The sequence below is a fragment of the Thalassophryne amazonica genome, chromosome 15 (assembly GCF_902500255.1).
Source record: "Thalassophryne amazonica chromosome 15, fThaAma1.1, whole genome shotgun sequence".
NCBI classification, from domain to species: Eukaryota; Metazoa; Chordata; class Actinopteri; order Batrachoidiformes; family Batrachoididae; genus Thalassophryne; species Thalassophryne amazonica.
This window is the reverse complement of record NC_047117.1, coordinates 59,376,769-59,448,857: the sequence shown is the minus strand read 5'-3', so window position 1 is coordinate 59,448,857 and position 72,089 is coordinate 59,376,769.

Genomic DNA, 72,089 nt, shown 5'->3' with positions numbered 1-72,089 from the left:
AGTAGCTACCTAAACTCTGTAAGTGAGATAGAGTATCTCGTCAATAGTTTTACATCCTCATTGAAGACAACTTTGGATGCTGTAGCTCCTCTGAAAAAGAGAGCTTTAAATCAGAAGTGCCTGAATCCGTGGTATAACTCACAAAGTCGCAGCTTAAAGCGGATAACCCGTAAGTTGGAGAGGAAATGGCGTCTGACTAATTTAGAAGATCTTCACTTAGCCTGGAAAAAGAGTCTGTTGCTCTATAAAAAAAAAGCCCTCCGTAAAGCTAGGACATCTTACTACTCATCACTAATTGAAGAAAATAAGAACAACCCCAGGTTTCTTTTCAGCACTGTAGCCAGGCTAACAAAGAGTCAGAGCTCTATTGAGCCAAGTATTCCTTTAACTTTACCTAGTAATGACTTCATGACTTTCTTTGCTAATAAAATTTTAACTATTAGAGAAAAAATTACTCATAACCATCCCAAAGACGTATCGTTATCTTTGGCTGCTTTCAGTGATGCCGGTATTTGGTTAGACTCTTTCTCTCCGATTGTTCTGTCTGAGTTATTTTCATTAGTTACTTCCTCCAAACCATCAACATGTCTATTAGACCCCATTCCTACCAGGCTGCTCAAGGAAGCCCTACCATTATTTAATGCTTCGATCTTAAATATGATCAATCTATCTTTATTAGTTGGCTATGTACCACAGGCTTTTAAGGTGGCAGTAATTAAACCATTACTTAAAAAGCCATCATTTGACCCAGCTATCTTAGCTAATTATAGGCCAATCTCCAACCTTCCTTTTCTCTCAAAATTCTTGAAAGGGTAGTTGTAAAACAGCTAACTGATCATCTGCAGAGGAATGGTCTATTTGAAGAGTTTCAGTCAGGTTTTAGAATTCATCATAGTACAGAAACAGCATTAGTGAAGGTTACAAATGATCTTCTTATGGCCTCAGACAGTGGACTAATTTCTGTGCTTGTTCTGTTAGACCTCAGTGCTGCTTTTGATACTGTTGACCATAAAATTTTATTACAGAGATTAGAGCATGCCATAGGTATTAAAGGCACTGCGCTGCGGTGGTTTGAATCATATTTATCTAATAGATTACAATTTGTTCATGTAAATGGGCAATCTTCTTCACAGACTAAGGTTAATTATGGAGTTCCACAAGGTTCTGTGCTAGGACCAATTTTATTCACTTTATACATGCTTCCCTTAGGCAGTATTATTAGACGGCATTGCTTAAATTTTCATTGTTACGCAGATGATACCCAGCTTTATCTATCCATGAAGCCAGAGGACACACACCAATTAGCTAAACTGCAGGATTGTCTTACAGACATAAAGACATGGATGACCTCTAATTTCCTGCTTTTAAACTCAGATAAAACTGAAGTTATTGTACTTGGCCCCACAAATCTTAGAAACATGGTGTCTAACCAGATCCTTACTCTGGATGGCATTACCCTGACCTCTAGTAATACTGTGAGAAATCTTGGAGTCATTTTTGATCAGGATATGTCATTCAAAGCGCATATTAAACAAATATGTAGGACTGCTTTTTTGCATTTATGCAATATCTCTAAAATTAGAAAGGTCTTGTCTCAGAGTGACGCTGAAAAACTAATTCATGCATTTATTTCCTCTAGGCTGGACTATTGTAATTCATTATTATCAGGTTGCCCTAAAAGTTCCCTGAAAAGCTTTCAGTTAATTCAAAATGCTGCAGCTAGAGTACTAACGGGGACTAGAAGGAGAGAGCATATCTCACCCATATTGGCCTCTCTTCATTGGCTTCCTGTTAATTCTAGAATAGAATTTAAAATTCTTCTTCTTACTTATAAGGTTTTGAATAATCAGGTCCCATCTTATCTTAGGGACCTCATAGTACCATATCACCCCAATAGAGCGCTTCGCTCTCAGACTGTAGGCTTACTTGTACTTCCTAGGGTTTGTAAGAGTAGAATGGGAGGCAGAGCCTTCAGCTTTCAGGCTCCTCTCCTGTGGAACCAGCTCCCAATTCAGATCAGGGAGACAGACACCCTCTCTACTTTTAAGATTAGGCTTAAAACTTTCCTTTTTGCTAAAGCTTATAGTTAGGGCTGGATCAGGTGACCCTGAACCATCCCCTAGTTATGCTGCTATAGACTTAGACTGCTGGGGGGTTCCCATGATGCACTGAGTGTTTCTTTCTCTTTTTGCTCTGTATGCACCACTCTGCATTTAATCATTAGTGATTGATCTCTGCTCCTCTCCACAGCATGTCTTTTTCCTGGTTCTCTCCCTCAGCCCCAATCAGTCCCAGCAGAAGACTGCCCCTCCCTGAGCCTGGTTCTGCTGGAGGTTTCTTCCTGTTAAAAGGGAGTTTTTCCTTCCCACTGTCGCCAAGTGCTTGCTCACAGGGGGTCGTTTTGACCGTTGGGGTTTTTCCGTAATTATTGTATGGCCTTGCCTTACAATATAAAGCACCTTGGGGCAACTGTTTGTTGTGATGTGGCGCTATATAAATAAAATTGATTTGATTTTTGATTTATATATATATATATATATATATATATATATATATATATATATATATATATATATATATATATATATATGTACAGTGTTGTGAAAAAGACAAAAATTCAGGCTTATGTTAAAATTTCTAAAATTCTGCTCTTTAAGCTCAAAGGGAATTAAAAGAAATAAAAATAAAAAAGCCAAAATGATGGTGTGAATAAGTAAATGCCCCCTTTAGCATTACACATACAACCCCTGGCAAAAATTATGGAATCACCGGCCTCAGAGGATGTTCATTCAGTTGTTTAATTTTGTAGAAAAAAAGCAGATCACAGACATGACACAAAACTAATGTCATTTCAAATGGCAACTTTCTGGCTTTAAGAAACACTATAAGAAATCAAGAAAAAAAGATTGTGGCAGTCAGTAACGGTTACTTTTTTAGACCAAGCAGAGGAAAAAAAATATGGAATCACTCAATTCTGAGGAATAAATTATGGAATCACCCTGTAAATTTTCATCCCCAAAACTAACACCTGCATCAAATCAGATCTGCTCGTTAGTCTGCATCTAAAAAGGAGTGATCACACCTTGGAGAGCTGTTGCACCAAGTGGACTGACATGAATCATGGCTCCAACATGAGATGTCAATTGAAACAAAGGAGAGGATTATCAAACTCTTAAAAGAGGGTAAATCATCACGCAATGTTGCAAAAGATGTTGGTTGTTCACAGTCAGCTGTGTCTAAACTCTGGACCAAATACAAACAACATGGGAAGGTTGTTAAAGGCAAACATACTGGTAGACCAAGGAAGACATCAAAGCGTCAAGACAGAAAACTTAAAGCAATATGTCTCAAAAATCGAAAAATGCACAACAAAACAAATGAGGAACGAATGGGAGGAAACTGGAGTCAACGTCTGTCACCGAACTGTGAGAAACCTAAAGGAAATGGGATTTACATACAGAAAAGCTAAACGAAAGCCATCATTAACACCTAAACAGAAAAAAGCAAGGTTACAATGGGCTAAGGAAAAGCAATCGTGGACTGTGGATGACTGGATGAAAGTCATATTCAGTGATGAATCTCGAATCTGCATTGGGCAAGGTGATGATGCTGGAACTTTTGTTTGGTGCTGTTCCAATGGGATTCATAAAGATGACTGCCTGAAGAGAACATGTAAATTTCCACAGTCATTGATGATATGGGGCTGCATGTCAGGTAAAGGCACTGGGGAGATGGCTGTCATTACATCATCAATAAATGCACAAGTTTACGTTGATATTTTGGACAATTGAAAGGATGTTTGGGGATGATGAAATCATTTTTCAAGATGATAATGCATCTTGCCATAGAGCAAAAACTGTGAAAACATTCCTTGCAAAAAGGCACATAGGGTCAATATCAACGAGCAGATGTGATTTGATGCAGCTGTTAGTTTTGGGGATGAAAATTTACAGGGTGATTCCATAATTTTTTCCTCAGAATTGAGTGATTCCATATTTTTTTCCTCTGCTTGGTCTAAAAAAGTAACAGTTACTGACTGCCACAATCTTTTTTCTTGATTTCTTATAGTGTTTCTTAAAGCCAGAAAGTTGCCATTTGAAATGACTTTAGTTTTGTGTCATGTCTGTGATCTGCTTTTTTTTCTACAAAATTAAACAACTGAATAAACATCCTCCGAGGCCAGTGATTCCATAATTTTTGCCAGGGGTTGTACAAGCCATCACTTTTACATCCAATCTTCTTCAGACAAGTCAGGGGATGGATACATGAACATTTCCAAGACACTGATTATCGCTTGGTCTTTATTTACATCAATTATGTAGAAATACAAACAGTATGGCACTCTATGGTATATCTGTGTGGAGCAGACAGTTCTCAAAAACTAAGAGCCTGTGCAAGGAGAGTGCAAGTGAGGAAAGTCACCAACACACCCAGACAACCCTCAGTAAGTTATAGGCTTCTGTGGCTGCGACTGGAGAAATTAGGCTGCGTAACGTTTTTGAGCTTCTGAGATCTGACTGGATCACACTTACACAGAGCATATATATATATATATATATATATATATATACAAAAATATAAACGCAACACTTTTGGTTTTGCTCCCATTTTGTATGCGATAAACTCAAAGATCTAAAACTTTTTCCACATACACAATATCACCATTTCTCTCAAATATTGTTCACAAACCAGTCTAAATCTGTGATAGTGAGCACTTCTCCTTTGCTGAGATAATCCATCCCACCTCACAGGTGTGCCATATCAAGATGCTGATTAGACACCATGATTAGTGCACGTGTGCCTTAGACTGTCCACAATAAAAGGCCACTCTGAAAGATGCAGTTTTATCACACAGCACAATGCCACAGATGTCGCAAGATTTGAGGGAGCGTGCAATTGGCATGCTGACAGCAGGAATGTCAACCAGAACTGTTGCTCGTGTATTGAATGTTCATTTCTCTACCATAAGCCGTCTCCAAAGGCGTTTCAGAGAATTTGGCACTACATCCAACCAGCCTCACAACCGCAGACCACGTGTAACCACACCAGCCCAGGACCTCCACATCCAGCATATTCACCTCCAAGATCGTCTGAGACCAGCCACTCGGACAGTTGCTGGAACAATCGGTTTGCATAACCAAAGAATTTCTGCACAAACTGTCAGAAACCGTCTCAGGGAAGCTCATCTGCATGCTCGCCGTCCTCATCGGGGTCTCGACCTGACTCCAGTTCATCGTCGTAACCGATTTGAGTGGGCAAATGCTCACATTCGCTGCCGTTTGGCACGTTGGTGAGGTGTTCTCTTCACGGATGATGCGAAGGAGATGTGTTGCACTGCATGAGGCAAATGGTGGTCACACCAGATACTGACTGGTATCCCCCCCCAATAAAACAAAACTGCACCTTTCAGAGTGGCCTTTTATTGTGGGCAGTCTAAGGCACACCTGTGCACTAATCATGGTGTCTAATCAGCATCTTGGTATGGCACACCTGTGAGGTGGGATGGATTATCTCAGCAAAGGAGAAGTGCTCACTATCACAGATTTCGACTGGTTTGTGAACAATATTTGAGGAAAATGGTGATATTGTGTATGTGGAAAAAGTTTTAGATCTTTGAGTTCATCTCATACAAAATGGGAGCAAAACCAAAAGTGTTGCGTTTATATTTTTGTTGAGTATATATATATAAACAATACTTCAAGTTCAATCCATCCGCCATGTACTGTGGAGTTGTGTCAAATCAACATGCAGATCCACCTTGGATCTGCTGAGGGGAACCAGAGTGAAAGAAGGGAGGAGCCAGAGGGACTTACTTACTAATGATGTTCACACAGGAACACATATGGGAAAACTGGAAGTGAAAACCCACTGGAAAACACTGAGAATAATTCTCACTTAGGAAACAGGCAAATATGCCACAGAGTATACTCACTGGGACCACAGTGAGAATGTGGAATGGAACCACAATGATCAGGAGGAGGACATATTAAAAGGAGCGCCTTTTAATGGATGCTCAACAATTAATGGCAGAACCCTCAATGGACAGCAGAGTGAAGGGTCAAACCCAGAAATAGTAACACAAGTGGGAACCATCTATCTATAAAGCAAGAAGTGTCTCTGTGTGGGTATGTGGCATCTCTCTGACTGTTTGTTAAATTGACCTCAGCTTAGGGATATGGCTTGCGCATAGCACGGCGATGTGCATCCTTTATTATTATAATTTTTGGGATTAATTTTCAAAACCTTTATTTTGAAACTTTTATTTTGATTAACATTGAAATATTTGTACTTCCAAGATGCCGTGGCTCACTGATGTTACTGGTAGTAAAGTTAAACAGCATCAGATAGTTGTTGTAGTTGTTGCTCAAACCATTTCACAATAAAACTTTTAATGCCAGCATCCCAGAAAATACTTTTACTGTGAAAGGCATGCTGTCAGTGTTCCTTGCTACTGAGTTTAACTTGACAACCCTGAGGAGACAGCTAAAATCGTTTTTGTTTTTGTTTTTTTTTTGATAACACCAACAAATTTACCACTATAAGTTATAAATAAACTGTGTTCAAGAGGTGAGATACTGATTTGTTGTTTCAAATATTCTAAATGTTCTGTTTCATTTTATCTGAGTCGCTTCCAGTAACCTGTTTAATAGGAATCCTTTTATTTTTCATATAATTGATAATAAAACTGATTTTTTAAAAAACAATATGAAACACTATATTCAAATAATAATAATATAACATAAGTACACATCTTTGTACATCCCACCTTCAAACACAGCCTCATATGACCATCCATGAAAATTCTACTTAAGCTCCCAATTTTCTATAAGAATATAAACTTCCTACGGGCACTGCACTAGTAACAACAAAATCACAATAACAAGCAAGTATATGAAGCTACGATGACTAAGGGAACACAAGAATAAACACCAAAACTAGAGAGAAGAGGCATAATTGCAAAAAATAAGATAAAAGCAGTGGAGCGCACAAAAGCAAAACTAAAGAGACACCAGCACACTGCTCCAAGTGCGTGAGGACCCTGTTGGGGGGAGACTAACTGGAGGTCGCAGTGGGGGTGAGAAAAGGAACATGGGGGGGAGACAAAAGAAACTAACACTGGGAATGATTAAGACAGGAGGACAAGCAAAAACCACAAGGTTGCTCTGAGGGAAAATACATAACCAGAAAGCAGTTCACCGCAAAGGAGAAAAACAAACCAAAAAGAGAGACAACGAACTAAACTAGAACCAAACAAGGAAATGCTGTGCACCAGCACGTGCATGTGAATGAATATGACCCGTGGCAGTAGGTTTATTGTTTATTGTTTGTTTGGATTCCTATTAGCTGCAGCAACGTCCAACAGATTTACAAATATAGTAAATCAAAAATACATTCAAAAAAATATATAAAAATAAATGAAAATAAAAATCACATATCAAAACCAAAAACATATCAAATCAAATTAATCATCATCTACGCATGGTCAAAGGGTTGACTCAGATTACTCCTTATACCGATAAATACTGTTTCAGAAGTTTTTTAAAGAAACATTTATTTGCAATGAGTTTGATATGATCCGGTAATAAATTCCATTCATGCATACCCCTATATGTGACAGTGTTCTTAATGGCATTGGTTCTAGCTACAGGTAATGTAAAATGTCCCACCACAGCATGTCTGAAAAAAAAAATTCCTAAATAAAATAGAAAGTAACTTAGTGACAATAATCTTTCTAACAAAAATGATCAACAAATATAAATGTCTATCTTTGACTAACAACCAGTTTAATTTTTTATGCATTGTGATGATATTTGTCTTATAACTGCATCTAAGTGCCACACGAGCAGCCCTATTCTGAATAATCTGTAATCTATTCATCATTTCTCCAGTAGCATTTGACCAAACTACTGGGCAATAGTCCAGATATACTAATAATAGTGCATTAATAGCATACTTCCTTGTAGTGCAACTCAGAAACCTTGCATGTCTTCTCATAATTGATATACCCTTGCCCATTTTTACCAAAATATTATTTATATGTTTTTTCCATGATAATTTTGAATCTACCACTACACCCAGCAGCTTGGTCTCATGCACTTAATATAAGAATATGCACATATTCTTAATCTTAATATCTAATATGGGGTTATTTGTAACAACACGGTGTCTCAAACAGGAATTTTTTTCTTACATTATTGATTTTTACACAGTAGTAATTGTCATTTTGAGTGTAGGTTTTCAGTGCTCTTCCCATAACTGCACACGGGCATGTCAGAGCTCCGTGCACATACCAGAACTGCATGCCTGTATTACGCATCCCCATGTGCTTTTCCAGCTCCATGCATGTAGCACCAGTTTTGTGCACTTGTTTTACAGCTCCTACACGTGCAGTTTTAATCATACAAGGGCTGTCAATAAAGTATAGGTCCTTTTTATTTTTTTTCAAAAACTATATGGATTTCATTCATATGTTTTTACATCAGACATGCTTGAACCCTCGTGCGCATGCGTGAGTTTTTCCACGCCTGTCGGTGACGTCATTCGCCTGTGAGCACTCCTTGTGGGAGGAGTCGTCCAGCCCCTCGTCAGAATTCCTTTGTCTGAGAAGTTGCTGAGAGACTGGCGCTTTGTTTGATCAAAATTTTTTCTAAACCTGTGAGACACATCGAAGTGGACACGGTTCGAAAAATTAAGCTGGTTTTCAGTGAAAATTTTAACGGCTGATGAGAGATTTTGAAGTGATACTGTCGCTAAGGACTTCCCACGGTGCGAGACGTTGCGCAGCGCTCTCAGGCGCCGTCATCAGCCTGTTTCAAGCTGAAAACCTCCACATTTCAGGCTCTATTGATCCAGGACGTCGTGAGAGAACAGAGAAGTTTCAGAAGAAGTCGGTTTCAGCATTTTATCCGGATATTCCACTGTTAAAGGAGATTGTTTTAATGAAAGACGTGCGGACGGGTCCGCGCGTCGGGACGCAGCCGGCGCGGTGCGGCGGCACAGGAAAAACACCTCCGTGTTGATAACCATTTGTAAAATCCAGGCGGCTTTTGATGGCTTTCAGTGGAGTGAGTATATGAGAAATTGTTTAACAGCTGGACATGTTCCAACTTGTCCTTAACGCTTCCAACAGAGGTGTTTTTCCTGTGGCGGAGCGTCGCGGCGGCTGCGAGCCGACACTGCAATCTGTCCGCATGTCTTTCATTAAAAAAAAATCTCCTTTAATTTAATAATAAATAATAATAATAAATCTCCTTTAATTTAATTTAATCTCCTTTACACACAGCAAACTATAATAAACAACTGTTTTGACACTTTATAAAGATAATTTGAGGTCTTGTGTGAAAGACTGTACAACAAAAAGGTTCAAACAATAAACACAAATGCACATTTTGAACAATATACACAACATGGTTTATGCGGTTTGTTGTCCATTGATATGGTAAACAGTGCTGTATGCAGAGAAAGCAACAGATTTATCCAGTAACATTCACATGCAAACTAGTGGAGCAATCCTGATAGTTACACACTCTTTGTTTGAGCACGTGAGATTGTCATCAGAGGCTCTTCGTCTGCTCCTGCTTTCACTGATCACTGTGTGTAATGGTGCAGGGCGCACTGAGTATGTACTAAAAGTATGTACTCATTGGAGCACCCAGGGGGCCAACTAGTAACACATCACTCCTGAAAACGATCTTTGGCTTTTCACGTGAGGTAAATCTGCCCTACGATTGGATTTTGGAAAACCATGTGACGGTGAACCAATTCCGATTACGCACTCACATTGCGCACATCATCACACAGCTTCTATGAGGAGTACAAAGATGGCCGATGGCTGGCTCGAAAGTCCACGGAGTTAACTTTTCAGGAAAAAAAGTAAGTTTCTATCTCATATCATTAAAAAGTTATTTATAATTTAGTAAAGCTTGGTCTTAGCCATCCTATATGACGGCGTTGAACTAAATGAATGAATGAATGAATGCCAAAATGGATTGCAATCTTTGACTATTGTACATCTCTTTTATAGACAGCCAGGAACAGCAGGGCTTCGAAGTGCTCGGTTGCACTCCAGAGGCACGCGGTGCCTTCTCTTCCTGGTCGGCCATGCTGGAGGACAAGGGAGTGCACGATCTGCATCATCAGCAGATAGCACACTTCATATTCAAACCGTGAACCTCTGTGGAGCTGAAACTTCCCTCTGTGCTGCAGGAGAGTGAAGCAGACAGGAAGCAGAGGAAAGCAAGAAAGGATTAGGAGAATATGTAATAGGAGGAGAGGAGAAGAAGGAGACAGAGGAGGAGGAGAACCGGAGACTGAAGCCACGAGAGGGCGACGGCGCCCTCATTAATAATGCATCTGTAATTGGCTTGAGCCCTCCTGAGTTCCGACGTGTGCCCAAATAAATAAAGGTGTGTGTAAATAAAATAGCCACTCAAATATTTAAAGAGCAGCAAATCAATGGCAGATGCCCTGGGCGATAAAATAAAAGAGAGAGAGAAGATTCTGTCTGTTCTATTTCAGTGTGCAACCAGAAGCTCTGGCGGTAACACTGGAGGACTGAGTGTGACTGTGTGCTCTGAGTCTCATCACTTTCTCCATCCATATTATTTTCGCAGGGTCTTTTCTGCCTGTCCTGCTTCGTCGATCCGTCTTTGTTACACAGGCAGTGCAGGTGAGACCGGCTGAATGTGATTAAGAATGTCCTCGGGGAGCGGCGATAATGAGGTAGTAAGTCTGAAAAAGACACCGATGAGAATAAAAACTGGTTTGAAATGCAAAGGTTCAACCGTAGTAGTTGTGACATAGTCACATTCACATGGATCCTGGCAGGTGCCATGTGAATAAAGACACTGTGTGCACAAGTCACCAACTGAAATCAACAGTTTGTGTTCTTGTCAGCTATGAATTTGAAGACACTTTCTCACTGTTGTGCTGTGTTTCTGTTATGGATATGTATGTTGTGAAGTCAGGTCAGGGAGAATGCGCTGCTGTTGCACTTTATTGCATCCACATCACTGCAGGACTGCCCTAGGTCCTGGATGGCAACCACCCAGGCAGACAAGCAGTCCATCCCCACCAATCCAAAGTAACCATCTGTCTGCCACAGCCAGTTGAAATGTGGCCGCACTTTTGGCCTTTTCCAGCCACTGGGGTCCTCAACTCACCCATGTGCAAGGCTGATTGATGGCAAGTAGGATTCTTTGTCAGGGTCCAGCCCCGGGGTGTGGTAGGTTTGCTTATTTCCCATTTCCACAGCTCAATTTTCTAGTTATTAGTTTCATTCTGAGTTCATTTATTTTTTGTTCAGTATTTGGTAGTCTTTGGTTTTGTTTCCTGTGTATTTTGTATGTTCTGTTTTCTTACTTTAGTCACGTGGTTTATTCAATTGTAGTCTCTGTCCAGTTATTGTTTTTCCATTATATTATGCTTTTGCCCTCAGACTGCAGGCTTGCTTGCCTCTACTGGTGGTTGGCTCTCACTGCGGTATTGTATCACTTCCTGTTCCGGAGCACAGCGGTGTTTTTCTGTATCTGTTAGCTGTTTAATCTGCGTAGTTAGATTGATCTAGTTATCTAGATTACGATTTGTTTCACAGTGTAATCTTTACGTGCCTTAACTAAAGCACTCCTTCTGCTGAATCACCTCTAAATTATTTACACATTATTCACTTTGCGTGTTTTTAGGAATCCGCTAGCTTAGCGTAGCTACTAGCTCTTAGCCGATTTAGCATGGCGGCTTCTCCTGTCTCTCCCGCACTTTTCTGCTCTGGGTGTGAAATGTTTAGTTATTCCTCGGCCTCCTTTAGCAGTAACGGTACTTGTAATAAGTGTAGCTTATTCGTAGCTTTGGAGGCCAGGCTGGGCGAATTGGAGACTCGGCTCCGCACCGTGGAAAATTCTACAGCTAGCCAGGCCCCTGTAGTCGGTGCGGACCAAGGTAGCTTAGCCGCCGTTAGTTACCCCCTGGCAGATCCCGAGCAGCCGGGAAAGCAGGCTGACTGGGTGACTGTGAGGAGGAAGCGTAGCCCTAAACAGAAGCCCCGTGTACACCGCCAACCCGTTCACATCTCTAACCGTTTTTCCCCACTTGACGACACACCCGCCGAGGATCAAACTCTGGTTATTGGCGACTCTGTTTTGCGAAATGTGAAGTTAGCGACACCAGCAACCATAGTCAATTGTCTTCCGGGGGCCAGAGCAGGCGACATTGAAGGAAATTTGAAACTGCTGGCTAAGGCTAAGCGTAAATTTGGTAAGATTGTAATTCACGTCGGCAGTAATGACACCCGGTTACGCCAATCGGAGGTCACTAAAATTAACATTAAATCGGTGTGTAACTTTGCAAAAACAATGTCGGACTCTGTAGTTTTCTCTGGGCCCCTCCCCAATCAGACCGGGAGTGACATGTTTAGCCGCATGTTCTCCTTGAATTGCTGGCTGTCTGAGTGGTGTCCAAAAAATGAGGTGGGCTTCATAGATAATTGGCAAAGCTTCTGGGGAAAACCTGGTCTTGTTAGGAGAGACGGCATCCATCCCACTTTGGATGGAGCAGCTCTCATTTCTAGAAATCTGGCCAATTTTCTTAAATCCTCCAAACCGTGACTATCCAGGGTTGGGACCAGGAAGCAGAGTTGTAGTCTTACACACCTCTCTGCAGCTTCTCTCCCCCTGCCATCCCCTCATTACCCCATCCCCGTAGAGACGGTGCCTGCTCCCAGACTACCAATAACCAGCAAAAATCTATTTAAGCATAAAAATTCAAAAAGAAAAAATAATATAGCACCTTCAACTGCACCACAGACTAAAACAGTTAAATGTGGTCTATTAAACATTAGGTCTCTCTCTTCTAAGTCCCTGTTGGTAAATGATATAATAATTGATCAACATATTGATTTATTCTGCCTTACAGAAACCTGGTTACAGCAGGATGAATATGTTAGTTTAAATGAGTCAACACCCCCGAGTCACACTAACTGTCAGAATGCTCGTAGCACGGGCCGGGGCGGAGGATTAGCAGCAATCTTCCATTCCAGCTTATTAATTAATCAAAAACCCAGACAGAGCTTTAATTCATTTGAAAGCTTGACTCTTAGTCTTGTCCATCCAAATTGGAAGTCCCAAAAACCAGTTTTATTTGTTATCTATCGTCCACCTGGTCGTTACTGTGAGTTTCTCTGTGAATTTTCAGACCTTTTGTCTGACTTAGTGCTTAGCTCAGATAAGATAATTATAGTGGGCGATTTTAACATCCACACAGATGCTGAGAATGACAGCCTCAACACTGCATTTAATCTATTATTAGACTCTATTGGCTTTGCTCAAAAAGTAAATGAGTCCACCCACCACTTTAATCATATCTTAGATCTTGTTCTGACTTATGGTATGGAAATAGAAGACTTAACAGTATTCCCTGAAAACTCCCTGCTGTCTGATCATTTCTTAATAACATTTACATTTACTCTGATGGACTACCCAGCAGTGGGGAATAAGTTTCATTACACTAGAAGTCTTTCAGAAAGCGCTGTAACTAGGTTTAAGGATATGATTCCTTCTTTATGTTCTTTAATGCCATATACCAACACAGTGCAGAGTAGCTACCTAAACTCTGTAAGTGAGATAGAGTATCTCGTCAATAGTTTTACATCCTCATTGAAGACAACTTTGGATGCTGTAGCTCCTCTGAAAAAGAGAGCTTTAAATCAGAAGTGCCTGAATCCGTGGTATAACTCTCAAACTCGTAGCTTAAAGCAGATAACCCGTAAGTTGGAGAGGAAATGGCGTCTCACTAATTTAGAAGATCTTCACTTAGCCTGGAAAAAGAGTCTGTTGCTCTATAAAAAAGCCCTCCGTAAAGCTAGGACATCTTTCTACTCATCACTAATTGAAGAAAATAAGAACAACCCCAGGTTTCTTTTCAGCACTGTAGCCAGGCTGACAAAGAGTCAGAGCTCTATTGAGCTGAGTATTCCATTAACTTTAACTAGTAATGACTTCATGACTTTCTTTGCTAATAAAATTTTAACTATTAGAGAAAAAATTATTCATAACCATCCCAAAGACGTATCGTTATCTTTGGCTGCTTTCAGTGATGCCTGTATTTGGTTAGACTCTTTCTCTCCGATTGTTCTGTCTGAGTTATTTTCATTAGTTACTTCATCCAAACCATCAACATGTTTATTAGACCCCATTCCTACCAGGCTGCTCAAGGAAGCCCTACCATTATTTAATGCTTCGATCTTAAATATGATCAATCTATCTTTGTTAGTTGGCTATGTACCACAGTCTTTTAAGGTGGCAGTAATTAAACCATTACTTAAAAAGCCATCACTTGACCCAGCTATCTTAGCTAATTATAGGCCAATCTCCAACCTTCCTTTTCTCTCAAAAATTCTTGAAAGGGTAGTTGTAAAACAGCTAACTGATCATCTGCAGAGGAATGGTCTATTTGAAGAGTTTCAGTCAGGTTTTAGAATTCATCATAGTACAGAAACAGCATTAGTGAAGGTTACAAATGATCTTCTTATGGCCTCGGACAGTGGACTCATCTCTGTGCTTGTTCTGTTAGACCTCAGTGCTGCTTTTGATACTGTTGACCATAAAATTTTATTACAGAGATTAGAGCATGCCATAGGTATTAAAGGCACTGCGCTGCGGTGGTTTGAATCATATTTGTCTAATAGATTACAATTTGTTCATGTAAATGGGGAATCTTCTTCACAGACTAAAGTTAATTATGGAGTTCCACAAGGTTCTGTGCTAGGACCAATTTTATTCACTTTATACATGCTTCCCTTAGGCAGTATTATTAGACGGTATTGCTTAAATTTTCATTGTTACGCAGATGATACCCAGCTTTATCTATCCATGAAGCCAGAGGACACACACCAATTAGCTAAACTGCAGGATTGTCTTACAGACATAAAGACATGGATGACCTCTAATTTCCTGCTTTTAAACTCAGATAAAACTGAAGTTATTGTACTTGGCCCCACAAATCTTAGAAACATGGTGTCTAACCAGATCCTTACTCTGGATGGCATTACCCTGACCTCTAGTAATACTGTGAGAAATCTTGGAGTCATTTTTGATCAGGATATGTCATTCAAAGCACATATTAAACAAATATGTAGGACTGCTTTTTTGCATTTACGCAATATCTCTAAAATCAGAAAGGTCTTGTCTCAGAGTGATGCTGAAAAACTAATTCATGCATTTATTTCCTCTAGGCTGGACTATTGTAATTCATTATTATCAGGTTGTCCTAAAAGTTCCCTAAAAAGCCTTCAGTTAATTCAAAATGCTGCAGCTAGAGTACTGACGGGGACTAGAAGGAGAGAGCATATCTCACCCATATTGGCCTCTCTTCATTGGCTTCCTGTTAATTCTAGAATAGAATTTAAAATTCTTCTTCTTACTTATAAGGTTTTGAATAATCAGGTCCCATCTTATCTTAGGGACCTCGTAGTACCATATCACCCCAATAGAGCGCTTCGCTCTCAGACTGCAGGCTTACTTGTAGTTCCTAGGGTTTGTAAGAGTAGAATGGGAGGCAGAGCCTTCAGCTTTCAGGCTCCTCTCCTGTGGAACCAGCTCCCAATTCAGATCAGGGAGACAGACACCCTCTCTACTTTTAAGATTAGGCTTAAAACTTTCCTTTTTGCTAAAGCTTATAGTTAGGGCTGGATCAGGTGACCCTGAACCATCCCTTAGTTATGCTGCTATAGACGTAGACTGCTGGGGGGTTCCCATGATGCACTGTTTCTTTCTCTTTTTGCTCTGTATGCACCACTCTGCATTTAATCATTAGTGATCGATCTCTGCTCCCCTCCACAGCATGTCTTTTTCCTGGTTCTCTCCCTCAGCCCCAACCAGTCCCAGCAGAAGACTGCCCCTCCCTGAGCCTGGTTCTGCTGGAGGTTTCTTCCTGTTAAAAGGGAGTTTTTCCTTCCCACTGTAGCCAAGTGCTTGCTCACAGGGGGTCGTTTTGACCGTTGGGGTTTTACATAATTATTGTATGGCCTTGCCTTACAATATAAAGCGCCTTGGGGCAACTGTTTGTTGTGATTTGGCGCTATATAAAAAAAATTGATTGATTGATTGATTGATTGTTTCTGGTTTTATTTTCTGCTTCTTATTATGTAGTCTTTCTGTGGTTCAATCCTTTTGTGTTACAGTTTATTCAGTTGTCTTGGGTTTTGTTTTCTGTTATGCTATTATGCCGTTTATCTATAGGTTACTTTGTTATGGTTATTATCTTTTAGACTTCAGCCATGTGTTTAGTTTGTTACCTTAGTAGTCTCTGATTTTGTTTTCCATTTGTATGCCCTTCACATGCACTCTTGCACCTGTCTGTTTCTTCTTTGTTCCCCCCAGTGTGTTCACTTAGACTCTTGCACATACTTGTTTCATCTTTGTGTGTTTTCCCCTTACGTTCACTTACTCTCTTGCACTTGTCTGTTTTATCTTTGTCACAGTCTTCCTGAATCACTCCGTCACTCTCGCATCTCTTCCCTCCTCTTGGATTCACCCAATCACACCTACCTTCTGGAACTTTCATCCACACATGCACCTTGTTAACCTAATGACCTCACCTGTGTATTTAAGGCCTTCACTTTCTCCACTCCCCTGCCAGTTCGTTGCGATCCATGTATCCACGTTCCAGCCTGTTGTTTCTGTCTTGTTTTTGCTTCAGTGTGTTACGACCTTGCTTTGTATACCGGACCTTGTTTTTGCCTCTGCCTTTGATATAAGTATCTCACCGTTTTTGAACCCAGCCTGTCTCTCGACCACGTTTTTGCCTAGCACTTATCTGTACCTCTGCTTCGCTGCCTACCTTCCCGTGTACCATACCCATGCCTGTGAAAACGATAAAGATTATTTTCTACTTATAGAACCTTCTCCTCGAGTCTGCATTTTGTGCCCTCCGACATTCTGTGCCATGCATCCACGAGCCCTGACATTCTGGTGGATCAGACATGGAGGATCTGTGGCACAGAGAAAACAGGTAAACAGGCATCCGGGAAAATAACACCAAAAATACAAACCATGAAAAGTCTTCTCAAAGATCCAGCCAATAGTCAGTACCACAATGGAGACTGAAAGCATCTGGCAACATCTGGATGCCTGAGCTGCGGTTAAATACTGCAGTAGCTTGTTTGGAGATTGGTTGCAGGTGAGCAGACGCAGCAGCTGCAGTGGATCAGACGGGCAGGCTGGAGGAGGGAACCCAGAGTCCACAGGAACACAGAGACAGACTGAGACAAACATGACACAACAAGGAGGGAAAATGACAAGACACACAAGGAAAGGGAAAGGCAAAGCCTAAACCCAAAAAATCCTCCATCTGAATTCACACTATTGTTTATAATAGGCATTAGTCTTGGGTCAGTGGTGTCTAGTTTACTAACTGTGTGTGTATTATTATACAATAACTTCAGCGGTGCAGACATCGTTTTTCCTCTGTGAATGCTAGACACTGATGGCTCTGGATCACTTCCTGACCCTGATGTTTCATAGTCCGAAAAACCTCGAACACCAGCAAGCAGACAGGCACACATTTAGTAAGGGCACTGTAAGGATTCATTACTGGTTTGGTACCAGTTTGAAATCTCTACACCAGATGTCATCAAAATCCTCTTCATGCCGTAGAGATACAATATATGTCAGCTTCTACATCACTCAAGTGCTCTCAAACAATGTAAACCAACCACTCAACAAAGAGAAAATTCCTATATCAGCCCTGAGACCCTTTCTTTAGCTCTGGATTCTGTAGTGTGATGTGGATGAAAGTCCTCAACTACTCTGGACAGGATGCCAGTCTGATGCAGGTTACTTGTCCAGCCAAGGGTGGTACCCATTTACAGTTGGATGACTAAAACAATGCAGATTAAGTCTCTTGTCCAAGAATGCAGACAGACAGCAGGAGTGGGATATAAACCCAGGTCCACATATTGGCAGCAACCTATCCACTGAGCGATCTACTCTGCACATCATCTACCCAAACAGCTTCTCCTTGATCAACTACAGTACCTACAGGATCCAGAAGTGTCGGCATGCCAAAGAAGAGAATTAAGGACTGTGAGGTGGATGACTGATGGATAACATCAAATAGACTGGTGTCAATAAGAGCGATCTGTAACAGTGTGAAGACCATTGAACAGAAGAGGCGATCAGCTGAGGAAGAAAGAGACATGCCAGGTGAAAAGCATATTATACATATTGACTTAAATCAACAATTAAGAGACAAACTGTCCTTGGACAACTAGGAGCTGGAGTCACTAGCCAGCGCTATGCATATTATAACCTTCAAGTATTCAGTGAGTTACAACAATGTAATGCTTTAAAATCTCTCTGTGCTTGTAAAACTTTGTAAATTTGTGTATCAGCCTTGCATACATCCGCTTCAATTAATAAAAAGATGGATACTGAATATCCAGGGAAAAAGTGAAAGATGTGCTCATCATCATGGTGATGCAGTTTGTTTTTCTATTCTGAAAAAAGTTCAATTGTTCACTTGTGGAAAGATGTTATTTATTACCAGCTTTTCTCCAGTTAAAACAACCACATAAAGCATTTCCACTGAATAGCCCATAGAACATAGACCATAGAATGAATAGACCACAGAATGCATAGACCAAACAACATATAGACCATAGAATGCATAGCCCACAGAACATATAGACCATAGAATGCATAGACCACAGAATGTATAGACCAAACAATATATAGACCATAGAATGCATAGCCCACAGAACATAGACCATAGAACGCATAGACCACAGAATGTATAGACCAAACAACATATAGACAATAGAACGCATAGCCCACAGAACATAGACCATAGAACGCATAGACCACAGGATGTATAGACCAAACAACATATAGACCATAAAACGTATAGCCCACAGAACATATAGACCATAGAAGGCATAGACCACAAAAGTCATAGACCAAACAACATATAGACCATAGAAGGCATAGACCACAAAAGTCATAGACCAAACAACATATAGACCACAGAATGCATAGCCTACAGAACATACATACCATAGATTGCATAGACCACACAATATATACAGTGGGGTAAAAAAAAATATTTAGTCAGCCCTTGATTGTGCAAGTTCTCCCACTTAGAAAGATGAGAGAGGTCTATAATTTTCAACATAGGTACACTTCAACTATGAGAGACAAAATGAGAAAAAAAATCCACAAAATCAAATTGTAGGATTTTTAAATAATTTATTTGTAAATTATGGTGGAAAATAACTATTTGGTCACCCACAAACAAGCAATATTTCTGGCTCTCACAGGCCTGTAATTTCTTCTTTAAGAAGCTCTTCTGTCCTCCACCTGTTACTTGTATTAATGACATCTGTTTGAACTCGTTATCTGTATAAAAGACACCTGTCCACAGCCTCAAACAGTGAGACTCCAAACTCAACCATGGCCAAGACCAAAGAACTGTCGAAGGACACCAGGAAGACAATTGTAGATGTGCACCAGGCTGGGAAGAGTGAATTTACAATAGTCAAGCAGGTTGGTGTAAATAAATCAACTGTGGGAGCAATTGTAAGAAAATGGAAGACATACAAGACCATTGATAATCTCCCTCAACACAAGATGTCATCCCGTGGGGTCAAAATGATCATGAGAATGGTGAACAAAAATCCCAGAACTACACAGAGGGACCTGATGAATGACCTGCAGAGAGCTGGGACCAAAGTAACAAAGGCTACACACTACACAGAGAGGGACTCAAATCCTGCAGTGCCCGGTGTATCCCCCTCCTTAAGCTGGGACATGTCCAGGCCTGTCTGAAGTTTGCCAAAGAGTATATGGATGATCCAGAAGAGGATTAGGAGAATATCATGTGGTCAGATGAAACCAAAATAGAGCATTTTGGTAAAAACTCAACTCGTCGTGTTTGGAGGAAGAACAATGCTGAGCTGCATTCCAAGAATACCATATCTACTGTGAAGCATGGGGGTGGAAACATTATGCTTTGGGTTGTTTTTCTGCAAAGGGGACAGGACGACTGATCTGTGTTAAGGGAAGAAATGAACGTGGCCATGTATCCTGAGATTTAAGCCAAACCTCCTTCTATCAGTGAGACCATTGAAGATGCAACAGCTGGGTCTTCCAGCATGGCAATGATCCCAAACACACCGCTCGGGCAACAAAGGAGTGGCTCTGTAAAATGCATTTCAAGGTCCTGGAGTGGCCAAGCCAGTCTCCAGAACCTAAATCCCATAGAAAATTTGTTGAGGGAGTTGAAAGTACATGTTGCCCCAGCAACAGCCCAAAACATCACTACTCTTGAGGAGATCTGCATGAGAATAGGTCACAATACAGCAACAGTGTGTGCAAACCTGGTGAAGACTTACAGGAAACATTTGACCTCTGTCATTGCCAACAAAGATTATGATACAAAGTATTGAGTTGAAGTTTTGTTATTGACCAAATACTTATTTTCCACCATAATTTACAAATAAATCTTTAAAAATCCTACAGTGTGATTTCCTGTACCTATGTTGAAAATTACAGCCCTCTCTCATCTTTCTAAGTAGGAGAACATGCACCAATCAGGGACTGACTAAATACTTTTTTACCCACTGTAGACCATAGAACCAGATAAATAAAGCGATATTGGCTGAGATGGTTTCAACCATAGAGACGAAAAAGACTATAGCAGACGTCATTCTTGTTATGTCCGCCAACAAAGTTGGCAGAGGTTATGTTTTTACCCGTTTGTTTGTTTGTTTGTCTGTTTTTTGAACAGCCTGTAACCCACAATTTTTCATATACTGTATTATTATGAAATTTTTACATAGGATTCATATCCTGATAAGCAACAACTGATTAAATTTTCAAGTTCATAGGTCAACATCAGGAAGAATCTTGGAAAATTGGAAAAATCCGAATACATTGAATTAATTTTCAAAAATTTATAACTGTCAAAGAGTGCAAACCTCTGCCACACTAGCCAACAATTCCACAAGATTTTACCTGGGGAAAAAAATTTCAAGTTCAAAGTCCTGTAGAAGTGAGTTTCAAAAGCTAAAATATAATGTGTAATATCCGCTCAGGATATTACGCATTGCCAAGGTCGGAAGAATAAAAATCAGCCGTATTACTTTGTCACTGTATATAGGCCTCCTGGCCCATATTCTGAATTCTTAGATGAATTTGGTGCGTTCGTTTCTAACTTGTTCAACGAGAGCAGATAACATTCTGATCATTGGTGACTTTAACATTCATATAAATAAGCCTTCTGATCCCCTCTGCAAATCATTTATGGAAATTGTGGATGCATTAGGATTTCAGCAATGCATTCGGGATTCAACGCACATTAGTGGAAATACCCTGGATCTGGTTCTCGCACGTGGGTATTGCTGTCACGAATATTGACATCATGCCTCTTACATCAGTGGTCTCTGATCACTCACTTATTAAGTTTACAGTTTCACTGCCGTGTTTAGTGGAACAACAACCTTATTTATCATTACGACAATGCATCAACTCCTCAACTAAGACTGAACTAGAAACTAGATTGCCTGATGTCTTAGCCTCACTTTTGACAAATACCCAGTCAGTAGACAGACTTGTGGATAGTTTAAACTCGGTGCTCAAAACGACACTCGACATAATTGCACCACCTGTGTTGAAACCACGCTTCCCCATATCACAGTCACTTGGTTCAATGATTACCTGCGTGACCTCAAGCATAAAGCAAGAGGTCTAGAACGGAAATGGCGTCGTTCAAAAATTAGAAGTATTCCACCTTGCGTGGCGTGATGCTATCTTAGACTATAAGCATGCACTATTGGCTACAAAGCGGACCTATTACTCTGATTTGATCAACAAAAACAAGCATAACTCAAAGTTCTTGTTCAACACGGTGGCAACACTTATTCATGGACAACCACCTGTTATTCGCTCTCCTTTTACAGCACAAGATTTCCTGGATTACTTTGAGAAGAAAATAGATAACATTAGGTTGAACATATCTCAGCATGCCTTAACCTAGCCACTACACCCTGCTACTGAGGTGGGCGCCACTACTGAGGTATTACCTAGATTTACAGAATTTGATAGTATCTCTCTAGACATGCTGATGAAACTCGTAACGTCAACAAAAAGCACAACCTGTTTATTTGATCCTATACCAACAAAACTGTTTAAGGACCTGTGGCCCACTCTTGGGCCGATTGTGCTGGAAATTATTAATCTTTCTTTAACTTCTGGATCTGTTTCCTAAATGTTTCAAATATGCAGTGATTAAACCATTACTTAAGAAACCTAATCTTGACCCTAGTGTATTGAAAAACTATCGGCCGATATCATATCTATCATTTTGCTCTAAATTCTGGAAAAAGTGGTGACACGGCAGCTTGTAGACTATCTTACTGAGAATAATCTCTTTGAGCTGCTGCAGTCTGCTTTTAGAAAATATCATTCCACAGAAACAGCTCTCACTAAAGTGGTGAATGATCTTCTGCTTACAATGGATTCGGACAACACTACGGTTCTGTTGCTGTTAGATCTCAGTGCTGCATTTGATACAGTGGATCATCTTATTCTACTTGATAGGCTGGAAAATCATTTTGGGATTACTGGGATTGCCCTTGCATGGCTGACGTCATACTTGACCAGTCGTTCTTACTGTGTTTTGTACAGTAACACTACTCTAACCTTAGTGACATGAAATTTGGGGTTCCTCAGGGGTCTATCTTAGGCCCCCTGCTTTTCCTCCCTTTATATAGCACCCCTTGGGCACATATTGCGGCATTTTGGGATTACCTTTCACTGCTATGCAGATGATACGCAGTTATATATGCCGATAACTGCTGGTAATCTCGTTCACATAAAATCCTTAGAAGATTGCCTTGCATCAGTGAGAAGTTGGATGTCTCGAAACTTCCTACTTTTAAACTCTGAAAAGACTGAAATGGTGGTTCTGGTCCAGTGAGACATCGGCATCAATTTGACCAGTTAACACTCAGCCTAGACTCGTGTGTCATACATCACACTGACAAAGTGAGGAACCTTGGGGTAATTTTTGATCCTTCATTGTCCTTTGGTCTCCATATTAGAAATATTACTAGGACTGCTTTCTTCCACCTGTGAAATATAGCGAAGATTTGTCCATCCTGTCTATGGCTGATGCTGAGACCCTGATCCATGCATTCATCTCTTCTAAATTGGACTACTGCAATGTTCTATTTTCTGGTTTACCGCAGTCTAGCATTAGGGGTCTCCAATTGGTTCAGAATGCTGCAGCCAGACTTTTGACACGAAGCAGAAAGTTTGACCTCATTACACCCATTTTGCCATCTCTTCACTGGCTTCCTGTTCCAGTGAGATCAGATTTTAAGGTTGATCTAATTAAACCTTACGTACCGGCCCGAGCTTTATGTTCTCAGGGTGCAGGACTACTTTGTGTCCCTAAGGTGAATAAGAAGTCTGCGGGTCACAGAGCTTTCTCTTATCGTGCCCCTGTTCTGTGGAATGATCTCCCTGCGTCAATAAAACAATCAATTCTGTGGAGACTTTCATGTCCAGACTTAAGACGCACTTATTTTTCCCTTTCATATGGCTAGCATGCTGGTACAATTTTGTTTTAGGCTTTTACTCTTTTAATTCATGTTATTAGTAATTGAAGTGGGCCGCGGCCTCAACTTCACCTAAATTCTGGGTGTTTTAGTGAAGCTTAGGGCTAGCGGCCGGCGATCACCTTAGTATTTCTTCTGTTTTTCTTGTTGATTAATGCTGGCAAATTATACAGTATTTTTTTGTCTTTCTGATGCCTGATTCTGTTTTTTCTCTGTTTAAGGTGCAGCTCCATCCAGAGATGGGAGATGTGTTTGTGTTGGCGATCCTCCTGTCCTGTGCACCACCAGCAATTCTTGTATATTCGTCCGTGAATGTTCTGTGAATTATTTCTGTAATTTATGTCTGTAGCATGGCCCAAGCAGAAGGTCACCCCTTTGAGTCTGGTCTGCTTGAGGTTTTCTTCCTCAGAGGAAGTTTTTCCTTACCAACTGTTGCTCTGTGGTTGGTAAGGTTAGACCTTACCTGTGTGAAGCGCCTTGAGGCAACTCTGTTGTGATTTGGCACTATATAAAGGAAATAAATTGAATATAATACCAAAGGGGCTTTTCAATGTTAACATCAAATATCCACTAAATCTGCAGTACGGATCAGATGCAGATCAACTTAGTCTATTCATTTAGAGCCACCCGTTTGCACCTCATTGTCACAAATGATAGTGATTGAAGAGCCTTTCATTGAGATATAATGCAAAATGTACATCAAATGGGCTTTTCAATATTAAATTCAAATGTCCACAAAATCCACAATCCAAATCACATCTGGATCAAACTTTGTCAGGCGATAGGGAGTGACAGTCTGCACCTCACTTTAAAATATGAGCGTGATTGGGCCACATTTGGTTAAGATACAATGTAAAATATATATTAAATTAGGATTTCAATGTTAAATTTAAATGGCTACAAAATCTGTAATCTGGATTAGATCCTGATCAAACATGTTAGATGATTAAGGATACATCCTACATAACAGTCTCAAATATGAAAGAAATTTGATCTTTTTGACAGTTATGAATTTTGAAACATTCATTCAATGTTAAAGAATTGGGATTTTTCAATTTTACAAGATTTTTCCTGACTTTGACCTTTGACCTATAACCTTGAAAATTGAATCAGTTCTTGCCTATCAGGATATGAAACCTCTGTAAAATTCATATGATAAATGAAAAATTTTGGGTTATAGGCTGTTCACAAACAGAAAAAGAAACAGGGTGGAAAACAATGAATTAGTATGGACAGTTTTCCATGACTGTCAGTTATGTGTATATGTAATGTCACAATGTCACAAACAACACCATAGATGTGTCCAATCATCAATCAATCAATCAATATTTATTGATAAAGCACTTTACAGCAGCCAGAAGGTGTCCAAAATGCTTTCTTGTAAAAACACAGATTTGTAAAAATAAAAATAAAACACACATACAACAAAGTAACACAGCTCATAAAACCAGAACATCACTAGGTGTTAAAATTGTGGGTTATAGGCTGTTCACAAACAGAAAAAGAACAGGGGTTGAAAACAATGAATTAGTATGGACAGTTTCCATGACTGTCAGTATGTCGTATATGTAATGTCACAATGTCACAAACACCATAAATGTGTCAATCAATCAATCAATCATCAATATTTATTGATAAAGCACTTTACAGCAGCCAGATGGTGTCCAAAATGCTTTCTAGTAAAAACACAGATTCGTAAAAATAAAAATAAAACACACTACAACAAAGTAAACACAGCACATAAAACCAGAACATCACTAGGTGTTAAAATCCATCTTAAATAATAAGTCTTTACCTTAGATTTAAAAAGTGATAGGTCAGAAATAGGCATAAGTCGAGAGGTAGCTTGTTCCACAGTCTGGGGCCAGCTACTGCTAAAGAACAATCACCCCAGAATTTATATCTTGACCTCAGAATATCTAAGTAAAGCTGGCCAACACCCGTAATGTCCTACTGTAAGTGCACAGTTAAAATTTCAGGCAGGTAAGGAGGTGCAAGCTTTAAAAAACAAATATTAAAATCTGAAATCAATTCTAAAATGAACTGGAAGCCAGTGGAGTGAATACAGGATGCGTGTAATAGCTCACATCTAAAAGTGTTTGTTAAAAGATGTGCAGCAGCATTCTGCACCAATTGGAGACGTGCAAGAGAAGACTGATTAATGCCAAAATAAGAGTGCATTACAATAAACAAGTCCTAGAGCTGATGAAAGCATGAATGGCTGTCTCAAGATCACGTCTACTGAGTAAGTTCTTTACTTTAGCCAGAAGATGAAGCTGGAAAGAACTTGCTTTGACTGCTTTACATTCGCGAATACATTTAACCCTCTGGGGGTCTGAGGATATTTTTGGACAGTTCACTCACCTGGCATAAATATTTTATTATTGCTGTTAACAGCTCGCCCTGCATCCCACAATCAAGTGCTATGTTTTTTTTTTCAGGACAACCTGTAGTTTCAGAATATATATGTTATAGTGGTGTTTTTATAAGTGTAATAAAGGTTTACAATCAGAAATAAAAAGGAAAAAATAAAGCGAAAATAATTTTCACACACATTATATTTATATGCGCTTGGTTTCAGTGCAGAAGGTTCCGGGTTCAAATCCGACCCCTGCTACATTTCTCCATGTAATGTGGAGTTGCATCAGGAAGGGCATCCGGCGTAAAACCTGTGCCAATTCAACATGCAGATCCACCTTGGATTTGCTGTGGCGACCCCGAGTGCAAACAAGGGAGCAACCGAAGGGACTTACTTACTATTTATTCAAAACCACCAGCAAACTATAATAAACAACTATTTTGACACTTTATAAAGGCAGTCTAGGGTCTTGTACAAAGAGAATTTACAAAAAATGTTCTAACAATAAACACAAATGCACATTTTGAACAGTATATACAAAATGACACACTTGGTTGACCATGTGAGGTTATATGAGACCCTCTTATGCTGATCACTTCATTCATATGCGCAACGCTGTGCTTTACACATGGAGCCAACAGCCAGAGGGCTGTTCAAACAGCATTCACATCCCAAAGAGTAACATATCACTGCTCCTAACAATCTTTGGATACCATGTGAGACTGCTCTGCACTACGACTGGATATTGGAAAAACCATGTTTCAATCTCATATCATTAAAAAGTATTTATAATTTAGTAAAACTTGTACTCAGCTGTCGTATCGACGGCATTGGCCCCAGAGGGTTAAATAATGAAGTCAATGCAGCACTCCCATTAGTCCTCATAGGCAGATAGATTTGCAGATCTCTGCATAGCAGTGGAAGGACAGGTTATAATTGACAGGGCTATAATTGACCCCAATGGCAAAATGTACAGAAAATAGAATAGGCCCAAGAATAGAACCCGTGGCACTCCACAGCACAGGGGAGCAGCTGATGAGGAGAGTCACCAATCATAACAGAAAACACTCCTTTTGGTCAAATATGATCTAAACCACTTCAGTGCAGTACCTTGAATCCCAATAAGATGGTCCTAACTGGGAACAAGTACTTGTGTGATCCACAGTATGAAAGCTGCTGTTGAGGTCCATCAGAACCAAACACAGCGGATTCCCCGCCTCCACACAAGAGAGATGTCATTATGACTTTTAATTTATGGAAGAGTTTCAAACTGTGCCAGAATTAATCATAGTTTTATGTGCCCTGTGCAGCCTCAGGTGCCAGTGTGTGTGTGTGTGTGGGTGTGTGCGTGTGTATGTTGTGCGTGCACGTGTTGAAAGAGACTGCGAGCTAATGTTTGTTAAAGCAGTGAAAGGCAGAAAAGGAAGCATTTTAAAAAGAGGAACCTGGAGTGGAGTGAGGATTAAAGCTGGACGTGGAGCTGAAGCCATGGAGAGGCTGGACGTGAGCGCCTTCCTGCCCAGTGAGGGCGCTCAGCGTGAGGGCATCTTTGAAAAGGATGGAAGTCAGGATGCCTTTAAGGATTCATCCGCCACCTCTGATGTGAGATCAATGCTCAAAGCTGTCACTTCACACGCTGACCATCACAAAGTGCACCAGAAAACACCAAACAAGACAGCAAGCAATACGAAAGAATATAAATCAAATTTCTGCAGGCAGCAAACAACAGAAAACCTGTTTACACACCACACACAAACAACGATCAGATGGTGAGTGTTTGTGGCCAATCTGTTTTAAGAGTGCTGGACATGAAACTGTCCCGACTGCACGGCGCCAATCACAACCATTTTTGTTTCTTTCCCACCAGAACGTACGTAATCCTCCAAACGCACACCCACGTTATAAAGTGGCTACACTGCTCTCAATGAATTAAAGAGAATTTTAAATTAATATATAAATAGTGCAAATTCATTTTTAAATTCATATGATTTGAAAGCTCATCATAAGAGCATAACATTATATTGCGATATCTGAAATCCTGAAATATAATGATTCATTGTGAAAATGGAATTTTGCAACACCAATGGCAGGAAAAAATCATATTAAAGATGAAATAGCATCTATCTGTAAAGCAAGAAACGTCTGTGTGTAGGTGTATGTGTGTCTGTGGCTCGCATATCTCTCTGTTTGTCAGACAGACCTCAGCTTTCGGATATGGTTTTGCGCATGGAACAATGATATTCATCCTTTATTACAACCCCAATTCCATTGAAGTTGGGACATGGTGTAAAATGTAAATAAAAACATAATACATGTAACAATGTAAGAGTGGTAAACATACAACTGTCCCAGCTTTTTTGAAATGTGTTTCAGGCATCCATTTCAAAATGAGCAAATATTTGCACAAAAACAATAAAATTTATCAGTTTGAACATTAAATATCTTGTCTTTGTGGTGTATTCAATTGAATATAGGTTGAAGACGATTGGCAAATCGTATTCTGTTTTTATTTACATTTACACAACATCCCAATTTCATTGGAATTGGGTTGTATTATTATTAATATATATATAAATAAAAATAAATAAAAAATATTACAATGTGTGATACATTTGACTTTTTTTACGACAACAAACGCTGAGCCATTAATTATACTGAAAACAAATGCACACAAACGTGCTGGGATGCGAACCGCTAATGCTAACTTTAACATTGAAAACGCCGTAGACATGCTAACGCATTAGCATCAGTCCCATTTTTAAGTTATAAAATACATCTGTCAACTGTTTTAGAAGACCATAACAGGTCAGTTTAGCATAAAAAAGGTAAATATTACTCAGACATAAACTCTTTAGAGTTTTAGCGGGTAAAAAGATAAAGCAAAATAAAACAAAGAACCAACAAGCAGCAGATCGAAGCACTGGTTCATTGATTCAAGGTTTCAAAGCAAAGCCACGCTGCGAGAAACGGTTGATTATACAGATCCGCTGCATGGTCCTGTAATCAATGTAGAAAAATGATCATTTTCCTGACAAACACCCCCACAAAACCACGGCCACTCTGAGGACCGATAAGGGAATCGTTAAGCAAAAAGGCTATTGATGTCGGTGGATCGAATCATTTCTTAATGATACCCGAAAGGAAACCGGTTCCTGATAACCCATCCCTATGTACCACTGTGTTACATCACCTTTCCCTAACCCTAACCAATAGATTAATGTATATTTCATGCTGCTGAATCACAACATGCCATGAGATATAGTAGGTACATACATATCAGCATTTTATGCAAGTGTTGCCCCCCTCCCCACATGCCACGTGTTGTGGGGGGAGGGGGTGCAACACATACACACACGTGCGATGCACACACATGCTACACGTGTTGAGGGGGGAGCCGACACTCTGGCATGCCTCATGTGTGTTGCTTGCCAATGCCACACTCGTGGGACACAGACAATTTTCACAGCCAGCTCAAAAATGGTCGCCTGTTCTCTGTTCTCTCTATCATGCTGGCTGCTCTAATGGCCCCACATTTCCTATGTGCTCCGCAAGTGGTATCGGAAGTTCATGTGTGGCACCTGGAATTTGGCCGACACCTGCCAAGAGAGGGATTGAATGGGTACTCACAGGGCACACTCTGTCTTTCAGCCGCTGGTGTGCACAAATGGTTGTGGCAACAGGTGTGTGAGGTGTTAGAGGCGGCTCTGATTTTTCATGAATGGCATGTGCTTCCATCTACGTGCGCCATTGGGCCTCATTCGTGCTGGGACCCTACGGACTGGAATTTGGTTTGGGGCTCAACTTAAATGAAAATGGATTTGGGGACCTTGATAGAGTTATGAGTGTCCTTCTAGTAGTAATCAGTTTATTTCGACTTTCCTGGTCCAGTATCACTAACTCTACATGGACAGAAATATTCTGATATGAACCAGATGAAGACAATACTCTAAATACAACTCTCACATATAAGCAGCATTTTCTGATGATGTTACCTTAATAAGGTCATACTCAGAGTAAACAATCATCAAATGAAAATGTGGATTGATAATATTAATCTAGTATTATTGAATTGCTTAGTAGGAATGTGTTAATTACACAATAATGTCATATTGGAGTTCTCACACTGTCATCTGCTTGACAACACAAGCATGAGCCATTAATCAAAGTAAACATTTTAAATGAAACATTGTTATATAAATATTATATTAAGAACATAGTTATTGTAACCCCTCATGCTGCACACACCGACACAAACAATTCACAACCAAGTAAATGAATTATTTCCCCATTTGTAAACAAGATTGTTTGCACTTGAAAAAAAATGTTACTGGGTTAAATTGTTTATGAAATTACATGTGACCTAGAAATGCTCTAACAGCTTGTTTAAATGAGCTTTTTCTTAGTTATAATTTCACTTGTTTTGAGGTGAGCCCCTCTGTTTTGTGTTCCAGACACATTTTCAGAATATTGGACACAAACATGAATGAAAGTGATGGTAAGTTACAGTGACATTACTTTCTAATGATCTTGTTGGTGTAATAAAGCCTTGAGGTATTTATTTGTACATTACATCCCCTTTATCCCCCAGTAATGGAGAAGGCAGCTGCTTCCTGGGAATTAGCATTTTCTTCATTAACAACGTGTGTAATAAATGTCAACAGTGAACATAAAACTGTGCAGTGTGACTGTGACTGTGAGCAAACAACACCAATGGTGGAGAATAATGACACGTCACACCAATGATACATTATCATCCACTGGCTTCATGGATTTCACTTCATTGCTCTGTAGCTGCAACATACACAATCTGTGTAACACACACACACACAAACACACACACCTCTTAGCATCAGTATATCTTCACAGTGCTAATGTTCTTTTTCTGTCATTGCAGTGAAAGGCCACAGTGACACGGGTTCTACATGTTTTCTATGGAGCACAACCCGTTACACCACAAACCACTCCCACAAACAGATTTTGGACTGGGTGTTAGTCTTGCATTTCATGTTAAACTAGAAGGGCACTCGGTAGAGTGCATTCTTCCTCCACGCCACATATCAATATCGAAAGATGTGGATTCACAAAGGGGCAAACTAATATGCTATATTCCAGAGTTTAATCCGGATCAGAGTTTAATCCGGATCATCACCAAATTTTAATCAATTAATCATGAACATATTACCCATCATTCCACCAAATTTGGTGCAAATGCGTTCAAACCTTTTTTAGTTACCCTATGAACAGACAAACAGACAGACAAATGCCGGTGAAAACATAACCTCCTTGGCAGAGGTAATTATGCATAGCATACAAAAGCATTTCCTTTCTGCATCATGTCGCCAAAAGCTAAAGCATACAGTGTGTATCCCAAATGGACTAACCCAAATGAAAGTTCAATGTGAGAGATTTGTTGACGTGTTCTTGAAATACAGCAAGATATCATTTTATTGCACTGAAAAACGAACCAACTTTAAAAAAAAAAACGTTAGGCCCCTTCACACATAACATGATTGAAGCCAACTGGGGCACGAAGGAGAAATTGCAAGCCATTTGTGAAAAACTGGAGCCTCCTCAAACGCCTCGTACACCTGTCGCCACAACCATTCACACACACAAGCGACCGAAAGACAGCGAATGAGTGCCCATTTGACCCCTCTCTCGGCAAGTGTCAGGCAAATTCCAGGTGCCACACATGAACATCTAACTCCGCTCGCTGGGCACTTAGAAAAAGTGTGGTTATTTGCGTTCCTGACAACAGGTGACCACATTCGACCTGTCTGTGAAAAGTGTCTAAGTGCCCCACGAGTGTGGCATAGCCTAGCAACACACATGTGGTGTGCCAGAGTGTCGGCTCCTCCCCAACACGTGGAGTGCTTGTGTATCATGTGTGCAGCCCCCCCCCCCGGCACTTCACTGTGGTGAAGGAGCAGAGCAGAATGAGGAGCTTAGAAACACCCAGGTGATGAGGTGCAGAACGGACGCAGGTGTGCGTGGAACAAACCACAGTGAGGGTGTAGCCAGAGAGAGGGAAACACCCACCACCAAGAACAAGGAGAGACAGACAAGAGAGACAGGGACAGATAAACCCAAGCAAGAAAATAACCATGTAGAGAAAACAACAGAACCATGACAAAACGAACCAAAGAGTGAAAACAAAAGGCAAAAACTCGTTGGGCCATCCCAGTCAAACACCTCACCTGACACTGTCCCTGGAGCGGGACACGCCCAGCGTGACTGGACGCTTGACACCAAAAGCGAGAGCTGCTCGGATCACCTCCCCAAATCACCGGCTGGATATTTCTGTGCTTACGCCAGTTTCTGGGATTCGGCGTACGCTGTGTTTCAGTAGGAAATCCACACAAATCTTCGTACTTGAGGCCCCACGTGTCTGTCTTAATGGTTGCTATCCAGGACCCGTGGCACAGCTCAGGTGCTCCCAGACCTGACCTATTTTTTTCCAACGTACTTCTGAATTTCATGATAAAGCAAACGTTTAACCTCAATTGAGGGCAAACGCGTACATTTTTTAAAAAGTACTTTTATGGTCAAAGGTAGTGGTCACTGGTTTTCTCATCCTTGTCTTAGGCTGCTGGTTTGCTTATAGCTTGTAATTGTGGATATAGGTCATAACATGCATTTCCATTCCTTCTTTGTTTTTTTTATTTTGCTCCCAGGAAAAAAATGTTCTAATGGATCAAACAGAAATGTAGAGTCATTTAAGTCCTCTAACCTCTGTATTTAGAGGACTGTGGGACATGGATGAGGGAGATTTCATTACAGTTAAAGATCAAAATGTGTTTTGGAGTATTTCCTGTTATTATAAAGAAAAAAATTGGCTACATCAAATATGAATTTGGGTTCACTGATTAATCTTTCAGCCCCAAATCTGCTTCCTCTCCTCAGTGGTTATTGAGATGTGAGTTGAGGAAAACTTGTTTTCTGGCCATTGTTATGGTAACACATTAGTTTTTGATAAAATGTTCCATTATAGCCTACAAAATTTCTTGTCTTACATGTAATTTTTTTCACCAAAATTTTTGCTTTTTGCTGAATATGGATGAAAATCCACAAAGAAGTACACCTGCACAGGTGGAATGTTGTGTCTCATGTTCAGATTGTGCTGCCACAGCTTTAAGGAATATCATGAAAGAAACGTGCATGAACACTATATGCTCTGTTGGAGTCTTTGTATTTTATTGTGTGGATAAATCAGTGATTATTTATAATTAAATTTTCCAGGCTGCAGCTGTTGCGAATATGATCAAAGATGTGACTTGCAGCACTGACAGCCTCTGAGGTGACACACTTAATTGAAGCTACACAAGATGATTGAGAGGAACCTCTTTTTTTTTGCGTTATCTATACACGACAAGGAGTGTGGAAAACCAGTGTGAGAGACGCGCTGTCAAATATTTCCCTTCCAGCCGTCACGTAACATCTCAACGCCACATCAGAAGGAAAATTCCTCATTGCAGCCTGACGTTGAAATCCTGCAAGTTGACAACATTCATTCTTTACTTCAACCTTTGACAGCATCACAGATTCTTCACATTCATGTGACAGATTAAACGGTTGCATGTGTCAGATAGGATATAGGATTTTACCAACATTGCCAAGGTGAAAAGCATCAAGTCCATTTTTGTTATCAGTTGTTTTTTGTTTTAATTATGAAAATGGAAAGTGTGACAGTTGTGTGAGTCCAAAAAGTTTAAAGTTGTAATGAGTTGAAGGTGAGGGGATGACACACACACACACACACACACAAAGTAGCCAAAATGTTTTGTTGTTGTTGTTTATTTTTTTTACTTTTGATACTCTGTGTGCTTCTTACCCTGTGTGCTGCTATACAATGCTGTTGGAACCTCAGTTTCACTGAAGGAGTCTTCCCAAGGGATCAATAACGTTCTATCTAATCTAATCTAATCTATCAAGCACTTTACTACTTTTGTGGCAAAAACTACAGTTGTGTATGTTAAATGTCATAGGACCAAGAACCACCCATAAAGACTCTGTGACCTAGAGGTTTGGGCCTGTTGTTTTAGTGAATATTAATAATAATTAGTAAATGAGATATTGCCTGAGATTCACCCATTCACACATGCTCACTCACACACTTACGTCAGCACGCTGCCATGCAAGGTGTTTAACTTCACTCCAGTAGTGATGGCAAAATAAGACCTCATGAAGAATTTGCTTTGTTTTTCTGAGCCCACTAGATGGCGGTCTGTTTAAAAACATTGAAAGCTTATTGCAGTTCAGTTTGCATTTAACCCCTTAAAAAACACCATCAAATGAACTTTTGAAAAAAACAACAAATGCTTCAAGAGGCTTCATTTTGCTATCACCACACACAGGGTGCAATTTAGGGATTAAAGAATGTGCTTAAGGTCACGTTCGTGTGCTTTCTTTTTGACTGGGAATCAAACAGAGGTTTCCGGGGTCATAAACCCATGTTTCTAACCACCAGGACACCATTCGCAAACATCAAAATGAGGCCCCATGAAGCATTATCCAACTCATTATCCAATGATACACAGTGAAATGCAGATGGACTGATTTTCTGCCGAAGGGTTGCCATCCAGGAAACAGGGCGGTTCTATAGTGCGGTGGATGTAATGAAATTTGGCCCAGTGCATCCTCCCAGATGTGACCCAAGAGTCAAAAGGATGCCAATGTTTCACCTACTTCCATCTTTAGATGGCTACTTTCGAGACATGACAATAAACCGGCTCTCTGCCTGGATGGTTGCCTTCCAGGACCCAAAATGGCTCTGTAGCATGGTGGACATGGTGATGCATATCCCACCCCACACTAACCTCTATATTAGCTTGGTAAATATTTAGCTATATTAACAAAATGGTTTGCAGAATTTGTCTTTTGAGGGGAAAAACAATATTGCGATGTTGTACCTCTCTGAGAGTTGAAGCCAACTGCCCCAAACAATTCATTTTCTATCACATTATCCTTTAGATTCTCTGCAGTTTGCTTGCAGCACTTTGTCATCCCTTGTGGTTTCTGGGAAATAATTCCAGCTATGCAGAGCTGATGCCACAAACGAAACATTGCACTCACATTTCTTTCACACGCCTGCTGTAGCTGACTTTTTTTCCCTTGCTGGCTGTGATCCCTTCGTGTATTTTCTCTCTCTAGAAGTTTCTTACTATGTATTGTTTGACTTTCTTGTCAGTCTTCTCATTTCTTCCATCTCTTTGATCTCTAATTCCCTGTAGATCTGTATATAGACAACATCTCATATCTTGCTTCCTTTTTTTCTTTGTCTTTAGTGCTGTGTTCTGACGGTGTATTTTACTTTATTGGTTCCATGTTAAGAGTTTTGTCTTACCTTGGCTGGCATACCTTTTCCAAAAGTACATTTTTTTTACCCTAACTTTAAATTTCGCTTCCTGAACAAAAGTTTGCATGCTCGTCTACTTAAACAGTCAATTAGGTGGAAGTCTTAAACTCTTGCATCCTTCTAGTGAAACTTATTTTTTACAGTTAAGTTGGCGTCCTATTCGTGGTAATGTTAGATTGTTTGCACTGAAAAAGGACATTTTAAACATCACTACCAGTTGCATTGCTTCAAATCAAGTCAGCCTAAAAAATGTGGAATGTGTCCAAGGTTCAAGGTCAGCAATCAGAGATGGTTTCCACTACAGGTGTGTCAGTATGCTCTAAAATGCAAACTACATGTTGCTCAAAGAGTCTACAAATTTTATTTCCTCAGTTCACTTTATAAGGCTGAGATACAGTGGTGGGTACAAAGTTAGCTTCAGTAACCACAAAACCGGTATTTGAAATAACTATGATAACGTTAAACTGTAAAAATCTTTGAAAAAAATTATCTGTGACCATTCACTACTACCTAGTATTATAAATTTAGTTATGTAAATGAGTAGACCTGTAATCAAACACATTAGGATATTAGTATGATTTGAGCAAGTGAACACGTGTATACCCTTTGCAAAAAGAAGTTTATTCAAGTGTACTATGAGTATACTTATTTTTTACTAAAATTGAGGAAGTATACTTGAAGGTGACTTTTTATAAACTATATTTTATATACTTAAGAATAGTATAGTGAAGTATACTTGGCTTATACTGACAGGTATAAACAAAAGTCTAAGTACATTAATACTAAGACTTACACTTATATTTTAATACTAAAACTTATACTTTAGTATACTTTTTATGTCTTTCTGCCACAAAGTACTAACACTTATTATGCACTTGGAGCAAGATATACTAAGTCAAGCCATTGACTCAAGTAACTGAAAAGAAGTCATAAAAGTACAGATTTTTTTTTTTCTATGTTGTTATTTATTTTTGGTTCCAAAGGTTCACACTTTTCTTTTACCTTTTTTGACAAGGAAGGACTTCAGTTCTCAGTTGAAGACTCTATGTTTACATTTTTACAAATAAGGACTTGATCTTGGAGAGACCATTATGTTTTCATTTTACAGGCACTTTTTCCTTTAATTCTATCCACAAAGGAAGGACTTGATTTCACAGGTCTTTGTTTTTGAAATGTTTGAAAATATCAAACTTGTTTTCAACATTCTGTCTTGTGATTTTTTTTTTAAATGCATTACACTCTTGTGTACATACAGTATGAGTAAACTTTAAGAATACATTAGATATTTTCAGTATATAAATAGTAAGCTACAAGTAATATGCCAACAAAATTAAAGTATAAAAAGTAAAATAGTGAAATAACCAATGTGTATAACAGTATACTTTAAGTATACGATAATAAACTAAAAATAGGGACTCAAAGTATACAACTAGTACAATGGCAGTATATCGATAAGTGCACTTGTGGTATACTTTAAGCATAGGAGAGGGATATATCAACTACATAGGGATATATCAAGTGATAGTATATAGATGAGTGTACTTGTATATTTTAAAGTGTACTTTTGCAAACTTAAACTTTAAAATATACTTTTATAAACTTAAATGTTCCAATTTAGTCTGAAAAAGTATTAATTTGTGTACTTTCTAGTATACTAACAGTACACAATCTGTAGTATACTTCTATACTTATACTGAAGCATACTTAATAAAATGAACTTTAAGTATACTACTTTTTGCTAAGCAGCTAGCATATCATACAGTCAGCACTCACTACTAAATATCAGTTAAATTCCAGGGTTTGTGTTTACCAATGAGACATTTGCCTACAATATTGTGTCAGAAACAAGCAGACCACGAGGGCTTCATGTTTGTTTCTTTCTGTGTAGAAAATAATTTAAGAGGTACAGAGAGAGAAAGCAAAGTTGAGTTAGCTAATGCTAATGCAACAGAAAGCCCTGCACAAAACTTCACAAGTGTTTTCATCTTGACAACAAAATCAGATTGGTAGAATTTATGGAAACAAAATGAGACCACTGATGCAGTATGCTTATTTGTATTCCATGTGTCAAACTAACGATGCTAGTGAGCCCGACAAACTAGTACTACAGTAAGAGAAAGATATGACTTCATATACATACAAAAAATAAGTGGTGAACAAACCTAAATGTTCATGACAAATACTGTTGTCTTGAATTGGACTATTTGCCCATAAAATGTCTTCCATGAGGGGCGGCATGGTGGGTTAGTGGTTGGCACTGTTGCCTCACTGCAAGAAGGTCATGGATTCACTTCCCATGTAGGGCCTTTCTGTGTGGAGTTTGCTTAAGGTCCTCCATGTTTGTGGGGATTCCTTCTATGTGCTCCGGCTTCCTCCACCATCCAAAGACATGCTGGTTAGATGGATTGGAAACTTTAAATTGACTGTAGGTGTGTGTGCGGATGTGGATATGTGTGTTTGTCTCTATGTTTCCCTGCTATCGACCACACACTATGGCATCAGATCGGTGCCAAAACGAGTCTCACGTAGAACGTGCATTCGGGCACATTTGTTCGGAGGAATATGTGACCAGTGTGCCCCCACTCTCTCGAAGTTGATTTCTTCTCACACGCGGTGGATTCTTGTTCTCTCGCTCGAAACTTGGTTGAAGGTTTTGGCACTATGGGGGAGGAACCAGGGTTGGTACTAGTTCTACTGTGACAGGTTGTTTCTGAAGTGCGAGGTTTAATTGACAGCCCTCGCTATTTTAATGGGTTAGCGGCCCCTCACTTTTTGTTTAGGCATGACAACAAACATGGGATTCTCATGTGCAAAATGTGTCCAATGGCAGGTCATTTCATTTAACAAATAGCTGTGTAGGACAGGAAATAGGTAAGACAAATGGCATTTCATGTCTCCTGTGGCACATGATATGATTTGACATTTAATTTTATATTTTAATTAGTTTGGATTTGATCATGCCAACTCATTTTACCAAAACTTGATAAGGTTTTCTGTGAGTTAATAAAATGTAAAAGTATTCTTTATGATATATTCAGGAGTAATGAGGGCTTTTTGGAAGGCATTCGATTTAGATGGAAATTGATCACAAACTCCACAGGTCATAAAGCGTTAAATGAATTGGGGTCTGCATACCTCCTCACAGCCTGCAGTAATATGTAGCTAGAGGCAGATTTTGATAAAAGTGTGAGGGGTGGAGGGGAGGGGGGGAGGATGGGGGATTCAAAATAGCATTTGGTTTCTTTGAGATGCAGTGCACTGAGAGTTCTCCTTTTGCTGCTGCACATATGTGAGGTTAACCACCGTCCTATTACACCTGAACACTAACACCCATCTTAAATATCAAAACGGACCCAACAGAGAGCATGAAACGGTGAGTCAGTGACGACCTGAGCAATAACGGCAGGATATTCTCGAGATGTTTTTACCAACTGACAAAGAAATCAGGATGCCATTTATCATGACCCCAGAGTGTACTCATCTCCTGTGTTGCTGTCGGCCACAAGCAGCACAGAGGATATACCGGCTTTAACAGCTGTTGGTTCAGGATGCTCACAGAGGAGCAAGTAATAACCAAACACTTCAAAGAAGCTCCCTGTGGCACTAATGGCTGCATTACAGGCCTCCAGATCTGCTGCCTCTAACGCTGCAAGGTGACACTCATCCAAAACGGAGCAACTGACAGATTCATGAACAGATGTAAGTGAATAACTCAAATACTCCAGGACTGTCGCATAAAGTACAATTGTACATGTGGGTGATACAATGAATGGTTGCAGATATCCTTGTCATATATACGGATGTATGCATAAACTCCATAGACTGTATGTATACTGGACACCCCTCTGTGGTGTCACCCATAGTGATTCTGGACAGCAGATTTGAAACCGAAATGGGGCAGTATATTTTGCAATCTTGGCAGTGCCTGACTCCACCTAATTCATGGCCAAGCCATAAATACGTAACGGGATGGCACGCATACAAGACAGAAAGTGGAAAGTGCACTATCAGGACATTGAAGAGGAGCTGATAAAATGGTTCCAGGAAAGAAGGATGGCAGGTGTTTGCGTGATACATACAAGCATACAAGCAACATGGAAACCAGAACTTCAGAGCCTCAAATGCCTGGTATTTAAAGTTTTTGGAATGCATATCAAGGGTCCAGGTATTAAAATATATAGCTGGCATAATGCCTCAGTAACCACAGCATCAGTGCAGCAAATGTCACCAAGCTATCACCACCTACTAATCAGAGCTAACATACAAATTAAGTATTTCCTTGAAGCAGTCTGATCCCGCTGGGCTTCTTCTCAGCCATTTTGCATTTTAATTCCATGTTAGACACGTAGGGTTTAAGGGTTGCCTGGCTTTCTGCCTCCCTATATTAGGAAACCTGTGTCTCCACCTCAGTTGCACCTGAGTGCCTCCAGCTTGTGTCCTGATGGGTAGTACTAAGGAAAGGGCAGGGACTGGCCCACTCTCTCTGTTGAGTTTGGGTCCTTTTGCAATCTGTCTGGGGACCTGTGTCCTAACTGCATTATTTCCTGGAGTGGCTGGTCTGTGGTCCCTGTGGTCAACTCACCACCTGGTCCCACTGCACTGCATATCCTCTACCACAGGGGTGAGATGATCTGCATGCTGTGGGCTGCGCCAGTCTTTTGGGGACAGGTGGTGTTGATGTAACTCCTCACAGTCACTCACATGATCATACATCTTATTATATGCATTTCATCCTGTATGAAGAATTATAGTTTACCCTCACACATATGCACTATACATTAATTTAATACAGACTGACTAAATATGCCCTTTAACTTGTGCATAACTAAGTGCATCTGGAAAGTATTCGCAGTGCTTCACTTTTTCCACATTTTCGTATGTCACAACCTGATTCCAGAATGGATGAATTCATTTTTTCCTCAAAATTCTACACACAGTACCCCATAAAGATGATGTGAAAAAGGGTTATTTGTTTTTTTGTGTGTTTACGCGTGTGTTGTGTGTGTGGTGTGTTTTAGGTTTTTGCTAATTTATTACAAATAAAAAAAAATAACCTCGGATATCAAATGTACATAAGTATTTACACGCCTTTGCCATAAAGCTCAAAACTGAGCTCAGGTGCACCGTGAACACACACGCGGTCAGCTTTATATTAGATGCATAACTGTGTAAAAAAAGGAAAGGCAAAAATTAATAATCTAAAATTTCACTCAGTGAAAATACTGAAGCACAGAATATTTCAGTGGTCTGTTAGTACAATTTACAGCACAACACGCCATATTATCAGATAAAATATCTACACTCAACAAAAATAAACGCAACACTTTTGGTTTTGCTCCCATTTTGTATGAGATGAACTCAAGATCTAAAACTTTTTCTACATACACAATATCACCATTTCCCTCAAATATTGTTCACAAACCAGTCTAAATCTGTGATAGTGAGCACTTCTCCTTTGCTGAGATAATCCATCCCACCTCACAGGTGTGCCATATCAAGATGCTGATTAGACACCATGATTAGTGCACAGGTGTGCCTTAGACTGCCCACAATAAAAGGCCACTCTGAAAGGTGCAGTTTTATCACACAGCACAATGCCACAGATGTCACAAGATTTGAGGGAGCGTGCAATTGGCATGCTGACAGCAGGAATGTCAACCAGAGCTGTTGCTTGTGTATTGAATGTTCATTTCTCTACCATAAGCCGTCTCCAAAGGCGTTTCAGAGAATTTGGCAGTACATCCAACCAGCCTCACAACCGCAGACCACGTGTAACCACACCAGCCCAGGACCTCCACATCCAGCATGTTCACCTCAAAGATCGTCTGAGACCAGCCACTCGGACAGCTGCTGAAACAATCGGTTTGCATAACCAAAGAATTTCTGCACAAACTGTCAGAAACCGTCTCAGGGAAGCTCATCTGCATGCTCGTCGTCCTCATCGGGGTCTCGACCTGACTCCAGTTCGTCGTCGTAACCGATTTGAGTGGGCAAATGCTCACATTCGCTGGCGTTTGGCACGTTGGAGAGGTGTTTCTCTTCACTGATGCGAAGGAGATGTGTTGCACTGCATGAGGCAAATGGTGGTCACACCAGATACTGACTGGTATCCCCCCCCAATAAAACAAAACTGCACCTTTCAGAGTGGCCTTTTATTGTGGGCAGTCTAAGGCACACCTGTGCACTAATCATGGTGTCTAATCAGCATCTTGATATGGCACACCTGTGAGGTGGGATGGATTATCTCAGCAAAGGAGAAGTGCTCATTATCACAGATTTAGACTGGTTTGTGAACAATATTTGAGGGAAATGGTGATATTGTGTATGTGGAAAAAGTTTTAGATCTTTGAGTTCATCTCATACAAAATGGGAGCAAAACCAAAAGTGTTGCGTTTATATTTTTGTTGAGTATAGTTCTGAGGGGATCCAAACAGAAGAACAACAGTCCTTCACAGAGTTATTGGACAGCATTATCAAAATCCTGAACAACAGTAGTTGTGAATGGGAGTGTATAAATATCTACGCTGTCACCAAAAACTGAGATGTTGCAAGATAATTTACAAAGGTCAGTAAAATCTAAAATCAAAAACTGTGGTCGGAAGGCAATCTTAGAGGTCCAAACAAATATCAACTGATGTTCAGTGTCAACAAGCAGTTCAAAATATTGTTACATATCAGTAATTGTTAAACAAATGCTCACACTAGAGGTGGGCGATACCGGGAATTTTGGTATTAAACCGATATCAAGTAAATACAGGCCCATTATCGCTGATATCGATACCATACCATACTTTTTCATATTTAAGCTTCATAGAGCCAAAGGATCCAAAAGACCTAGGATAGAATTTCGCCATACATTGTATGTGACAACAAAATACTTTATTTCACAATCAACATTTTTGTTTAAAAAATATCACTCAACACAACTTAAACAAAATCTCCTGAGGCTGAGGGCTGACAACCACAATACAAGGGTTCACTGCTCCGTGTTGTGACACAGCGCAGCGCTGCTCTTACGACAGAGAGCCTCCAAGATCGTCTGAACCAGCCACTCGGACAGTTGCTGAACAATCGTTTGCATAACCAAAGAATTTCTGCACAAACTGTCAGAAACCGTCTCAGGGAAGCTCATCTGCATGCTCGCCGTCCTCATCGGGGTCTCGACCTGACTCCAGTTCATCGTCGTAACCGATTTGAGTGGGCAAATGCTCACATTCGCTGCCGTTTGGCACGTTGGTGAGGTGTTCTCTTCACGGATGATGCGAAGGAGATGTGTTGCACTGCATGAGGCAAATGGTGGTCACACCAGATACTGACTGGTATCCCCCCCCAATAAAACAAACTGCACCTTTCAGAGTGGCCTTTTATTGTGGGCAGTCTAAGGCACACCTGTGCACTAATCATGGTGTCTAATCAGCATCTTGGTATGGCACACCTGTGAGGTGGGATGGATTATCTCAGCAAAGGAGAAGTGCTCACTATCACAGATTTCGACTGGTTTGTGAACAATATTTGAGGAAAATGGTGATATTGTGTATGTGGAAAAAGTTTTAGATCTTTGAGTTCATCTCATACAAAATGGGAGCAAAACCAAAAGTGTTGCGTTTATATTTTTGTTGAGTATATATATATAAACAATACTTCAAGTTCAATCCATCCGCCATGTACTGTGGAGTTGTGTCAAATCAACATGCAGATCCACCTTGGATCTGCTGAGGGGAACCAGAGTGAAAGAAGGGAGGAGCCAGAGGGACTTACTTACTAATGATGTTCACACAGGAACACATATGGGAAAACTGGAAGTGAAAACCCACTGGAAAACACTGAGAATAATTCTCACTTAGGAAACAGGCAAATATGCCACAGAGTATACTCACTGGGACCACAGTGAGAATGTGGAATGGAACCACAATGATCAGGAGGAGGACATATTAAAAGGAGCGCCTTTTAATGGATGCTCAACAATTAATGGCAGAACCCTCAATGGACAGCAGAGTGAAGGGTCAAACCCAGAAATAGTAACACAAGTGGGAACCATCTATCTATAAAGCAAGAAGTGTCTCTGTGTGGGTATGTGGCATCTCTCTGACTGTTTGTTAATTGACCTCAGCTTAGGGATATGGCTTGCGCATAGCACGGCGATGTGCATCCTTTATTATATAATTTTTGGGATTAATTTTCAAAACCTTTATTTTGAAACTTTTATTTTGATTAACATTGAAATATTTGTACTTCCAAGATGCCGTGGCTCACTGATGTTACTGGTAGTAAAGTTAAACAGCATCAGATAGTTGTTGTAGTTGTTGCTCAAACCATTTCACAATAAAACTTTTAATGCCAGCATCCCAGAAAATACTTTTACTGTGAAAGGCATGCTGTCAGTGTTCCTTGCTACTGAGTTTAACTTGACAACCCTGAGGAGACAGCTAAAATCGTTTTTGTTTGTTTTTTTTTTGATAACACCAACAAATTTACCACTATAAGTTATAAATAAACTGTGTTCAAGAGGTGAGATACTGATTTGTTGTTTCAAATATTCTAAATGTTCTGTTTCATTTTATCTGAGTCGCTTCCAGTAACCTGTTTAATAGGAATCCTTTTATTTTTCATATAATTGATAATAAAACTGATTTTTTAAAAAACAATATGAAACACTATATTCAAATAATATAATATAAACATAAGTACACATCTTTGTACATCCCACCTTCAAACCAGCCTCATATGACCATCCATGAAAATTCTACTTAAGCTCCCAATTTTCTATAAGAATATAAACTTCCTACGGGCACTGCACTAGTAACAACAAAATCACAATAACAAGCAAGTATATGAAGCTACGATGACTAAGGGAACACAAGAATAAACACCAAAACTAGAGAGAAGAGGCATAATTGCAAAAAATAAGATAAAAGCAGTGGAGCGCACAAAAGCAAAACTAAAGAGACACCAGCACACTGCTCCAAGTGCGTGAGGACCCTGTTGGGGGGAGACTAACTGGAGGTCGCAGTGGGGGTGAGAAAAGGAACATGGGGGGAGACAAAAGAAACTAACACTGGGAATGATTAAGACAGGAGGACAAGCAAAACCACAAGGTTGCTCTGAGGGAAAATACATAACCAGAAAGCAGTTCACCGCAAAGGAGAAAACAAACCAAAAAGAGAGACAACGAACTAACTAGAACCAAACAAGGAAATGCTGTGCACCAGCACGTGCATGTGAATGATACCCGTGGCAGTAGGTTTATTGTTTATTGTTTGTTTGGATTCCTATTAGCTGCAGCAACGTCCAACAGATTTACAAATATAGTAAATCAAAAATACATTCAAAAAAATATTAAAAATAAATGAAAATAAAAATCACATATCAAAACCAAAAACATATCAAATCAAATTAATCATCTACGCATGGTCAAAGGGTTGACTCAGATTACTCCTTATACCGATAAATACTGTTTCAGAAGTTTTTTAAAGAAACATTTATTTGCAATGAGTTTGATATGATCCGGTAATAAATTCCATTCATGCATACCCCTATATGTGACAGTGTTCTTAATGGCATTGGTTCTAGCTACAGGTAATGTAAAATGTCCCACCACAGCATGTCTGAAAAAAAAATTCCTAAATAAAATAGAAAGTAACTTAGTGACAATAATCTTTCTAACAAAAATGATCAACAAATATAAATGTCTATCTTTGACTAACAACCAGTTTAATTTTTTATGCATTGTGATGATATTTGTCTTATAACTGCATCTAAGTGCCACACGAGCAGCCCTATTCTGAATAATCTGTAATCTATTCATCATTTCTCCAGTAGCATTTGACCAAACTACTGGGCAATAGTCCAGATATACTAATAATAGTGCATTAATAGCATACTTCCTTGTAGTGCAACTCAGAAACCTTGCATGTCTTCTCATAATTGATATACCCTTGCCCATTTTTACCAAAATATTATTTATATGTTTTTTCCATGATAATTTTGAATCTACCACTACACCCAGCAGCTTGGTCTCATGCACTTAATATAAGAATATGCACATATTCTTAATCTTAATATCTAATATGGGGTTATTTGTAACAACACGGTGTCTCAAACAGGAATTTTTTCTTACATTATTGATTTTTACACAGTAGTAATTGTCATTTTGAGTGTAGGTTTTCAGTGCTCTTCCCATAACTGCACACGGGCATGTCAGAGCTCCGTGCACATACCAGAACTGCATGCCTGTATTACGCATCCCCATGTGCTTTTCCAGCTCCATGCATGTAGCACCAGTTTTGTGCACTTGTTTTACAGCTCCTACACGTGCAGTTTTAATCATACAAGGGCTGTCAATAAAGTATAGGTCCTTTTTATTTTTTTTCAAAAACTATATGGATTTCATTCATATGTTTTTACATCAGACATGCTTGAACCCTCGTGCGCATGCGTGAGTTTTTCCACGCCTGTCGGTGACGTCATTCGCCTGTGAGCACTCCTTGTGGGAGGAGTCGTCCAGCCCCTCGTCAGAATTCCTTTGTCTGAGAAGTTGCTGAGAGACTGGCGCTTTGTTTGATCAAATTTTTTCTAAACCTGTGAGACACATCGAAGTGGACACGGTTCGAAAAATTAAGCTGGTTTTCAGTGAAAATTTTAACGGCTGATGAGAGATTTTGAAGTGATACTGTCGCTAAGGACTTCCCACGGTGCGAGACGTTGCGCAGCGCTCTCAGGCGCCGTCATCAGCCTGTTTCAAGCTGAAAACCTCCACATTTCAGGCTCTATTGATCCAGGACGTCGTGAGAGAACAGAGAAGTTTCAGAAGAAGTCGGTTTCAGCATTTTATCCGGATATTCCACTGTTAAAGGAGATTGTTTTAATGAAAGACGTGCGGACGGGTCCGCGCGTCGGGACGCAGCCGGCGCGGTGCGGCGCGCACAGGAAAAACACCTCCGTGTTGATAACCATTTGTAAAATCCAGGCGGCTTTTGATGGCTTTCAGTGGAGTGAGTATATGAGAAATTGTTTAACAGCTGGACATGTTCCAACTTGTCCTTAACGCTTCCAACAGAGGTGTTTTTCCTGTGGCGGAGCGTCGCGGCGGCTGCGAGCCGACACTGCAATCTGTCCGCACGTCTTTCATTAAAACAATCTCCTTTAATTTAATAATAAATAATAATAATAAATCTCCTTTAATTTAATTTAATCTCCTTTACACACAGCAAACTATAATAAACAACTGTTTGACACTTTATAAAGATATTTGAGGTCTTGTGTGAAAGACTGTACAACAAAAAGGTTCAAACAATAAACACAAATGCACATTTTGAACAATATACACAACATGGTTTATGCGGTTTGTTGTCCATTGATATGGTAAACAGTGCTGTATGCAGAGAAAGCAACAGATTTATCCAGTAACATTCACATGCAAACTAGTGGAGCAATCCTGATAGTTACACACTCTTTGTTTGAGCACGTGAGATTGTCATCAGAGGCTCTTCGTCTGCTCCTGCTTTCACTGATCACTGTGTGTAATGGTGCAGGGCGCACTGAGTATGTACTAAAAGTATGTACTCATTGGAGCACCCAGGGGGCCAACTAGTAACACATCACTCCTGAAAACGATCTTTGGCTTTTCACGTGAGGTAAATCTGCCCTACGATTGGATTTGGAAAACCATGTGACGGTGAACCAATTCCGATTACGCACTCACATTGCGCACATCATCACACAGCTTCTATGAGGAGTACAAAGATGGCCGATGGCTGGCTCGAAAGTCCACGGAGTTAACTTTTCAGGAAAAAAAGTAAGTTTCTATCTCATATCATTAAAAAGTTATTTATAATTTAGTAAAGCTTGGTCTTAGCCATCCTATATGACGGCGTTGAACTAAATGAATGAATGAATGAATGCCAAAATGGATTGCAATCTTTGACTATTGTACATCTCTTTTATAGACAGCCAGGAACAGCAGGGCTTCGAAGTGCTCGGTTGCACTCCAGAGGCACGCGGTGCCTTCTCTTCCTGGTCGGCCATGCTGGAGGACAAGGGAGTGCACGATCTGCATCATCAGCAGATAGCACACTTCATATTCAAACCGTGAACCTCTGTGGAGCTGAAACTTCCCTCTGTGCTGCAGGAGAGTGAAGCAGACAGGAAGCAGAGGAAAGCAAGAAAGGATTAGGAGAATATGTAATAGGAGGAGAGGAGAAGAAGGAGACAGAGGAGGAGGAGAACGGAGACTGAAGCCACGAGAGGGCGACGGCGCCCTCATTAATAATGCATCTGTAATTGGCTTGAGCCCTCCTGAGTTCCGACGTGTGCCCAAATAAATAAAGGTGTGTGTAAATAAAATAGCCACTCAAATATTTAAAGAGCAGCAAATCAATGGCAGATGCCCTGGGCGATAAAATAAAGAGAGAGAGAAGATTCTGTCTGTTCTATTTCAGTGTGCAACCAGAAGCTCTGGCGGTAACACTGGAGGACTGAGTGTGACTGTGTGCTCTGAGTCTCATCACTTTCTCCATCCATATTATTTTCGCAGGGTCTTTTCTGCCTGTCCTGCTTCGTCGATCCGTCTTTGTTACACAGGCAGTGCAGGTGAGACCGGCTGAATGTGATTAAGAATGTCCTCGGGGAGCGGCGATAATGAGGTAGTAAGTCTGAAAAAGACACCGATGAGAATAAAAACTGGTTTGAAATGCAAAGGTTCAACCGTAGTAGTTGTGACATAGTCACATTCACATGGATCCTGGCAGGTGCCATGTGAATAAAGACACTGTGTGCACAAGTCACCAACTGAAATCAACAGTTTGTGTTCTTGTCAGCTATGAATTTGAAGACACTTTCTCACTGTTGTGCTGTGTTTCTGTTATGGATATGTATGTTGTGAAGTCAGGTCAGGAGAATGCGCTGCTGTTGCACTTTATTGCATCCACATCACTGCAGGACTGCCCTAGGTCCTGGATGGCAACCACCCAGGCAGACAAGCGGTCCGTCCCCACCAATCCAAAGTAACCATCTGTCTGCCACAGCCAGTTGAAATGTGGCCGCACTTTTGGCCTTTTCCAGCCACTGGGGTCCTCAACTCACCCATGTGCAAGGCTGATTGATGGCAAGTAGGATTCTTTGTCAGGGTCCAGCCCCGGGGTGTGGTAGGTTTGCTTATTTCCCATTTCCACAGCTCAATTTTCTAGTTATTAGTTTCATTCTGAGTTCATTTATTTTTTGTTCAGTATTTGGTAGTCTTTGGTTTTGTTTCCTGTGTATTTTGTATGTTCTGTTTTCTTACTTTAGTCACGTGGTTTATTCAATTGTAGTCTCTGTCCAGTTATTGTTTTTCCATTATATTATGCTTTTGCCCTCAGACTGCAGGCTTGCTTGCCTCTACTGGTGGTTGGCTCTCACTGCGGTATTGTATCACTTCCTGTTCCGGAGCACAGCGGTGTTTTTCTGTATCTGTTAGCTGTTTAATCTGCGTAGTTAGATTGATCTAGTTATCTAGATTACGATTTGTTTCACAGTGTAATCTTTACGTGCCTTAACTAAAGCACTCCTTCTGCTGAATCACCTCTAAATTATTTACACATTATTCACTTTGCGTGTTTTAGGAATCCGCTAGCTTAGCGTAGCTACTAGCTCTTAGCCGATTTAGCATGGCGGCTTCTCCTGTCTCTCCCGCACTTTTCTGCTCTGGGTGTGAAATGTTTAGTTATTCCTCGGCCTCCTTTAGCAGTAACGGTACTTGTAATAAGTGTAGCTTATTCGTAGCTTTGGAGGCCAGGCTGGGCGAATTGGAGACTCGGCTCCGCACCGTGGAAAATTCTACAGCTAGCCAGGCCCCTGTAGTCGGTGCGGACCAAGGTAGCTTAGCCGCCGTTAGTTACCCCCTGGCAGATCCCGAGCAGCCGGGAAAGCAGGCTGACTGGGTGACTGTGAGGAGGAAGCGTAGCCCTAAACAGAAGCCCCGTGTACACCGCCAACCCGTTCACATCTCTAACCGTTTTTCCCCACTTGACGACACACCCGCCGAGGATCAAACTCTGGTTATTGGCGACTCTGTTTTGCGAAATGTGAAGTTAGCGACACCAGCAACCATAGTCAATTGTCTTCCGGGGGCCAGAGCAGGCGACATTGAAGGAAATTTGAAACTGCTGGCTAAGGCTAAGCGTAAATTTGGTAAGATTGTAATTCACGTCGGCAGTAATGACACCCGGTTACGCCAATCGGAGGTCACTAAAATTAACATTAAATCGGTGTGTAACTTTGCAAAAACAATGTCGGACTCTGTAGTTTTCTCTGGGCCCCTCCCCAATCAGACCGGGAGTGACATGTTTAGCCGCATGCTCCTTGAATTGCTGGCTGTCTGAGTGGTGTCCAAAAAATGAGGTGGGCTTCATAGATAATTGGCAAAGCTTCTGGGGAAAACCTGGTCTTGTTAGGAAGACGGCATCCATCCCACTTTGGATGGAGCAGCTCTCATTTCTAGAAATCTGGCCAATTTTCTTAAATCCTCCAAACCGTGACTATCCAGGGTTGGGACCAGGAAGCAGAGTTGTAGTCTTACACACCTCTCTGCAGCTTCTCTCCCCCTGCCATCCCCTCATTACCCCATCCCCGTAGAGACGGTGCCTGCTCCCAGACTACCAATAACCAGCAAAAATCTATTTAAGCATAAAAATTCAAAAAGAAAAAATAATAGCACCTTCAACTGCACCACAGACTAAAACAGTTAAATGTGGTCTATTAAACATTAGGTCCTCTCTTCTAAGTCCCTGTTGGTAAATGATATAATAATTGATCAACATATTGATTTATTCTGCCTTACAGAAACCTGGTTACAGCAGGATGAATATGTTAGTTTAAATGAGTCAACACCCCCGAGTCACACTAACTGTCAGAATGCTCGTAGCACGGGCCGGGGCGGAGGATTAGCAGCAATCTTCCATTCCAGCTTTAATTAATCAAAAACCCAGACAGAGCTTTAATTCATTTGAAAGCTTGACTCTTAGTCTTGTCCATCCAAATTGGAAGTCCCAAAAACCAGTTTTATTTGTTATCTATCGTCCACCTGGTCGTTACTGTGAGTTTCTCTGTGAATTTTCAGACCTTTTGTCTGACTTAGTGCTTAGCTCAGATAAGATAATTATAGTGGGCGATTTTAACATCCACACAGATGCTGAGAATGACAGCCTCAACACTGCATTTAATCTATTATTAGACTCTATTGGCTTTGCTCAAAAAGTAAATGAGTCCACCCCCACTTTAATCATATCTTAGATCTTGTTCTGACTTATGGTATGGAAATAGAAGACTTAACAGTATTCCCTGAAAACTCCCTGCTGTCTGATCATTTCTTATAACATTTACATTTACTCTGATGGACTACCCAGCAGTGGGGAATAAGTTTCATTACACTAGAAGTCTTTCAGAAAGCGCTGTAACTAGGTTTAAGGATATGATTCCTTCTTTATGTTCTTTAATGCCATATACCAACACAGTGCAGAGTAGCTACCTAAACTCTGTAAGTGAGATAGAGTATCTCGTCAATAGTTTTACATCCTCATTGAAGACAACTTTGGATGCTGTAGCTCCTCTGAAAAAGAGAGCTTTAAATCAGAAGTGCCTGAATCCGTGGTATAACTCTCAAACTCGTAGCTTAAAGCAGATAACCCGTAAGTTGGAGAGGAAATGGCGTCTCACTAATTTAGAAGATCTTCACTTAGCCTGGAAAAAGAGTCTGTTGCTCTATAAAAAAGCCCTCCGTAAAGCTAGGACATCTTTCTACTCATCACTAATTGAAGAAAATAAGAACAACCCCAGGTTTCTTTTCAGCACTGTAGCCAGGCTGACAAAGAGTCAGAGCTCTATTGAGCTGAGTATTCCATTAACTTTAACTAGTAATGACTTCATGACTTTCTTTGCTAATAAAATTTTAACTATTAGAGAAAAAATTCATAACCATCCCAAAGACGTATCGTTATCTTTGGCTGCTTTCAGTGATGCCTGTATTTGGTTAGACTCTTTCTCTCCGATTGTTCTGTCTGAGTTATTTTCATTAGTTACTTCATCCAAACCATCAACATGTTTATTAGACCCCATTCCTACCAGGCTGCTCAAGGAAGCCCTACCATTATTTAATGCTTCGATCTTAAATATCAATCTATCTTTGTTAGTTGGCTATGTACCACAGTCTTTTAAGGTGGCAGTAATTAAACCATTACTTAAAAAGCCATCACTTGACCCAGCTATCTTAGCTAATTATAGGCCAATCTCCAACCTTCCTTTTCTCTCAAAAATTCTTGAAAGGGTAGTTGTAAAACAGCTAACTGATCATCTGCAGAGGAATGGTCTATTTGAAGAGTTTCAGTCAGGTTTTAGAATTCATCATAGTACAGAAACAGCATTAGTGAAGGTTACAAATGATCTTCTTATGGCCTCGGACAGTGGACTCATCTCTGTGCTTGTTCTGTTAGACCTCAGTGGCTGCTTTTGATACTGTGCACCATAAAATTTATTACAGAGATTAGAGCATGCCATAGTATTAAAGGCACTGCGCTGCGGTGGTTTGAAATCATATTTGTCTAATAGATACAATTTGTTCATGTAAATGGGGGAATCTTCTTCACAAGACTAAAGTTAATTATGGAGTTCCACAAGGTTCTGTGCTAGGACCAATTTTATTCACTTTATACATGCTTCCCTTAGGCAGTATTATTAGACGGTATTGCTTAAATTTTCATTGTTACGCAGATGATACCCAGCTTTATCTATCCATGAAGCCAGAGGACACACACCAATTAGCTAAACTGCAGGATTGTCTTACAGACATAAAGACATGGATGACCTCTAATTTCCTGCTTTTAAACTCAGATAAAACTGAAGTTATTGTACTTGGCCCCACAAATCTTAGAAACATGGTGTCTAACCAGATCCTTACTCTGGATGGCATTACCCTGACCTCTAGTAATACTGTGAGAAATCTTGGAGTCATTTTTGATCAGGATATGTCATTCAAAGCACATATTAAACAAATATGTAGGACTGCTTTTTTGCATTTACGCAATATCTCTAAAATCAGAAAGGTCTTGTCTCAGAGTGATGCTGAAAAACTAATTCATGCATTTATTTCCTCTAGGCTGGACTATTGTAATTCATTATTATCAGGTTGTCCTAAAAGTTCCCTAAAAAGCCTTCAGTTAATTCAAAATGGCTGCAGCTAGAGTACTGACGGGGACTAGAAGGAGGAGAGCATATCTCACCCATAATTGGCCTCTCTTCATTGGCTTCCTGTTAATTCTAGAATAGAATTTAAAATTCTTCTTCTTACTTATAAGGTTTTGAATAATCAGGTCCCATCTTATCTTAGGGACCTCGTAGTACCATATCACCCCAATAGAGCGCTTCGCTCTCAGACTGCAGGCTTACTTGTAGTTCCTAGGGTTTGTAAGAGTAGAATGGGAGGCAGAGCCTTCAGCTTTCAGGCTCCTCTCCTGTGGAACCAGCTCCCAATTCAGATCAGGGAGACAGACACCCTCTCTACTTTTAAGATTAGGCTTAAAACTTTCCTTTTTGCTAAAGCTTATAGTTAGGGCTGGATCAGGTGACCCTGAACCATCCCTTAGTTATGCTGCTATAGACGTAGACTGCTGGGGGGTTCCCATGATGCACTGTTTCTTTCTCTTTTTGCTCTGTATGCACCACTCTGCATTTAATCATAGTGATCGATCTCTGCTCCCCTCCACAGCATGTTTTTTCCTGGTTCTCTCCCTCAGCCCAACCCAGTCCCAGCAGAAGACTGCCCCTCCCTGAGCCTGGTTCTGCTGGAGGTTTTCTTCCTGTTAAAAGGGAGTTTTTCCTTCCACTGTAGCCAAGTGCTTGCTCACAGGGGGTCGTTTTGACCGTTGGGGTTTTAACATCCTTATTGTATGGCCTTGCCTTACAATATAAAGCGCCTTGGGGCAACTGTTTGTTGTGATTTGGCGCTATATAAAAAAAATTGATTGATTGATTGATTGATTGTTTCTGGTTTTATTTTCTGCTTCTTATTATGTAGTCTTTCTGTGGTTCAATCCTTTTGTGTTACAGTTTATTCAGTTGTCTTGGGTTTTGTTTTCTGTTATGCTATTATGCCGTTATCTATAGGTTACTTTGTTATGGTTATTATCTTTTAGACTTCAGCCATGTGTTTAGTTTGTTACCTTAGTAGTCTCTGATTTTGTTTTCCATTTGTATGCCCTTCACATGCACTCTTGCACCTGTCTGTTTCTTCTTTGTTCCCCCCAGTGTGTTCACTTAGACTCTTGCACATACTTGTTTCATCTTGTGTGTTTTCCCCTTACGTTCACTTACTCTCTTGCACTTGTCTGTTTTATCTTTGTCACAGTCTTCCTGAATCACTCCGTCACTCTCGCATCTCTTCCCTCCTCTTGGATTCACCCAATCACACCTACCTTCTGGAACTTTCAGTCCACACATGCACCTTGTTAACCTAATGACCTCACCTGTGTATTTAAGGCCTTCACTTTCTCCACTCCCTGCCAGTTCGTTGCGATCCATGTATCCACGTTCCAGCCTGTTGTTTCTGTCTTGTTTTTGTCTTAGTGTGTTACGACTCTGCTTTGTATACCGGACCTTGTTTTTGCCTCTGCCTTTGATATAAGTATCTCACCGTTTTTTGAACCACAGCCTGTCTCTCGACCACGTTTTTGCCTAGCACTTATCTGTACCTCTGCTTCGCTGCCTACTTCCCGTGTACCATACCCATGCCCTGTGAAAACGATAAAGATTATTTTCTACTTATAGAACCTTCTCCTCGAGTCTGCATTTTGTGCCCTCCGACATTCTGTGCCAGCATCCACGAGCCCTGACATTCTGGTGGATCAGACAGGAGGATCTGTGGCACAAGGAGAAAACAGGTAAACAGGCATCGGGAAATAACACCAAAAATACAAACATGAAAAGTCTTCTCAAAGATCCAGCCAATAGTCAGTACCACAATGGAGCCTGAAAGCATCTGCACAACTGGATGCCTGAGCTGCGGTTAAATCTGCAGTAGCTTGTTTGGAGATTGGTTGCAGGTGAGCAGACGCAGCAGCTGCAGTGGATCAGACGGGCAGGCCTGGAGGAGGGAAACCCAGAGTCCACAGGAACACAGAGACAGACTGAGACAAACATGACACAACAAGGAGGGAAAATGACAAGACACACAAGAAGGGAAAGGCCAAAGCCTAAAACCCAAAAAATCCTCCATCTGAATTCACACTAGTGTTTATAATAGGCTTAGTCTTGGGTCAGTGGTGTCTAGTTTACTAACTGTGTGTGTATTATTATACAATCACTTCAGCGGTTGCCGACATTGTTTTTCCTCTGTGAATGCTAGACACTGATGGCTCTGGATCACTCCTGACCCTTGATGTTCATAGTCCGAAAAAACCCTCGAACACCAGCAAGCAGACAGGCACACATTTAGTAAGGGCACTGTAAGGATTCATTACTGGTTTGGTACCAGTTTGAAATCTCTACACCAGATGTCATCAAAATCCTTTCATGCCGTAGAGATACAATATATGTCAGCTTCTACATCACTCAAGTGCTCTCAATAACAATGTAACCAACCACTCAACAAAGAGAAAATTCCATATCAGCCCTGAGACCCTTTCTTTAGCTCTGGATTCTGTAGGTGATGTGGATGAAAGTCCTCAACTACTCTTGACGGATGCCAGTCTGATGCAGGTCCTTGTCCAGCCAAGGGTGGTACCCATTGACAGTTGGATGACTAAAACAATGCAGATTAAGTCTCTTGTCCAAGAATGCAGACAGACAGCAGGAGTGGGATATAAACCCAGGTCCACATATTGGCAGCAACCTATCCACTGAGCGATCTACTCTGCACATCATCTACCCAAACAGCTTCTCCTTGATCAACTACAGTACCTACAGGATCCAGAAGTGTCGGCATGCCAAGAAGAGAATTAGGACTGTGAGGTGGATGACTGATGGATAACATCAAATAGACTGGTGTCAATTAAGAGCGATCTGTAACAGTGTGAAGACATTGAACAGAAGAGGCGATCAGCTGAGGAAGAAAGAGACATGCCAGGTGAAAAGCATATTATACATATTGACTTAAATCAACAATTAAGAGACAAACTGTCCTTGGACAACTAGGAGCTGGAGTCACTAGCCAGCGCTATGCAGATTATAACCTTCAAGTATTCAGTGAGTTACAACAAGTGTAATGCTTTAAAATCTCTCTGTGCTTGTAAAACTTTGTAAATTTGTGTATCAGCCTTGCATACATCCGCTTCAATTAATAAAAAGATGGATACTGAATATCCAGGGAAAAAGTGAAAGATGTGCTCATCATCATGGTGATGCAGTTTGTTTTTCTATTCTGAAAAAAGTTCAATTGTTCACTTGTGGAAAGATGTTATTTATTACCAGCTTTTCTCCAGTTAAAACAACCACATAAAGCATTTCCACTGAATAGCCCATAGAACATAGACCATAGAATGAATAGACCACAGAATGCATAGACCAAACAACATATAGACCATAGAATGCATAGCCCACAGAACATATAGACCATAGAATGCATAGACCACAGAATGTATAGACCAAACAATATATAGACCATAGAATGCATAGCCCACAGAACATAGACCATAGAACGCATAGACCACAGAATGTATAGACCAAACAACATATAGACAATAGAACGCATAGCCACAGAACATAGACCATAGAACGCATAGACCACAGGATGTATAGACCAACAACATATAGACCATAAAACGTATAGCCCACGAACATATAGACCATAGAAGGCATAGACCACAAAAGTCCATAGACCAAAACAACATATAGACATAGAAGGCATAGACCACAAAAGTCATAGACCAAACAACATATAGACCCACGAATGCATAGCCTACAGAACATACCATACCATAGATTGCATAGACCACACAATATATACAGTGGGGTAAAAAAAAATATTTAGTCAGCCCTTGATTGTGCAAGTTCTCCCACTTAGAAAGATGAGAGAGGTCTATAATTTTCAACATAGGTACACTTCAACTATGAGAGACAAAATGAGAAAAAAATCCACAAAATCAAATTGTAGGATTTTTAAATAATTTATTTGTAAATTATGGTGGAAAATAACTATTTGGTCACCCACAACAAGCAATATTTCTGGCTCTCACAGGCCTGTAATTTCTTCTTTAAGAGCTCTTCTGCCTCCACCTGTTACTTGTATTAATGACATCTGTTTGAACTCGTTATCTGTATAAAAGACACCTGTCCACAGCCTCAAACAGTGAGACTCCAAACTCAACCATGGCCAAGACCAAAGAACTGTCGAAGGACACCAGGAAGACAATTGTAGATGTGCACCAGGCTGGGAAGAGTGAATTTACAATAGTCAAGCAGGTTGGTGTAAATAAATCAACTGTGGGAGCAATTGTAAGAAAATGGAAGACATACAAGACCATTGATAATCTCCCTCAACACAAGATGTCATCCCGTGGGGTCAAAATGATCATGAGAATGGTGAACAAAAATCCCAGAACTACACAGAGGGACCTGATGAATGACCTGCAGAGAGCTGGGACCAAAGTAACAAAGGCTACACACTACACAGAGAGGGACTCAAATCCTGCAGTGCCCGGTGTATCCCCCTCCTTAAGCTGGGACATGTCCAGGCCTGTCTGAAGTTTGCCAAAGAGTATATGGATGATCCAGAAGAGGATTAGGAGAATATCATGTGGTCAGATGAAACCAAAATAGAGCATTTTGGTAAAAACTCAACTCGTCGTGTTTGGAGGAAGAACAATGCTGAGCTGCATTCCAAGAATACCATATCTACTGTGAAGCATGGGGGTGGAAACATTATGCTTTGGGGTTGTTTTTCTGCAAAGGGGACAGGACGACTGATCTGTGTTAAGGGAAGAATGAACGTGGCCATGTATCCTGAGATTTTAAGCCAAAACCTCCTTCTATCAGTGAGACCATTGAAGATGCAACAGCTGGGTCTTCCAGCATGGCAATGATCCCAAACACACCGCTCGGGCAACAAAGGAGTGGCTCTGTAAAATGCATTTCAAGGTCCTGGAGTGGCCAAGCCAGTCTCCAGACCTAAATCCCATAGAAAATTTGTTGAGGGAGTTGAAAGTACATGTTGCCCAGCAACAGCCCCAAAACATCACTACTCTTGAGGAGATCTGCATGGAGGAATAGGTCAAAATACCAGCAACAGTGTGTGCAAACCTGGTGAAGACTTACAGGAAACATTTGACCTCTGTCATTGCCAACAAAGATTATGATACAAAGTATTGAGTTGAAGTTTTGTTATTGACCAAATACTTATTTTCCACCATAATTTACAAATAAATTCTTTAAAAATCCTACAGTGTGATTTCCTGTACCTATGTTGAAAATTACAGCCCTCTCTCATCTTTCTAAGTAGGAGAACATGCACAATCAGGGACTGACTAAATACTTTTTTACCCCACTGTAGACCATAGAACCAGATAAATAAAGCGATATTGGCTGAGATGGTTTCAACCATAGAGACGAAAAAAGACTATAGCAGACGTCATTCTTGTTATGTCCGCCAACAAAGTTGGGCAGAGGTTATGTTTTTACCCGTTTGTTTGTTTGTTTGTCTGTTTTTTGAACAGCCTGTAACCCACAATTTTTCATATACTGTATTATTATGAAATTTTTACATAGGATTCATATCCTGATAAGCAACAACTGATTAAATTTTCAAGTTCATAGGTCAACATCAGGAAGAATCTTGGAAAATTGGAAAAATCCGAATACATTGAATTAATTTTCAAAAATTTATAACTGTCAAAGAGTGCAAACCTCTGCCACACTAGCCAACAATTCCACAAGATTTTACCTGGGGAAAAAAATTTCAAGTTCAAAGTCCTGTTAGAAGTGAGTTTTCAAAAGCTAAAATATAATGTGTAATATCCGCTCAGGATATTACGCATTGCCAAGGTCGGAAGAATAAAAATCAGCCGTATTACTTTGTCACTGTATATAGGCCTCCTGGCCCATATTCTGAATTCTTAGATGAATTTGGTGCGTTCGTTTCTAACTTGTCAACGAGAGCAGATAACATTCTGATCATTGGTGACTTTAACATTCATATAAATAAGCCTTCTGATCCCCTCTGCAAATCATTTATGGAAATTGTGGATGCATTAGGATTTCAGCAATGCATTCGGGATTCAACGCACATTAGTGGAAATACCCTGGATCTGGTTCTCGCACGTGGTATTGCTGTCACGAATATTGACATCATGCCTCTTACATCAGTGGTCTCTGATCACTCACTTATTAAGTTTACAGTTTCACTGCCGTGTTTAGTGGAACAACAACCTTATTTATCATTACGACAATGCATCAACTCCTCAACTAAGACTGAACTAGAAACTAGATTGCCTGATGTCTTAGCCTCACTTTTGACAAATACCCAGTCAGTAGACAGACTTGTGGATAGTTTAAACTCGGTGCTCAAAACGACACTCGACATAATTGCACCACCTGTGTTGAAACCACGCTTCCCCATATCACAGTCAACTTGGTTCAATGATTACCTGCGTGACCTCAAGCATAAAGCAAGAGGTCTAGAACGGAAATGGCGTCGTTCAAAATTAGAAGTATTCCACCTTGCGTGGCGTGATGCTATCTTAGACTATAAGCATGCACTATTGGCTACAAAGCGGACCTATTACTCTGATTTGATCAACAAAAACAAGCATAACTCAAAGTTCTTGTTCAACACGGTGGCAACACTTATTCATGGACAACCTGTTATTCGCTCTCCTTTTACAGCACAAGATTTCCTGGATTACTTTGAGAAGAAAATAGATAACATTAGGTTGAACATATCTCAGCATGCCTTAACCTAGCCACTACACCCTGCTACTGAGGTGGGCGCCACTACTGAGGTATTACCTAGATTTACAGAATTTGATAGTATCTCTCTAGACATGCTGATGAAACTCGTAACGTCAACAAAAAGCACAACCTGTTTATTTGATCCTATACCAACAAAACTGTTTAAGGACCTGTGGCCCACTCTTGGGCCGATTGTGCTGGAAATTATTAATCTTTCTTTAACTTCTGGATCTGTTCCTAAATGTTTCAAATATGCAGTGATTAAACCATTACTTAAGAAACCTAATCTTGACCCTAGTGTATTGAAAAACTATCGGCCGATATCATATCTATCATTTTGCTCTAAAATTCTGGAAAAAGTGGTGACACGGCAGCTTGTAGACTATCTTACTGAGAATAATCTCTTTGAGCTGCTGCAGTCTGCTTTTAGAAAATATCATTCCACAGAAACAGCTCTCACTAAAGTGGTGAATGATCTTCTGCTTACAATGGATTCGGACAACACTACGGTTCTGTTGCTGTTAGATCTCAGTGCTGCATTTGATACAGTGGATCATCTTATTCTACTTGATAGGCTGGAAAATCATTTTGGGATTACTGGGAGTGCCCTTGCATGGCTGACGTCATACTTGACCAGTCGTTCTTACTGTGTTTTGTACAGTAACACTACCTCTAACCTTAGTGACATGAAATTTGGGGTTCCTCAGGGGTCTATCTTAGGCCCCCTGCTTTTCTCCCTTTATATAGCACCCCTTGGGCACATATTGCGGCATTTTGGGATTACCTTTCACTGCTATGCAGATGATACGCAGTTATATATGCCGATAACTGCTGGTAATCTCGTTCACATAAAATCCTTAGAAGATTGCCTTGCATCAGTGAGAAGTTGGATGTCTCGAAACTTCCTACTTTTAAACTCTGAAAAGACTGAAATGGTGGTTCTTGGTCCAGTGAGACATCGGCATCAATTTGACCAGTTAACACTCAGCCTAGACTCGTGTGTCATACATCACACTGACAAAGTGAGGAACCTTGGGGTAATTTTTGATCCTTCATTGTCCTTTGGTCTCCATATTAGAAATATTACTAGGACTGCTTTCTTCCACCTGTGAAATATAGCGAAGATTTGTCCCATCCTGTCTATGGCTGATGCTGAGACCCTGATCCATGCATTCATCTCTTCTAAATTGGACTACTGCAATGTTCTATTTTCTGGTTTACCGCAGTCTAGCATTAGGGGTCTCCAATTGGTTCAGAATGCTGCAGCCAGACTTTTGACACGAAGCAGAAAGTTTGACCTCATTACACCCATTTTGCCATCTCTTCACTGGCTTCCTGTTCCAGTGAGATCAGATTTTAAGGTTGATCTAATTAAACCTTACGTACCGGCCCGAGCTTTATGTTCTCAGGGTGCAGGACTACTTTGTGTCCCTAAGGTGAATAAGAAGTCTGCGGGTCACAGAGCTTTCTCTTATCGTGCCCCTGTTCTGTGGAATGATCTCCCTGCGTCAATAAAACAATCAAATTCTGTGGAGACTTTCATGTCCAGACTTAAGACGCACTTATTTTCCCTTTCATATGGCTAGCATGCTGGTACAATTTTGTTTTAGGCTTTTTACTCTTTTAATTCATGTTATTAGTAATTGAAGTGGGCCGCGGCCTCAACTTCACCTAAATTCTGGGTGTTTTAGTGAAGCTTAGGGCTAGCGGCCGGCGATCACCTTAGTATTTCTTCTGTTTTTCTTGTTGATTAATGCTGGCAAATTATACAGTATTTTTTTGTCTTTCTGATGCCTGATTCTGTTTTTTCTCTGTTTAAGGTGCAGCTCCATCCAGAGATGGGAGATGTGTTTGTGTTGGCGATCCTCCTGTCCTGTGCACCACCAGCAATTCTTGTATATTCGTCCGTGAATTGTTCTGTGAATTATTTCTGTAATTTATGTCTGTAGCATGGCCCAAGCAGAAGGTCACCCCTTTGAGTCTGGTCTGCTTGAGGTTTCTTCCTCAGAGGAAGTTTTTCCTTACCACTGTTGCTCTGTGGGTTGGTAAGGTTAGACCTTACCTGTGTGAAGCGCCTTGAGGCAACTCTGTTGTGATTTGGCACTATATAAAGGAAATAAATTGAATATAATACCAAAGGGGCTTTTCAATGTTAACATCAAATATCCACTAAATCTGCAGTACGGATCAGATGCAGATCAAACTTAGTCTATTCATTTAGAGCACCCGTTTGCACCTCATTGTCACAAATGATAGTGATTGAAGAGCCTTTCATTGAGATATAATGCAAAATGTACATCAAATGGGCTTTTCAATATTAAATTCAAATGTCCACAAAATCCACAATCCAAATCACATCTGGATCAAACTTTGTCAGGCGATAGGGAGTGACAGTCTGCACCTCACTTTAAAATATGAGCGTGATTGGGCCACATTTGGTTAAGATACAATGTAAAATATATATTAAATTAGGATTTCAATGTTAAATTTAAATGGCTACAAAATCTGTAATCTGGATTAGATCCTGATCAAACATTGTTAGATGATTAAGGATACCATCCTACATAACAGTCTCAAATATGAAAGAAATTTGATCTTTTTTGACAGTTATGAATTTTGAAACATTCATTCAATGTTAAAGAATTGGGATTTTTCAATTTTACAAGATTTTTCCTGACTTTGACCTTTGACCTATAACCTTGAAAATTGAATCAGTTCTTGCCTATCAGGATATGAAACCTCTGTAAAAATTCATATGATAAATGAAAAATTTTGGGTTATAGGCTGTTCACAAACAGAAAAAGAAACAGGGGTGAAAACAATGAATTAGTATGGACAGTTTCCATGACTGTCAGTATGTTGTATATGTAATGTCACAATGTCACAAACAACACCATAGATGTGTCAATCAATCAATCAATCAATCAATATTTATTGATAAAGCACTTTACAGCAGCCAGAAGGTGTCCAAAATGCTTTCTTGTAAAAACACAGATTTGTAAAAATAAAAATAAAACACACATACAACAAAGTAAACACAGCTCATAAAACCAGAACATCACTAGGTGTTAAAATTGTGGGTTATAGGCTGTTCACAAACAGAAAAAGAAACAGGGGTGAAAACAATGAATTAGTATGGACAGTTTCCATGACTGTCAGTATGTCGTATATGTAATGTCACAATGTCACAAACACCATAAATGTGTCAATCAATCAATCAATCAATCAATATTTATTGATAAAGCACTTTACAGCAGCCAGATGGTGTCCAAAATGCTTTCTAGTAAAAACACAGATTCGTAAAAATAAAAATAAAACACACATACAACAAAGTAAACACAGCACATAAAACCAGAACATCACTAGGTGTTAAAATCCATCTTAAATAAATAAGTCTTTAACTTAGATTTAAAAAGTGATAGGTCAGAAATAGTGCATAAGTCGAGAGGTAGCTTGTTCCACAGTCTGGGGCCAGCTACTGCTAAAGAACAATCACCCCAGAATTTATATCTTGACCTCAGAATATCTAAGTAAAGCTGGCCAAACACCCGTAATGTCCTACTGTAAGTGCACAGTTAAAATTTCAGGCAGGTAAGGAGGTGCAAGCTTTAAAAACAAATATTAAAATCTGAAAATCAATTCTAAAATGAACTGGAAGCCAGTGGAGTGAATACAGGATGCGTGTAATATGCTCACATCTAAAAGTGTTTGTTAAAAGATGTGCAGCAGCATTCTGCACCAATTGGAGACGTGCAAGAGAAGACTGATTAATGCCAAAATAAGAGTGCATTACAATAAACAAGTCTAGAGCTGATGAAAGCATGAATGGCTGTCTCAAGATCACGTCTACTGAGTAAGTTCTTTACTTTAGCCAGAAGATGAAGCTGGAAAGAACTTGCTTTGACTGCTTTACATCGCGAATACATTTAACCCTCTGGGGTCTGAGGATATTTTTTGGACAGTTCACTCACCTGGCATAAATATTTTATTATTGCTGTTAACAGCTCGCCCTGCATCCCACAATCAAGTGCTATGTTTTTTTTTTCAGGACAACCTGTAGTTTCAGAATATATATGTTATAGTGGTGTTTTTATAAGTGTAATAAAGGTTTACAATCAGAAATAAAAAAGGAAAAAATAAAGCGAAAAATAATTTTCACACACATTTATATTTATATGCGCTTGGTTTCAGTGCAGAAGGTTCCGGGTTCAAATCCGACCCCTGCTACATTTCTCCATGTAATGTGGAGTTGCATCAGGAAGGGCATCCGGCGTAAAACCTGTGCCAATTCAACATGCAGATCCACCTTGGATTTGCTGTGGCGACCCCGAGTGCAAACAAGGGAGCAACCGAAGGGACTTACTTACTATTTATTCAAAACACACAGCAAACTATAATAAACAACTATTTTGACACTTTATAAAGGCAGTCTAGGGTCTTGTACAAAGAGAATTTACAAAATAAATGTTCTAACAATAAACACAAATGCACATTTTGAACAGTATATACAAAATGACACACTTTGGTTGACCATGTGAGGTTATATGAGACCCTCTTATGCTGATCACTTCATTCATATGCGCAACGCTGTGCTTTTACACATGGAGCCAACAGCCAGAGGGCTGTTCAAACAGCATTCACATCCCAAAGAGTAACATATCACTGCTCCTAACAATCTTTGGGATACCATGTGAGACTGCTCTGCACTACGACTGGATATTGGAAAAACCATGTTTCAATCTCATATCATTAAAAAGTATTTATAATTTAGTAAAACTTGTACTCAGCTGTCGTATACGACGGCATTGGCCCCAGAGGGTTAAATAATGAAGTCAATGCAGCACTCCCATTAGTCCTCATAGGCAGATAGATTTGCAGATCATCTGCATAGCAGTGGAAGGACAGGTTATAATTGACAGGCTATAATTGACCCCAATGGCAAAATGTACAGAAAAATAGAATAGGCCCAAGAATAGAACCCCGTGGCACTCCACAGCACAGGGGAGCAGCTGATGAGGAGAGTCACCAATCATAACAGAAAAACTCCTTTTGGTCAAATATGATCTAAACCACTTCAGTGCAGTACCTTGAATCCCAATAAGATGGTCTAACTGGGAAACAAGTACTGTGTGATCCACAGTATGAAAGCTGCTGTGAGGTCCATCAGAACCAACACAGCAGGATTCCCCGCATCCACACACAGAGAGATGTCATTATGAACTTTTAAATTTATGGAAGAGTTCAACTGTGCCAGAATTAATCATAGTTTTATGTGCCCTGTGCAGCCTCAGGTTCCAGTGTGTGTGTGTGTGTGTGTGTGTGCGTGTGTATGTGTGCGTGCACGTGTTGAAAGACTGCGAGCTAATGTTTGTTAAAGCAGTGAAAGGCAGAAAAGGAAGCATTTTAAAAGAGGAACCTGGAGTGGAGTGAGGATTAAAGCTGGACGTGGAGCTGAGAGCCAGTGGAGAGGCTGGACGTGAGCGCCTTCCTGCCCAGTGAGGGCGCTCAGCGTGAGGGCATCTTTGAAAAGGATGGAAGTCAGGATGCCTTTTAAGATTCATCCGCCACCTCTGATGTGAGAATCAATGCTCAAGCCTGTCACTTCACACGCTGACCATCACAAAGTGCACCAGAAAACAACCAAACAAGACAGCAAGCAATAAAGAAGAATATAAATCAAATTTTCTGCAGGCAGCAAACAACAGAAACCTTGTTTACACACCACACACAAACAACGATCAGATGGTGAGTGTTTGTGGCCAATCTGTTTTAGTGCTGGACATGAAACTGTCCCGACTGCACGGCGCCAATCACAACCATTTTTGTTTCTTTCCCACCAGACGTACGTATCCTCCAAACTCACCCACGTTATAAAGTGGCTACACTGCTCTCAATGAATTAAAGAGAATTTTTAAATTAATATTATAAATAGTGCAAATTCATTTTTTAATTCATTATGATTTGAAAGCTCATCATAAGAGCATAACATTATATTGCGATATCTGAAATCCTGAAATATAATGATTCATTGTGAAAATGGAATTTTGCAACACCAATGGCATGAAAAAAATCATATTAAAGATGAAATAGCATCTATCTGTAAAGCAAGAAACGTCTGTGTGTAGGTGTATGTGTGTCTGTGGCTCGCATATCTCTCTGTTTGTCAGACAGACCTCAGCTTTCGGATATGGTTTGCGCATGGAACAATGATATTCATCCTTTATTACAACCCCAATTCCATTGAAGTTGGGACATGGTGTAAAATGTAAATAAAAACATAATACATGTAACAATGTAAGAGTGGTAAACATACAACTGTCCCAGCTTTTTTGAAATGTGTTTCAGGCATCCATTTCAAAATGAGCAAATATTTGCACAAAAACAATAAAATTTATCAGTTTGAACATTAAATATCTTGTCTTTGTGGTGTATTCAATTGAATATAGGTTGAAGACGATTTGCAAATCGTATTCTGTTTTTATTTACATTTTACACAACATCCCAATTTCATTGGAATTGGGGTTGTATTATTATTAATATATATATAAATAAAAATAAATAAAAAATATTACAATGTGTGATACATTTGACTTTTTTACGACAACAAACGCTGAGCCATTAATTATACTGAAAACAAATGCACACAAACGTGCTGGGATGCGAACCGCTAATGCTAACTTTAACATTGAAAACGCCGTAGACATGCTAACGCATTAGCATCAGTCCCATTTTTAAGTTATAAAATACATCTGTCAACTGTTTTAGAAGACCATAACAGGTCAGTTTAGCATAAAAAAGGTAAATATTACTCAGACATAAACTCTTTAGAGTTTTAGCGGGTAAAAAGATAAAGCAAAATAAAACAAAGAACCAACAAAGCAGCAGATCGAAGCACTGGTTCATTGATTCAAGGTTCAAAGCAAAGCCACGCTGCAGAAACGGTTGATTATACAGATCCGCTGCATGGTCTGTAATCAATGTAGAAAAATGATCATTTTCCTGACAAACACCCCCACAAACCACGGCCACTCTGAAGGACCGATAAGGGAATCGTTAAGCAAAAAGGCTATTGATGTCGGTGGATCGAATCATTTCTTAATGATACCCGAAAGGAACCGGTTCCTGATACCCATCCCTATTTACCACTGTGTTACATCACCTTTCCCTAACCCTAACCAATAGATTAATGTATATTTCATGCTGCTGAATCACAACATGCCATGAGATATAGTAGGTACATACATATCAGCATTTTATGCAAGTGTGCCCCCCTCCCCCACATGCCACGTGTTGTGGGGGGAGGGGGTGCAACACATACACACACGTGCGATGCACACACATGCTACACGTGTTGAGGGGGGAGCCGACACTCTGGCATGCCTCATGTGTGTTGCTTGCCAATGCCACACTCGTGGGACACAGACAATTTTCACAGCCAGCTCAAAAATGGTCACCTGTTCTCTGTTTCTCTCTATCATGCTGGCTGCTCTAATGGCCCCACATTTCCTATGTGCTCCGCAAGTGGTATCGGAAGTTCATGTGTGGCACCTGGAATTTGGCCGACACCTGCCAAGAGAGGGATTGAATGGGTACTCACAGGGCACACTCTGTCTTTCAGCCGCTGGTGTGCACAAATGGTTGTGGCAACAGGTGTGTGAGGTGTTAGAGGCGGCTCTGATTTTTCATGAATGGCATGTGCTTCCATCTACGTGCGCCATTGGGCCTCATTCGTGCTGGGACCCTACGGACTGGAATTTGGTTTGGGGCTCAACTTAAATGAAAATGGATTTGGGGACCTTGATAGAGTTATGAGTGTCCTTCTAGTAGTAATCAGTTTATTTCGACTTTCCTGGTCCAGTATCACTAACTCTACATGGACAGAAATATTCTGATATGAACCAGATGAAGACAATACTCTAAATACAACTCTCACATATAAGCAGCATTTTCTGATGATGTTACCTTAATAAGGTCATACTCAGAGTAAACAATCATCAAATGAAAATGTGGAGATTGATAATATTAATCTAGTATTATTGAATTGCTTAGTAGGAATGTGTTAATTACACAATAATGTCATATTGGAGTTCTCACACTGTCATCTGCTTGACAACACAAGCATGAGCCATTAATCAAAGTAAACATTTTAAATGAAACATTGTTATATAAATATTATATTAAGAACATAGTTATTGTAACCCCTCATGCTGCACACACCGACACAAACAATTCACAACCAAGTAAATGAATTATTTCCCCATTTGTAAACAAGATTGTTTGCACTTGAAAAAAAATGTTACTGGGTTAAATTGTTTATGAAATTACATGTGACCTAGAAATGCTCTAACAGCTTGTTTAAATGAGCTTTTTCTTAGTTATAATTTCACTTGTTTTGAGGTGAGCCCCTCTGTTTTGTGTTCCAGACACATTTTCAGAATATTGGACACAAACATGAATGAAAGTGATGGTAAGTTACAGTGACATTACTTTCTAATGATCTTGTTGGTGTAATAAAGCCTTGAGGTATTTATTTGTACATTACATCCCCTTTATCCCCCAGTAATGGAGAAGGCAGCTGCTTCCTGGGAATTAGCATTTTCTTCATTAACAACGTGTGTAATAAATGTCAACAGTGAACATAAAACTGTGCAGTGTGACTGTGACTGTGAGCAAACAACACCAATGGTGGAGAATAATGACACGTCACACCAATGATACATTATCATCCACTGGCTTCATGGATTTCACTTCATTGCTCTGTAGCTGCAACATACACAATCTGTGTAACACACACACACACACACACAAACACACACACCTCTTAGCATCAGTATATCTTCACAGTGCTAATGTTCTTTTTCTGTCATTGCAGTGAAAGGCCACAGTGACACGGGTTCTACATGTTTTCTATGGAGCACAACCCGTTACACCACAAACCACTCCCACAAACAGATTTTGGACTGGGTTGTGTAGTCTTGCATTTCATGTTAAACTAGAAGGGCACTCGGTAGAGTGCATTCTTCCTCCACGCCACATATCAATATCGAAAGATGTGGATTCACAAAGGGGCAAACTAATATGCTATATTCCAGAGTTTAATCCGGATCAGAGTTTAATCCGGATCATCACCAAATTTTAATCAATTAATCATGAACATATTACCCATCATTCCACCAAATTTGGTGCAAATGCGTTCAAACCTTTTTTAGTTACCCTATGAACAGACAAACAGACAGACAAATGCCGGTGAAAACATAACCTCCTTGGCAGAGGTAATTATGCATAGCATACAAAAGCATTTCCTTTCTGCATCATGTCGCCAAAAGCTAAAGCATACAGTGTGTATCCCAAATGGACTAACCATAAATGAAAGTTCAATGTGAGAGATTTGTTGACGTGTTCTTGAAATACAGCAAGATATCATTTTATTGCACTGAAAAACGAACCAACTTTTAAAAAAAAAACGTTAGGCCCCTTCACACATAACATGATTGAAGCCAACTGGGGCACGAAGGAGAAATTGCAAGCCATTTGTGAAAAACTGGAGCCTCCTCAAACGCCTCGTACACCTGTCGCCACAACCATTCACACACACAAGCGACCGAAAGACAGCGAATGAGTGCCCATTTGACCCCTCTCTCGGCAAGTGTCAGGCAAATTCCAGGTGCCACACATGAACATCTAACTCCGCTCGCTGGGCACTTAGAAAAAGTGTGGTTATTTGCGTTCCTGACAACAGGTGACCACATTCGACCTGTCTGTGAAAAGTGTCTAAGTGCCCCACGAGTGTGGCATAGCCTAGCAACACACATGTGGTGTGCCAGAGTGTCGGCTCCTCCCCAACACGTGGAGTGCTTGTGTATCATGTGTGTGCAGCCCCCCCCCCCGGCACTTCACTGTGGTGAAGGAGCAGAGCAGAATGAGGAGCTTAGAAACACCCAGGTGATGAGGTGCAGAACGGACGCAGGTGTGCGTGGAACAAACCACAGTGAGGGTGTAGCCAGAGAGAGGGAAACACCCACCACCAAGAACAAGGAGAGACAGACAAGAGAGACAGGGACAGATAAACCCAAGCAAGAAAATAACCATGTAGAGAAAACAACAGAACCATGACAAAACGAACCAAAGAGTGAAAACAAAAGGCAAAAACTCGTTGGGCCATCCCAGTCAAACACCTCACCTGACACTGTCCCTGGAGCGGGACACGCCCAGCGTGACTGGACGCTTGACACCAAAAGCGAGAGCTGCTCGGATCACCTCCCCAAATCACCGGCTGGATATTTCTGTGCTTACGCCAGTTTCTGGGATTCGGCGTACGCTGTGTTTCAGTAGGAAATCCACACAAATCTTCGTACTTGAGGCCCCACGTGTCTGTCTTAATGGTTGCTATCCAGGACCCGTGGCACAGCTCAGGTGCTCCCAGACCTGACCTATTTTTTTCCAACGTACTTCTGAATTTCATGATAAAGCAAACGTTTAACCTCAATTGAGGGCAAACGCGTACATTTTTTAAAAAGTACTTTTATGGTCAAAGGTAGTGGTCACTGGTTTTCTCATCCTTGTCTTAGGCTGCTGGTTTGCTTATAGCTTGTAATTGTGGATATAGGTCATAACATGCATTTCCATTCCTTCTTTGTTTTTTTTATTTTGCTCCCAGGAAAAAAAATGTTCTAATGGATCAAACAGAAATGTAGAGTCATTTAAGTCCTCTAACCTCTGTATTTAGAGGACTGTGGGACATGGATGAGGGAGATTTCATTACAGTTAAAGATCAAAATGTGTTTTGGAGTATTTCCTGTTATATATAAAGAAAAAAAATTGGCTACATCAAATATGAATTTGGGTTCACTGATTAATCTTTCAGCCCCAAATCTGCTTCCTCTCCTCAGTGGTTATTGAGATGTGAGTTGAGGAAAACTTGTTTTCTGGCCATTGTTATGGTAACACATTAGTTTTTGATAAAATGTTCCATTATAGCCTACAAAATTTCTTGTCTTACATGTAATTTTTTTCACCAAAATTTTTGCTTTTTGCTGAATATGGATGAAAATCCACAAAGAAGTACACCTGCACAGGTGGAATGTTGTGTCTCATGTTCAGATTGTGCTGCCACAGCTTTAAGGAATATCATGAAAGAAACGTGCATGAACACTATATGCTCTGTTGGAGTCTTTGTATTTTATTGTGTGGATAAATCAGTGATTATTTATAATTAAATTTTCCAGGCTGCAGCTGTTGCGAATATGATCAAAGATGTGACTTGCAGCACTGACAGCCTCTGAGGTGACACACTTAATTGAAGCTACACAAGATGATTGAGAGGAACCTCTTTTTTTTTGCGTTATCTATACACGACAAGGAGTGTGGAAAACCAGTGTGAGAGACGCGCTGTCAAATATTTCCCTTCCAGCCGTCACGTAACATCTCAACGCCACATCAGAAGGAAAATTCCTCATTGCAGCCTGACGTTGAAATCCTGCAAGTTGACAACATTCATTCTTTACTTCAACCTTTGACAGCATCACAGATTCTTCACATTCATGTGACAGATTAAACGGTTGCATGTGTCAGATAGGATATAGGATTTTACCAACATTGCCAAGGTGAAAAGCATCAAGTCCATTTTTGTTATCAGTTGTTTTTTGTTTTAATTATGAAAATGGAAAGTGTGACAGTTGTGTGAGTCCAAAAAGGTTTAAAGTTGTAATGAGTTGAAGGTGAGGGGATGACACACACACACACACACACACAAAGTAGCCAAAATGTTTTGTTGTTGTTTATTTTTTTTACTTTTGATACTCTGTGTGCTTCTTACCCTGTGTGCTGCTATACAATGCTGTTGGAACCTCAGTTTCACTGAAGGAGTCTTCCCAAGGGATCAATAACGTTCTATCTAATCTAATCTAATCTATCAAGCACTTTACTACTTTTGTGGCAAAAACTACAGTTGTGTATGTTAAATGTCATAGGACCAAGAACCACCCATAAAGACTCTGTGACCTAGAGGTTTGGGCCTGTTGTTTTAGTGAATATTAATAATAATTAGTAAATGAGATATTGCCTGAGATTCACCCATTCACACACATGCTCACTCACACACTTACGTCAGCACGCTGCCATGCAAGGTGTTTAACTTCACTCCAGTAGTGATGGCAAAATAAGACCTCATGAAGAATTTGCTTTGTTTTTCTGAGCCCACTAGATGGCGGTCTGTTTAAAAACATTGAAAGCTTATTGCAGTTCAGTTTGCATTTAACCCCTTAAAAAAACACCATCAAATGAACTTTTGAAAAAAACAACAAATGCTTCAAGAGGCTTCATTTTGCTATCACCACACACAGGGTGCAATTTAGGGATTAAAGAATGTGCTTAAGGTCACGTTCGTGTGCTTTCTTTTTGACTGGGAATCAAACAGAGGTTTCCGGGGTCATAAACCCATGTTTCTAACCACCAGGACACCATTCGCAAACATCAAAATGAGGCCCCATGAAGCATTATCCAACTCATTATCCAATGATACACAGTGAAATGCAGATGGACTGATTTTCTGCCGAAGGGTTGCCATCCAGGAAACAGGGCGGTTCTATAGTGCGGTGGATGTAATGAAATTTGGCCCAGTGCATCCTCCCAGATGTGACCCAAGAGTCAAAAGGATGCCAATGTTTCACCTACTTCCATCTTTAGATGGCTACTTTCGAGACATGACAATAAACCGGCTCTCTGCCTGGATGGTTGCCTTCCAGGACCCAAAATGGCTCTGTAGCATGGTGGACATGGTGATGCATATCCCACCCCACACTAACCTCTATATTAGCTTGGTAAATATTTAGCTATATTAACAAAATGGTTTGCAGAATTTG